Source organism: Gymnodraco acuticeps, unplaced genomic scaffold, assembly GCF_902827175.1.
Source record: "Gymnodraco acuticeps unplaced genomic scaffold, fGymAcu1.1, whole genome shotgun sequence".
NCBI lineage: Eukaryota > Metazoa > Chordata > Actinopteri > Perciformes > Bathydraconidae > Gymnodraco > Gymnodraco acuticeps.
The window spans coordinates 1,293,097-1,351,926 of record NW_022990981.1 but is presented as its reverse complement, the minus strand read 5'-3'; the positions used below and the strand labels follow the sequence as shown (position 1 = coordinate 1,351,926).

Sequence of the window (58,830 nt, the reverse complement as noted above, 5' to 3'; positions counted from 1 at the left end):
TTAGCAGGCTAGATCTCCATGGTAACTTATGCTTAGCGGCTAACCTGGTCGGGACCAGGTTAGGTTGCAGGCTAAGAGCTCAACTCAGTGAAAGCACTGCCTGCTGACCAATCAGAGCTCAGTGTGCGGAGTTTAAAGCGATCAAGTCATATTACAGGAGAAAGGAAATACAGAAAAGCTGCCGTTGCAGGAAAGACGGCCGGCAAAAGTCACCGACTGTGTGAACGTGAACATTAATAGAATATCACCTCCATCTTCAGAGAAATCTGACTATTATAACATTAGCGTTAAGAAAGCTTACTTAAATATCTGCCACAACATAAGTAACCGGATCAGAGTAACATTAAGTAGGCCTACAGTCCGCGGCATATCACTTCATAATGTATCATATATCTCCTTATCTGAGTCAGCTGAGCCGTATCTGGCCGTGCAACACTCAGTGTCACATACTGTATGCAGAAGTATTATTTTAAGCAACACATTAAGTTGACGAAACACTCGAGTCAAATGTAATTAAAGTCAGATCGTGTCTTGGACGGGGGCAGTGATATCATAAACCTGTTAATGTACGCATTCAAACACTTTTTCTTTTGCCAGCTGTATTCACCTTGCAGGTGCAGCTCTGTGGCTTTTATCCTGGATAAAGTGTTTAAGTCATGGATGTTCAAAGTTTAACTTCTTCATTTTTGACTAGTATTAAAGTTCACTTTTCATTCAGGAAGTATGACGCTGCGCTGTCAGTACGCTTCTCCATGTTTGTGATTGGTCGAATGCTCCAAATACCACCCCTTTCATGTGAACGCGCACCTAACTAGATAGGAAACGGCTGGCTTGAGCGATCCACTTGATAACCAGCGTCGTAGTACAGTTTAGCGAGAGCGTGTATGTTTTGGATTAGGCCAACCGGCTAACTCAAACATATCCAGGTTAGGTTGAACCAGCTTCGTAGTATAGGCCCCTGGAACAGCGTGATGCCGTTATTGTTATGTCTTGACTGTGCAATAAAACAAACAAACTGGCGAAGCTTTATTTATTGTGTCCCACCCCAAATTTGCAGAATAGAAGAATGTGAGAGCAGACAGGTGTTGGTGGTTGAATGTATCTACAATGTTGCAACCTTGTGCAGCAATGGCAGGGGCAGAAACACAAGTCTTACACACATAAACACAAGTCATTTATCATGTCATTTGTTTTAGATAAATAAGGGAAAAACACCAAACAAGGGTTAATGTCCTTTTCCAAAATCAGCCTGAGGGGGTAATATATAATAAATACATAAAGATAAAGTCCATAATGTTATAATGGGGTATTTTATTTGTAAATTACCCTTATTACCCTTATGAACTCCATCATGTCTGAGGTCGGAAAGTAAACAAACGCCTCATACAGCGGGTGGGCTTTATACCCCCTCCCCCGTGTAGTTCTTCTTCTCTCGTTTTTGGTTGTACTCGCCGTGAAGTGGTTTTGCGGCCTGCCAGTAAACCCAGAGAAGAAGAAGACGAAGTGACGTCAGCGTAATCTTGCCTCAGGGAAAGTACTGCGGTGTGAATGCGATTGGCACTAGCCCCATGGCGGATTCAGTGCCGTGGTACTTTAGTGCCGGCACTAAAGTACGGCAAGTCCTGCGGTGTGAAAGCGGCTAATGAACTGATTAAATTAACTCTAGGCAGTATATTCATTTTAATTATTGAAGCTCTGGCTTGTAGTGAGTTGGGCTGGCTCGACCACCTATTGAGGTCCTGGAGAACCTTGTTGTACGTGTCTGTATAATTATTATTTATAGTCTTGTTAAGGTTAGGGAATATTTCAACACCAAGATATTTGAAATGTTCTACCACAGGAACGTTTGCAGGGAGAATAGCTGATTTGGCAGCGTCGTTGAGAGGCAAAAAGGCAGACTTGGGCCAATTAATCTTAAAACCTGATAGGTTGCCAAATTCCTCTATTACACTAAGCAGACGAGTTGTAGGCGTTGAGGGGTTCCGCATAAAAAGTAACCCATTCTAATCTTGAGTGGCAGGGTAAATCAGGAAAGCATCAGTTCCCTTTTCCCGTGCCAAAGCCATAGCCCGTGAGAATGCTCTTCGGCGTTTAGCTGTATAATTGCTGAAGTCAGCAGCGAAGCGGAGAGCTCTGTTGCCGATTGAAGGGTGGTGTTTCCTCGCCTCACGGAGGATAGCTTGGCGTGTGGAGAAGCGTAGACAGCAGAAGATAAAAGCCCGGGGTCGTTCTCCTTCCGTAGGGGGACCACCGCGGAAGATTCTGTGGGCATGCTCAATTTCAGATTTAAGTTGCTTCAGAGCGGGGAACCAAGTGGGTATCATGCGTTCCAGAAACTGCACCGGGGCATCACCCTCCGCGTCCTCGTGTAGACCATAAACCCGAATGTTGCACCTCCTATTACGGTCCTCAAGATCCGCCATCTTCTGTTCGAAACCCAGCATCTTTTCAGAAACGGTGGAAAGGACGGTAGAATCTTTCTTAGTGCTATTTTTCAAAGCATCCAGCTGAAGTAATCCTTGTAGTTACAGTTGCTAGCTCTGAGTGCACAGCATCAATCTTGTTAGCTACTCGATCGAGGCTAGCATCTAGCTCCTCACGTAGCAAGGTCCTCACCACTTCGGCGATGAATTTAATATCTTCATCTTTCAACGTTTTAGTCGATTTTCCCTTTGCCTCCGGCATTCTTATAGCTTTCCAACAGATAATTCGGCGTGAAATGACTTAAATGTGTAATAATAGTGGGATGTTGTCAGGGAGCTCAAGACTCACGCAGCCATTTCGTTCCCGCAGTCAACCGGAAGTCGCAAACAGCATGTTTTTAAAGATTTAATCTTTTAAGAAACAAAATATCAATTTTGAAGAGAAGGGTTTGAAAACACGTTTTTAATGCAAATAAAAATTCACTTTTATTGTCTGCGTGAAAGTCACAGTAGGCTATGAGCGAATACATATCAAAATTCAAAAATTACAAAGTCGTACAATAGGGGAGACCAGGGACAGCACTTTTTGGGTTTTCCCCCAATAAGTAAAAAACCATTTACACTAGGATAACCATTTTGCTATATTATACATTTTCAATGTGTCAACGACTGAAACAATGTATTTAAGATGTTTCTATGAAATAAGTACAGGTTGGAAAATGTATTTTTTTTTTTTTTTAAACTCAACTGTTACAACCGTCCCTGTGTACAGGGACGGTTGTAACACATGCCAGCAGGGACGGTTGTAACATGCTAATAACGGTTACCTTTTTTCACACTACATGACAAAAAAGAGGGAAAGCTGTCAAATTCTAAGGCAACAAGATTTGAATGGGGTTTCACACATCCTCCAACAAACAATGAACATAACTTAAAACAGAACACCAGATGGAATTAATCTGATTCACCGTTGTGGCAGGTGTAAAAGTCACTTCCATCTGTATATATAGCCTATTCTACCTTAATTATGTAGACCTACCTCTTTGAGCTGAGACCGTATAAATCAGCTGCCTCCATCAGGTAGTCTCTCAAAAGCATCTCTTGCTCTGTTGAGAACACCTTCTTGGGTCACTCTTTGGGGTGATTTTGATCCCTGACTCTCCAACCTCAACCTCTTCTTATGGAACCGGTACAGGGTGAGATGGCATATATCATGTGACTTTGCCACTGCCCTGACCAATTTGCCCTCCTGAACTTCATTGGAGGCCCTCTGCAGCAGAGGAAGTGGCACTCCCCTGTCTGTCTTCCTCTTTCTGATATTTGGCATACTGTAAACATATGCACACACTTTACGTACAGTATTTAATTCTGTTTTATTTTTAGAGGGACAATGCACACCAATCAAGAATATTGATCATTCGAGCAAATGAGCCATCATTGTAAATGTGCCATGTTACAACCGTCCCAGGTGGTCCGTGTTACGACCACCAGTCATGTTTTCACCCCCTGTGAACCTGCCTGATTGCTAGCTTGACCCATATTTAGCTATATGTTTAGCTTACAAAACAGTGATTCTAATAATACTAGTTTGGATTCCTAGACATTTGACCTCAAGACAGTATCCAAAAAATACATCATAACATTTTTGTTAATGTTTTACCTCAGAAACACACTTTTGCTGATATGTTTCGCGATAGATTTAAACGTGGCTCCTTTTTTTCACAGCAATCTTTCCATCTAAAGGCCCTGACACACCAAGCAGTCACCAGAGGACTCGCCGACGCCGACGTCGGCTGTTGCGTCGCGGTGTTCTCCTGCGTCTTGGCCATGTGTCGCATGGGAACACACCGCAAAGACTTCAGTGCGTGAGTGGCAATAACTCTCCTTACCAGCAGGCGGCGGTAGTGTGTATTCGTCATTAAAAATAGGCAACAACCGGAAGACAGAGAAGAAGAACAGACTGCGTGATATAAACAACAACAAATAGCGTGTGCAAACTGCAGCCTGGGGCCTATACTACGAAGCTGGTTCAACCTAACCTGGATATGTTTGAGTTAGCCGGTTGGCCTAATCCAAAACATACGCGCTCTCGCTAAACTGTACTACGACGCTGGTTATTAAGTGGATCGCTCAAGCCAGCCGTTTCCTATCTAGTTAGGTGCGCGTTCACATCATACGGATCCATATGGTTCACATGAAAGGGGTGGTATCTGGAGCATTCGACCAATCACAAACATGGAGAAGCGCACTGACAGCGCAGCGTCATACTTCCTGAATGAAAAGTGAACTTTAATACTAGTCAAAAATGAAGAAGTTAAACTTTAAACATCCATGACTTAAACACTTTATCCAGGATCAAAGCCACATAGCTGCACCTGCAAGGTGAATACAGCTGGCAAAAGAAAAAGTGTTTGAATGCGTACATTAACAGGTATGATATCACTGCCCTGTCTAAAACACGATCTGACTTTAATTACATTTGTCTCGAGTGTTTCGTCAACTTAATATGTTGCTTAAAATAATACTTCTGCATACAGTATGTGACAATATGAGTGTTGCACGGCCAGATACGGCTCAAAAAGCTGAGTCAGATAAAGAAATATATGGTACATTATGAAGTGATATGCCGCGGACTGTACTTAATGTTACTTTGATCCGGTTACTTATGTTGTGGCAGATATTTAAGTAAGCTTTCTTAACGCTAATGTTATAATAGTCAGATTGCTCTGAAGATGGGAGGTGATATTCTATTCATTTTCACGTTCACACAGTCGGTGATTTTTGCCGGCCGTCTTTCCTGCAATGGCAGTTTTTCTGTATTTCCTTTCTCCTGTAATATGACTTGATCACTTTAAACTCCGCACACTGAGCTCTGATTGGTCAGCAGGCGGTGCTTTCACTGAGTTGATCTCTTAGCCTGCAACCTAACCTGGTCCCGACCAGGTTAGCCGCTAAGCATAAGTTACCATGGAGATCTAGCCTGCTAAAAAGAGAACCAGCTTCGTAGGACCGGAAAGCCGGAGTTTTCCCTGAATTTAGCCGGCTAAGCGAAAATCCTGCTTCGTAGTATACCCCCCAGGTTATGATCCACTGCTGTCTGCCCGTCTTTGGTGCTCCACAACTACCCCAAGGGGCAAGTCTCCTGTACCGGGTGTACTGGGTTCGCAGAGAATCCCACTTCTTACTCAGCTCTTTCTCTGAAGCACACAAATAAACGATGTAAGCATTGTGACTAGTTAGCATGTCCAATTCATATCTATATGCAGCGCCAAACTGCACAGCTAGCAACAGCTAGCAACAAGATAACAACAAAACACAAGGTTGAAATAACAAATTACATTTCACGTTAACGTCACTGTACGCTGGCAAACAATAAAAAGACAACAATATCTGCTAAAGAGCTCAATTGATGAAAAATATAATCTTACACGAGAAACCAAGTTGCGTTTCAATCTCTCGCCAGAGTCCGGTTTTCACTACTCGGTTCGAGTACCTTTTCTCTGTGATGTCGTACAGAGCTGGCCTCTCCTGGATCAATGTGATGAGCAGGTCTTCGTTTGCGTCATTCCAGATCGCCATGATGAGATGAAAATGAATATCAGTCTCTGTGTGCCTTCTTAAATCGTTTGTTTACGTCCCTCACTTCCGTGTCGCTTCTCATGCACTGATTCGCTAGCTGAACAGCCAATCAGAGTGTTGTTTGGTCCGACTGCCAGACCCGATGCATGGCCGATTCTCGGGACAGGCAGTCCAAATAAGGCGTGTCACGGTCGACGGTGCGGGACACACCAAATTGAGTTTGGGCGACAGGACACGCTTCGTCTCCCGACTTACGAAAACAGCCGAAATCGGCCTGGTGTGTCAGGGCCTTAACTGAGCATGTGCAGAGTGAGTTTCATCACTCTAGCTTGTTTGTGATTGGAGATATTGAAGGCGTTACAACTATCCCGTGTTACAACTGTCCCTGGTCTCCTACCATATGATACTCTGTCCAGGATTAAGTATGATGAGAGGATTTTGTGTTTTGAATATGTAAAGAGCAAAGTTACATTTACATCAATTAAAATAAATGTATGGCAAGTATGATAAAATGAACATAATGTCAAGATATAGCCAATATACAATCAACATGCTTGAATATAAGGCAAGAAGAACAATACACAGATGTTTATATAGTGTAAATTGTGATAGAGCAAACCATCTTAATACATGTAGCAGCCTAAGACAGCAAAGCTTCTTGAACTGCTGCTAGAACACAGTTTTACCATGGGGTATTTCTAACAAGACCAAAAAGATATACAAGGCTTCCAAAACAGAAGAAACCAACTCAATACAGTATTTCCTTCAAAACGACAAAAGCGCAAATAAAAACCAAATAACACAACATGTGATGTTAGAAATATGAATATAAGATTAATAATTACAGCATGTTTGCTAAATGAGAATATTTGTATCTTATAAAATAATTCCTACAACATCTTCTGTATAACAAGTTCTATTTGCAAGGACCTAAGTTAAGTTAACCCTTCTCTTGCGTTCGGTCATACCCCCGTTTCCCATACTATTTTCGGACAAAATTTTCTCTTGATATTTCTGGAACCCCTTATCCCATTTTGATGGTTGACATCTCATTTGAACAGTCATAGCAAGTAGAATCAAGGGAGTGGCAGACAGAATGACACCAGGGGTGAATTTCATGTTATAACTTTGCAGTAAGTTCAAAAATAGTGTTTACTGTACATTACTGTATATTATAAAAATGCTTGCCATGTAGGCTGTGTTTACTGGAGTTAGTGTTGTAGCTTAGATTCTTCCTGTTCCAATGATGTATGGGATGTATTGATTTGATACAAGCAGTGTTTCATTGTGTACTTTCAACTACAGTATATGATCCGGCAAGTTCAACATTCACTGTGATGAATATAAAATAAGACACTGATACTGTTTTACTCAATGAACATGTATGTGTGTGTGTGTGTGTGTGTGTCAAAATCAGCTGTTTCTCAATGTATTTCTTAGAGGGGCACCATCCAAGCTGATCTGCTCGATATGCAGAAAAGAAGTCCTTCCGGTCAGTAAGCCTCTGTGGACACGTTGGCACGCAGGTCTCACAAGCTGCCGGACCGAGAGTTTGATCCTGCCTGCGGCGGGAGGAGGCGGTCTGCTCGGCAGCCTGCCCTTGGCTCTGGGGTGCCTCCTTAAAAAAAACAAAAAAAACAGTTAAATAAAACATTTATCTTAACAGATACGATTGGTTTGGAGGGGCAGGAGATCTTCCCTGCTAGAGAAGTACAAATGATACGCAATGAAACGTTCTTTTTTCTAAGAATGAATGCTTGCATGACATGTACAGAGCTCCATATTCTTCAAGTTACTCTTTAAGTAGGTCACTGGCAAACAGTACATACTGACTGCTCTTCCACTATTGATGAATGCAACACAATTACAGGGTTGATATGTTTCTTGGTACCTGATGAATAGTAATACAAATAAAATAAAGCATTCTTTGTCTCTTGTTAGTATTTGATATTAGATGTTTTGCTCTGTCCAGAATTGTTTTTGTTGTATACAACAAAAACAATTATAGATGCTAAACGTTAACACTAATATACATTTGAGAATAGCTTACAGTTTTGTTTAGCTCCTGTTATGTATTCTTTTAACACACATGTTTAAATAAAGACGGTTTCTTTTGTTTTAAATCCTGCAAATGGTCACGCTTGCTATCTTCTGCCTTTAGGAACTTTATGACCTGCGAGTAAGTGTAAAAATGATCAATTTTCCTGGAGGGCTTTGTGAAGCCAGTCTTATGACTTGCCAATTGTAATAGTGTGTACTGAGAATCCACTGTTTACAGAGAACTTTCAAACATGTGCTGAGGTTAGAAGAAGCTATAAAAAGCCAAAAGTCCCCAGCTGTCCATTTGCAAACAAACCAGCATTTCAGAAGAGAAAGCGTTTGTCTCAGAGTGGAATATTATTGGATGTTGAAATCAGGGTCAGAGGCGTCCTCCTGGTGTCGCGAGCTCACTGACTCTTGTTGGCTCTTGTGTCGCAGATGGCCTTGCGTTGGTTTTACTTACAGGTTCAGAGTTTTTACCTTCAACATGAGTAATGTTCACAGTGAGTTGACTCCGAGGCAGAGGGAGTTATTGAAAATTCGCCGGGACAGCGACACTAAGACTGCTGAACTGGTCAAGATGGAGAAGATGCTGCAGCAGACCAAGGACCTGCTGGACAGGAAGACAGAATCCTGCTCAGACAGCATGGACTTACAGGAGAACATGGGTCTGTACCACATCCTACTAAATGCTCCTGTGTGTTGAAATCTCTATCTGGTGCACTGATAAAGCTGAAACGTTGACTTTAAAGATCACCTATTATGCAAAATCCACTTGTCATGTCTTTTATAAACATGTGTCCCCTCTGTGTAAAGAGATTCTGAAAGTTTCAGGAACAAAGATTCTCTCTTTTTGTCCTGATCCATTTATATAAAAACCTGTCTGAAAATGAGCTGATCAGATTTTGGCCACTTTATGATGTCATAACGATGAACTTGTGTAACCATAAGCCAATCAGCAACCAAGGTAACCCCCCCCCCACCTTATCACCTGAATCTCCTCCTAGAGCACCATTAGGCGCATTCACACTGCGATACTTTTCCCACAAAGGTTCATGTGAACTTAGTTCATGAGAACTCTTTAGTTCATGAGAACTCTTTAGTTCTCATGAACTAAGTACAGATCGCGTTCACACTGGAATAAGTCCCTGGGGGTGGATTAGGCAAATGAAGCCGCTGACGTCACTTGTTCTTCTTCTGCTTTGGGCTTACTGGCAGGCCGCAAACCACTTCACGGCGTATACTGCTGCCCAAAGTCCCCGGCCGGAAGTCCCCGGAGTTGGGGACTGGCTTCAGTAGAAGCTGCTGGGACTCCCAGCAGCTTCTACTGAAGCCTTCCGAGTAAATCGCCAGAACGCCGACACCTCCTCATCTCCACCACTCCCATGTTTTATTTTGTGTTGCCATAAGTTAGTCTCTCTGCGTTTCTGCGCTGGGCTAATGCTAATGCTAATAATGCTAATGCGAGGATAATAAAATGGTGGCTTCACAAAACTTTTTGGTAGTTTTACGGGGCGTGGTTTGTAATCCGCCCAGCCAATCAGAAATATAGCTCTTTTCTCACAAGAGAGCCGCTCGAAAGTCCCTGCTCTCTAGCAGGGACTTTCGAGGGGGTAAAAAGGTTCACATGAACTAATTTTAGTACCGGCTCTTTTTGGTGTGAACGCGATAACAGAGTTCACATGAACTAAGTTCACATGAACCTTTGTGGGAAAAGTACCGCAGTGTGAATGCGCCTATTGAGGTCTTTGTAACCAAATCTCTCTCAGAGGGGCGTGGGGAGGGGCTCCTTATTTTCATCTAAAGTAACAGACAGAGAATCAGCACTTTGGAAACAGGGCTGAAACAGAGGGGATTATGGGATGCTACAATGATCTGTTTGGAGCCAAACACTTCAAAGACATGTTTTGTATATATCTGAGACCTATAATACATTGATGAAAAACAGTATAATAGGGGACCTTTAATATTATTTCTTTCAACTAACCTAATACAGGTATGTGAAATCTGTTTCACATACCTGTATTAAAACATTTAATTAGATTCACAGCTTCCGTTTTTTTCCGTGCACTTGTGGTAACAGTCTTTTGGTTGCAGTGGAGGATCTGGAGGAGAAGGTGCGCTCCAGCCGGCGCCACAGGAGGAGCTCGCTGCACCACACACAGCTGCTAGAGAGCCAGATGAAAACAGTGAAGGGCGAGCTGGTGGGCACGCTGGACCACCTGCAAGAGCTGAGGAACGTCCTGCGGCGCTCCCAGCAGAAAGCAGAGGAACGCAAGGCAGCCATGGAGAAGCTGGCGGCGGGGCTCAGGTGAAGCACCAGGCTCTGACCACTTCAAGCTTCAATACCCCAACTGATCGGACCCCCAGGGAACCCACTGAGACCGCACCCATGCACTGGTTAAAAGAAGAAAGAAACTTGAGCTGATGTGTTGGTCTTCACTCTCTCCTCCGTCACTGCAGTGTTTGGCATCCAAAGACTAAATTCAAAAAGGCTTTGACAGTGTTTTAACACAATAATGCTTTTAAAAGAAGTAGAAGGAGTTCCTTCTTCCTTTTTTCCCCCCTTCTTAATCTAAAGCTTTTTTTGACATACGTTGTCAGCTGTGGCGACTGGTGGAAATTATTTTAGGTGGGGGAATTGTAATGGTGAATAAACCACACGGGGAACATTTTGAGAAATGACCCCTTTTATGACTTCTGGTGATGTTAGAGATATGAGAAGACTGACCAATACCTCCATAATCTTCAGTGTGGTTAGCTATGAATCTTCCAAAACTTCCAAACACCTTGTCCTGGACATAGTTTCTACAGTAAACTGTGCAACAGTACAGTAGGCCCACACAAACTGCAGAACACCGGTTCTTTGGGAACACTCAAATGATTGAATTCCCATTTGAAATCAGGAGACTAAATACGAACATTATATGCGGACACGGACGTGGTTCAGAAACACAGACATATTAGAAAACAGACCATTAAGGCAACAAATCTAGTTTGATGGATGCTGTCAAAACTCAACTATATACAATCATATATTGTGTGTGTGTGTGTGTGTGTGTGTGTTTATTTATCACGGGCACATAGTATCTGTCCCCGGCTGTTTGAAGAGCAAGCATGGGAAACAAAAAGACAGCGTTTACCTGTTTGCATCCAGCTAGTCACACACAGTTCCAATCACACTCCCTGTAATTGACATCATTAATAGATAGTTTAGCTTCTCACCATCATTGCTGTGGCCCACTGATGTTAACGATCAACTGAAAGGCTGCCTGTCAAACGTAAACATTCAGCCACGTGACTCGCAAACTCTCGCGAGAGTTTTACACAAGACGGATCCTTTCTAGCCATAACCAACTCGCAGACTGCATCGGGCGCTGAAATTGCCGCCCTTTGAGCATCAGATCTGACGACGCTGATTGGCTGAAATTATGTTTCGGCGGTATAGTTTAAAGATAGCAACAGTCAGCAATGTGTTGGATGCCGCTGGGGCTGAGTGAGGGCTCCTTTCTTAGCGCCCAGACGAGAGAGGGTAATGATACACGCTGCGGCCAGGCAGGAAACATGTGACTTATCAGTAACTTTAGACATCGTAACACAATTTTAAACGAGATTTTATTTTAGATTATACATTTTAGTGATACCAACTATATCATATTTACCTTGTTCATTAAAAAAATGTTTTATTTTGAATGACAATCAAACATGTGGGGAGAGGGGGGGGCGGTGCCCCTATGGTCCGGCCGCCACTGGTTGTCAGATTTTCCCAGAACCTGCATCTCTGTCCTGTGGAAACGATCTGAGCGATGATTCTAAATCCCTGCTGTTTAAAACCATATTAAATCATACATACAGTATTCCCTTTTTCTTTAACTCTTTGCACATTGAGTGGTGTTCAAGTTCTAACGATTTATCTTGAGCAGCCCTATGTTTTTCTCTGGGTTTATCTTTGCTCAGCCGTTTATGAAAAGAAAATATCTCCATGATTTACGGTCTCTGCAGCTCTAGAAATCCCCTCTGTGTTATTGCTTCACAAACCTGTTTTAATTAATTCTTCCTCGCCAATATTAACATGTAAGCTGTATTTTGCCTGTAAAGTTCACCAACTTTGTAATTTGTATGTTATTAAATTCTTAGATGCTGATTACTCTTGTATGAATTGTTTCTTGGAAAATATTACAATAATTGTTCGCTCATTGCATTTTTTGATGTATTATCTCAGATTCAAGTTTGTCTTTATATGGTTTTATCAGTTAAAATAAACACAAGTATTATAATGAATAGTAATCCAATTTATTTGTGCTTTATAAGAGAAAATATGCATAAAATTAACACAAAACAGGAATAGAATATCATAAATAATTAAAAAAGGTTCACCAATTATTAAAAAACAATATTTAGAAAATAGATAATAAACTAGAGATACAAATATAATAATAATAATAATAATAATAATAACAACAATAATAATATTGTTGAATATAATAATTACATGAGAATAAATATATTCATTGCTAGCAGTAAATAAAATAATTAAATCAGATGAACAATAATTAAGCGAATTAGTTTAATACCAACAGTATGTCTTTTGTCATTTTGTTCCAGAGGACAGAGAAGTGTTCCAGTGTTCCTCCTCTCTCCCTGCGGTGTGTTTCCTGCGGTCAGTCATCTGAAAACTCTGTTTCTTCCCTGTGGATCGGATGTTGTCTCACCTAATTTAGCACACATGGTTTCACACAACGTCACATGCTGCGAGGCTGTGGGACGATCTCATTGGCTGACCATCACATAGACCTTTAACTGTAATTATAACTCCATGAAGGAGCAAAGTCACATGAACTCATCTCTATGTAAAGCTGACACCAAGCACCTCCAAACATAAATAATGACTGATGTTATATTATTAATATTAACTTTTGTGTCGTGTGTCTGCATTCATTCAATTTAGAAATGTTTAAGTAGGCCTACTATTTGAATGCACTTTATTTGACAATTCAGAAGCACATATTGTACCTTTGACATCTTTAGTTTTTTTATGAATTCAAAATAGTATAAACAAACCTGTTATGTGGCTGAGGAGGTAGAGTGGTCCTCCTGTTGAAGTTTCATTGGGCAAGATATTGATACCCAAGATGCTCCTGAAGCGGTAGCCAGCGGTGTGTACAGTAAGTGTGTGTTAATGTGTATCACTCCTAGCGAGCAGGTAACTTCTGCCTCTGTATGTGTGTGAAGGATAAATGCACTTTGAGGGGTCACAAAGAAGAATATCTATTTTTAAAAACCTCCATCTTTTATTAATGCATCAAAAATGATAATCCCACAATTTATATATATATATTAGGGCCGGGACTCGATTACAAAATTAATCTAATTAATTAGAGGCTTTGTAATTAATTAATCGAAATTAATCGCATTTTTAATCACATATAAATATTTGACCTGAGAACAGTGAGAAGCAATTTTTTTCACATGGATTTTAGTATACCATTAGGCGCATTCACACCGCAGTACTTTTCCCACAAAGGTTCATGAGAATTTAGTTCATGAGAACTCTTTGAACCTGGGGGTGGATTAGGCAAATTAAGCCGCTGACGTCACTTCTTCTTCTTCTGCTTTGGATTTACTGGCAGGCCGCAAACCACTTCACGGCGTATACTGCCGCCCAAAGTCCCCGGCCGGAAGTCCCCGGAGTTGGGGACTGGCTTCAGTAGAAGCTGCTGGGAGTCCCAGCAGCCTTCCGAGTAAATCGCCAGAACGCCGACACCTCCTCATCTCCACCGCTCCCATGTTTTATTTTGTGTTGCCATAAGTTAGTCTCTCTGCGTTTCTGCGCTGGGCTAATGCTAATAATGCTAATGCTAATAATGCTAATGCGAGGATAATAAAATGGCGGCTTCACAAAACTTTTTGGGAGTTTTACGGGGCGTGGTTTGCAATCCGCCCAGCCAATCAAAAATATAGCTATTTTCTCACAAGAGAGCCGTACGAAAGTCTCTGCTCTCTAGCAGCTCTCTGCTCTCTAGCAGGGACTTTCGTGGGGGTAAAAAGGTTCTCATGAACTAATTTTAGTACCGGCTCTTTTTGGTGTGAACGCTATAAAAGAAGCTAACGTCCACGCTAGCTTCCACGCTAGCTGCTATATGTTTTGCATTGAGGTGATACTTGAGGCTTGATGTGCTGCGGTGATATGCGAATTCCTTTTTGCATAATTTGCACACAACCGTGCTCTTATCGACGCTTCCATCCGTCCGTTTTTTAAAACAACATTTCCCACTGTTGTTCACTGTGGTTTGTTGTTGTCTGAAGTCATGAACGTTAGTTGGTGCTCCAGTATAATCGGTACGCCTGAAACTCATCCAGTGAGAAACGTTCCGCGGTGCAAAAATAAGTGCGATTAAAATGCGTTAATTTTTTTAACGCGTTAATTTTTGTGTAATTAATTAATCTTAATTAACGCGTTAAAGTCCCGGCCCTAATATATATATATATTTCTGAATTGAGTGGTTTTGCAGAATGATATACTTTACTTTAAGTGCTTTTGATACTGAAACATGTACTTTCACTTAAGTACGCTTTTGAACGATGGACTTTTACTTGTAGCAGAGTGTTCCTACATTCTGGTGTTACTATTTTATCAGGTAAAATATCTGATTACTTAGTCCACCTCTGAAAAAAACCAAGAAATAATAAATATTTAAACAGTAAAATACTGCATGTTGTCCATCAGGGATAAAGGTTAGCTGTAATTCTCCTTCTTTCTCCTACCGGTCAACAGGGTCTGCAGGGCACAAACACTCTCACAGGCTCCTCGTCCAATCATGGACATCCTTATAACAGAAGCCCCTGCAGGGGGCCCGAGAGCGCTCAGAGTAACAGACTGTAAGGTTTCAGCGTTAGAGTTCTTTTAGTTTATTGTTTTGTGTTTATTTTTGTGGCCTTGCATTTTATTTTGTTTTTGACTCTACCCTCTCTTTTCAGGTGTCTACACTTCCTGTCGTTGTGTGTCACCTGCCAGCTTGTGTGTCTCATGTGCTCATGATCACCAGCCCCGCCCCTGATTGTTTTCACCTGTCCCCCATTAACCGTGGTGTGTATTTATAGCCCTGCTCTCCTTTTGTCTTTTGTCGGTTCGTCTTGTCTCCACGTCGAGTCCATGTCTGTAAACATTAGTGATCTGTTGAGCAACCTAGTAGAACCTAGAGATCTTGTGAGAATCCTAGTAGAACCTAGTAACCTAGTTGAACCTAGAGATCTTGTGAGAATCCTAGTAGAACCTAGTGATCTTTTGTTTTTGAAATATATTTTATTAATAAAATATATTTTTGGAAGTCAACCGAATCGTGCATCTGAGTTCTTGTGAGTCCTTCGTGTCACAGACATCTATCTAATTTATTCCTAATTCAGAAACAGACGTGCAATACGTTTTTACGTGAGCTTTTGACCATTCCTTTTTGAACAATAATGTAATATCTCTAGGATGATTTATTTTAATACTATAGTATATGTACTGAACATTATAGATCAGAAGGTTTTTAATTTATCAGAGGGTTGGCGGGTTCAATCCCTGTCAAATCATTCGGATTACTTACGTAACAATACAACAGTGATTTATTACTGTGATTTATTGACGTACCTTACATGTTCAGCTTCGTTGAGCCATTGTTTATGAGGTTATTATTATTTGAATACCTGTTGGTCTGTCACAGTTTAATTGAAGCCTGTCATCCACCTTTCATTGCGGTACCATTTCACTGAAGGTATTAGGGAGAGTTAACAGGTTAGTCTGCCTGCCATCAGGTCATAACGCTTTCTGAAGGGTGCCTCTATGTAATGTGGCACCACCTACACGTTAGCCAATCAGAGACAACCTTCTCACAGCTTATTTTAACCTGTTATTCTGTTCTGTTTGCCTGTGCAGCATAATTAACTGTACGATTATGCAATCACTGGTGGCTAAAATGGTGGTTACTGTATGTGCAGAAAGAAAATCTGCCAGAGCTGTGAAAAATGCATCTTGCGACAGTTTTGCAACAAAATAAAACCATAGATCCAGACACAGGCATCATAACAATGAATGTGGTGAACATTGCCTTGTTATCACTGGATTTGGGAATTTCCTAAAGAGCTCCTCATCTTACAAATCTGTTTTGTTTATATTCATGTTCCCTAAATGTATGACCTTAAAGGTCACCATATCATGCTATTTTTAGGCAATAGCATAGGTCTCAGATATATAAAAAACTATAAAAAAACATGTCTATGAAGTGTTTTGCTCAAAATACCAAACAGATCACCCGTTCTAGCCATGCCTCATATCCCGCTATTTCACTTCCTGTTTCAAAAGTACTGATTTGGGGCATAAAGCTTTAGCAAAAAGAAACAATTGATTAAAAAAAAGGAGGGGGCTGAGCTCATGCGGGAGATTCTACCGGCAGATTCTGCGGTGATGAAACGCCATATCATGGATTATCAAGGATTCTTTCTGAAACAGTCTGGAGCTCAAAGGCTTTCTCTCTTGCCGGTTATACCACAAGGTGAGTTCCTTTTTATTTCCTGCTTCTTCACACACGCTCTCCAGTACAGGTTAGCTCTGAGTGTTAGTGATGCTAATGTAAACACCGACCATATTACGTCCAAAACAGTCGGGTATTGTTTCTGATAGCAACGTTTCTGATAGGGCCATGGGTGTAAAGCCAGCCTACATTTCAGCTATTACGTCATATCGGACGTAAATCTGGATCAGCTCCGTTGTAGCCCCGTTTTTAGAGATTTGGGTACGGAGCAAAAGGGAGAGGGTTTTGTTTTCTGATGCTGCGTGAGTTCCCCGACACACCGGGGACACATATTTATATATAAAAGACATCAACAAGTGCATTTTGCATGATAGGTCTCCTTTAACTATTCCGGCTTGTATCTGTATAAAAATTGTCACAATAGTTTACACATCCCTCTGAAGGGGGAGATGAACATTCCTTAAAATCTGAGATCAGATAAACACTGGGAATGCTAGATTTGGTCATTCAAAGGCCATGACAATCACTTACGCTGTGTCAGCCACTTACCATTCTGACCTTTTGTCGCCATTTTGGTATACACCGACTGCTCGATCCCTCCAACATTTATATTAAAAGAGAAAACAGTCTAAATGCTGTAACTATTGCTAGCGCCTGCCGATTGGTTAGAAGTTAGCGTTTAGTTTACTGTTCCCTAGAGCTCTTTCAGGTTTTGGGGTCTACACTCCCGGTAAAGGGGATTCCCACCACTACCCCCCAGATATTTAACCTTTGTGACGTTCCACAGGTCAAACCCAGCGCTCCTCCAACCCTCTTCTGGGGTTTAACCGGCTTACTCTGAACCGCCACAGCTGCTAACCGAAGCTCCTCAGAGTTTCAGAAGTTTGGTCCACTTCAGCCTTTTGCTCACCTCACTGACTGAGTGACAGGCAGGCAGCTAAAAGCACGCGTAGAAAATACACAGTAAATATCTCATGAAGAGAGAGATGCATAGCGATAGAATACATTACACAATATAAAGATAATGTACAATGAACTAAAACTCGGGATAAAATAAATATGCTAAGATTGTATAATGTCAATAATTGTCACGATCACAGGTACAGATCAGAACCCAATAGCACGACTCAGATACAACAAGTTTTTAGCAATGTTCAGTTTATTCGGGTCAGGGACAGGCAGGGTCAAAACCAGTAAATCCGTCAGACAGGCAACCAAAACCAGACAGGGAGCAGGCAGGAACTCGAGATCCGTAAACAGGCAGGGAGGGGTCAAAACCTGGGCAGGACAAAAATCTAGGCTAGAGAGTAACACACACTGGAGAGCTTGGCGGAAACGACAAGACAATCTGGCAAAGGACAAGTGATAGTGAGGTGGTATAAATACTGTGGAGTGATGAGGAAATGAGTAAGAGGTGAGGGGAAGGGCTGGGAAGACCAGGTGAGGGAAGTGAGCTGATTACAAGGGCCTGGAGGAAGGCGGGATCTGAAATTACAGGAGAGTTAAAATGAGCCAAACCAAACAAACAACAATAGATGTGTCTAACTTGTGACAGAACCCCCCCCTCTATGGACGGCTCCTGACGTCCCACGTGCTTGATCGGGATGAGCCTGGTGAAAGTCAGTAATGAGAGATGGGTCAAAGATACTGCGAGCAGGCACCCATGAACGCTCTTCAGGGCCATAACCCTCCCAGTGTACCAGGTACTGCAACCCTCTACCACGTCGCCGGGACTTGATGAGGCGACGGACAGTGTAAACAGTCTCCCCGTCGATAGTCCAGGGTGGTGGTGGGGGTCTAGAGGGGGGCTGAAGAGGGCTCACATTAACTGGTTTGATCTTGGACACATGGAAGGTAGGATGAATCCTCATAGAAGGGGGCAGACGCAGGCGGACAGCTGCAGGATTGATGACCCTAGATATGGGAAAACAACAATAGATGTGTCTAACTTGTGACAATAATGGAGGCAGAGAAATACTGTTAACAATTTGTTGAGCAGATGCATACTACACTTTGCACATGCTGAACATTAAAGGTCAAAGTTTCATTTTAAACATTTTCTCAGTCCACATAAACATAAACACACTGTTTTGTTTTTTTGTTCAGTCTCTGAGACACCTGTTGCTTCTTCAATAGAGGTTAAACAAGTTTAATCTCTGGTGGTAAGAAATAATCCATAGAACACAACACACAGCACCATTTCTTCTGGAGAAGTATTTCTGGCGACAGGTAGTTCTATCCAGAGTAGCAGGGATGTTGTGTTAGGAGAAATAAGTTGGTGTTGAAACTGTAATTGTTATTTTCCGATAATGTTCCAACCACCAACTGTTTTTGTATGGCATTGGCGGCATACATCTAAAAACTGTCTACATTGCAAGATACCACTGAAAAAAACCGTGTGTGTGTCAACCAATTCTTTAAATACACTTGTACATCCTACTGATGCCTCATACCGTCATGCCGCAAGTGTTTTAGTGCCTTATCTTAAGCACATCCTAACCTAACCTAAGTTTACCTCGCCTATATCTTTTTTATGTATCACTTAAGTTACCACAGTAACCATGCTCAGATATTGTAGAAAGTCATAAAAGGTTGGCCGGATTAAAATTATATATTCATGGTTTTTAATGTATTCTTGTGGCAAAAGGTTAATTGACCTAAGGTCGCCGATAGGTGCAAACACGCTACAACGGTCCAAAACATTTCCATTAGGAGAAACCCGCTGCAGTTTCAAAAACAATGCAAATCAAAAAACACAAATGAAATTATGAAACAGACTTACTGTGCAACAGTGACAGTTTGCCAACTTTACAATCCCCAAATGTCACCAAGAGCTCCAGTCCCAGCTGTGTGCGTCACTCTTTTGTGTCCCCGTTTCTGTTGTGTTTTGAGTTTCTTGCAGCGCTTTTTATTTGCAGCATTTCCTTTATGCAGCGCTTTCAATAAATGTTGGTGAATGCTTTTCTAAATGCTGCACATGTGTTGTTAAGTTGGTGAAGATGTTTCTTCATTTGCATCTGTTTTAGCACATTTTTCTTTTTGGATTTGCATTGCGTTTCCTAAGTGTTTTGGGACGTTGAAGAGCATTTGCACCTGTCGGCCACCGTAGTTGACCCACAATGGTGTCAATCTGGACAAAAAGCTAGATCCTACTTTCTCTCTTCTGTTTTAATTCAGGACTTTAGTGTATGATACATGCACCAGCCCCATCCTCACCGTTTACGATTAAGGCTTTTTTTGTGTGTACAGGCCCAAACTGAGAAGAGCCTTATGACAGCCTCAGGGTTTTTCCTTAGAGTTAATGTTGCTCCACTATAGCCAAAGAGATTACACAGAAAGTACGGTACTCAGAGTACTCACATCACAGAGAAGCACATCCCAAGATTTGAATGAACTTCATGTAGTTAATATGTGGCCTTCCAGGCTTTTCAGATAAACTGATGCAATTATTATTGATATATAAGAATATGTAAAACTTAACATTGTGTTTTCAAGATGTGTCGTTACTGTACTACATGTGTATAATAAGTGTTACGTGTATGTCTATTCACCGAATTGTGTTTGCTAAAAGAGTATTTAGAGTCGAAAAATGCCACGCAGCACAAATCCACTCATGCAGCAATATTAATAGATAAAGTCCGGAGCCCCCTCCCCAGGTGAACTCTACACTGAAACTACCTTTGCCCTTGCAGCATCAAAGTATTTCAGTCAGGTTATTGCACTCCTTCTCTATAGCCTGGATAAATCCCATATACATTAAAAGTAAATCTTGTGAAGGATTTATACTGGTCGCATGCATGGTTGCAGATAATCCAGGAATACTTTCTAAGCGATATTATAATAAAGTGAAGGCTGTTCTGTTCAGTAAAACATGCTAGTTTACCAACTCATCCACCACTTTTTTGGCTCGCCAAAAGTATACGCTGTGAAGTTGTTTGCGGCCTGCCAGTAAACCCAAAGCAGAAGAAGAAGAAGTGACGTCAGCGGCTTCATTTGCCTAATCTTCCCTCAGGGACTTATTCCGGTGTGAACACGATCTGCTCTTTAATTCCATGGGGGAACTAAGTGCTGGGAACTAAGTACGGCAAAGTACTTGGTGTGAAAAAGCGGCTATTGTGACACCACGGCTCTGAGCCACATCCCTAAAAGATTCATTTACTTAAGAGTCAACTTGCTGATTTTGATCCGAATATCTTTCTAAATTTATTTTCAAGTGATGCAGAAGAAGTTTTCTGCTCTGTCTTTTTATTAATATTGATGATGTCAGGTAGTGAGAGGTGAAACCCCTAAGACAGCCACAAAAGATCGTCCTCCTTATGAACATAGAACTGCTGATTCTGCAGGAAATCAAAACTCATGAGCCATATCTGCAGGCAGGCTCATGTGCCCATGTTGCAAATCTCGCTGCCCTACCTGGTTGTGCAATTTAAGGACACTTTTATTCCCACTCAAGTTACTGTAATGGAAAGTTCTGTGTAGCTATGCAGTGGGAGTCACCGACTCAGGAAGGAGACACGGGAAGAGCAGTAGCTTTGATGTCAAACACATGATGGTTTATTTGGAGTTAACGGCCGGAGGATTCACATCACAAGTCCAAGAGTCAGAGGTTCTGACTTCACGGTAGAGTTGCCACGTCAATTCTGGAGAGCCTCTCTCTTGCCAGCCCATCTAACTGGTTTCGCAGAGAGTAAACAACATATTTGAGGAGATAGCCTAAACAGTGTGGGAGCACAGAGCTACTTGCCTCGGACACTTATGACCTCGAAGATTTTACCTTGGAGTCCACAAATACAGAGAAGGAAGTGTCCCAGTGTACCCACAACACAGACCATCTGTATCCCAGTATTGACCGGTCACAGAATGGGAACAATAACATTATTGGCTAAGCCGCCTGTGTCCTTAAAGAAGGTAAACAGACATCGAGGTTTGTCTTGTATGTTACTAATTGGCGTCTTATGATAATTATTTCCACAACAGTCCTCTCTTTTTATCATTTATGATAACCTAAAAACATTAGTCTAATAATAATTTGGTCAATAATTAACTCAATAGGCGTCTCCAGATTCGAGTGTGGTCTCACCTTACATCAATTATATCACAAAGTGGAATAAGATTGAAACATTCAATCACAATGATTGATACAGCCAATCATAATAGGAAAAAATCATCTCTCATCAGTGTTTGATCATCTTTTGTCAAAAGCATAATAATGAACACACATAAAACACAGGTGCACAATGGCTAAATATTTGTTTTTAAACTAATATATTTGATCATTTACCATTAGTTAATTTCATTCATCAAACTATAAAATCAAAACCAGCTTGCCGCTTTAAAGATTTACTTCAAGGCAATCACTAGTCAAAAGCATTTTAAAACTCAGGATCGTAAGAGATCCAGCTACAAATTCACAGTTAGAGTATAGAATTCACAATGGTGATTTGATCAATCTGTAATCTGCAAAAGTGCAGTGTCCTCAATTTTAGGATTACTTTTACGTTTACTTAAATACGCTTTAGTCAAGAGTAAGGCACTTAGTGAAATCAATACATTCATTTTAGTCAAGTACATTGTTCAAAATCTGAAAAGGAAAAGTTAGGCAAATATTCAAAGACTTTTGTAAAAACCTGGAAAGGAAGGATTAAACATTTTTAAACCTTGAATTATTACATTTGTAAATGCTACCACTGATCTGTACCAAATTAAGTCTATCAAGTATTCCTATTAGCCATACTTACCTGAGCTACTTATGGTACTTGGAAAGGATTCTTCTGTGTTTATCTAATGTTGAGAATATCAATTTCTTTAAATTATACTTCTCTAATTTGAGGATCAAATATGCTACATAATTGTTATATGAAATATTATAAATATTTGTTTTGGGCCAAAACTGAAATTAATCCAGTACTTGAAACATCATTGTAGGTCTTTCTATGCATGGATAATACATTAAAGAGTAGTGTTGTTAAGCCTGATTGCTGGATTCAAATCCACTAGAGTGCATGTACCTATCCAGAGGGGAGCCAGAACTTGATAGAGCTTGTCGCCGCACAACCAACCGTAATCTTGTGGCGAGCTAAACCCCACATCACTGGGCCAGGCCAGTTGTATTGCTCACGGTTGCATTGTCCCAGGCGAGCCGTCATCACGAGGTGGGAATGCTCCATGGGGTGTGTGTGTGTATTCCTTCGGTCGATTTTGTGACACGGACAGTCAGACTCCGCACACCGGTAACACAAACGAGGAACCAGAGGGCATATGGAACCGCTCAGCTGGCACTCGCTCGTGATACCTTGTGTGTAGTGTGTTTTGGTGTATGTAGTGCAAGTGTGGTGCAAGTTGGTGATTAGGACACGTCACTTGTTGTCATCTACTTTTGTTGGTGATTAGGACACATCACTTGTTGTCATCTACTTTTGTTGGTGACTAGGACCTTGCAGTGGCTGGCGTGGACCCACGTAGCTCTCTCTCTGACCCTTGGCCTTCAGAGCTGTCCTACTGTAGTTATTGGGTTAACACTTGATAGGGATGTTTTCCTGAGTGCAGACAACTCAAGGTAATGGATTAGCACATTATCATTTAAATACAAAAATAGGATCGGCCCCTCAGAATTATTTGGGAGCCTTCCTGAGACATGCACATGCATAAATGTAAGGTTTGTGTTAGTCATTTAACATGCAAGAATCATAAACTCATCAGTCCAAAGTAGAGAAATGTTATTGTAATTTAAAGGTGAGCTAGTCCCTGCGGATATCACCCCTTCTCAATGATTCTAAATGTTATATTAATTCACCATTTACCGTTTGATAACATATTAGTTTATCAGAAATATTTTCCTCTTCCATAAAACAGGTTTGAGAAATAAATGTTCCAATATAAAATCAATTACTCAATATAATTGACTCTTCCCTCCCTTTTCTTACATATGTCTCATATGAAATAATAACTTAGGAGTCTATTTAAGCATGGTGTAGTTTATAATCTATTACTCGAGAAGAGTCAGTATCACCTGTGTGCAGCTTACAAAAAAACAAACAATTGTGAGAAACATATATTATGCAGAAAATGCATACCTTTGTTAAAAAAACAAAGCATATCTGATTTGGGAGGAAAAGCTTCTTCCCCTTAACATCTGAGTTACCACTGAAGGCATGAAAGATAGTGGGTGTCTGAGGGTGTTATTACTGAGAAATGTCAAACACATTCAAAACCTTACATTTGAAAACAGGTTTGCATTCCTCCACTTAAAATGACGTTATCATTGGAAACAATAAAAGATAATTGTTTTGATGTAGAATCTATCAATTGAATCGTTAAAGCAGAACAGAATGGTCGTATTGTAGCCTGAGTACCGTGCAGCCTTCAGTTTCACCAGGTGGAAACATTGTCCATATAATGTGAATACATGTAGAACTAGACATTAAGAGGCCCCTGACATTTAGGCCTATTTTCAAAAATAGTAGGGGCTTTTAACAGCTTGCCAACCTACAGGCATCCTCTGCATAGCAGTATGAATAGCCTTAAAAAAAACAACCCACTCTGCGGTAACGAGAGTCATATTTCTGAACCAAATGCCCTAAGTTAAGCCGTTAGTCCCATCTGACTGACCCAAGGGTTGGTGCTGGTGTGACCGGGAGGCTTCCAGGTGTTCAAAGCTTTCAGTTCATGGCTTGGTGGGGGGAGTGGCCCACGTTAGACAGTATTGTTCAGTTTGAGGAGTGGCATTGTCTCTGGAAGCAGGTAATGGTGTCCATTCTCAGACCAGACCATTAATGTCATTTCATGTAGAGCAGCCATAGCATCTCTGTGACTGCACTCAGCCGGACTGTCAGAACTGGGTGATTCTTAGTGAAGCCGTCCAAGGCCATAGACAGAATGGAACCACGTACCAACAAAAGGGACACAAGGTCATCAATGTCTCTCTTTACCATTGGCCTAATTGCACAACAAATTAGTGGGAAAAATGTGGAGCACTAATCCATCATCATGTGAAATGTTGAGTTAATCTAAATAATTACTTATGGGTTGAAATCAAATTAACATTAAAACTAAAGTCAGTCAAAATTGGACTTTGCACGGGTCAGAATCTAAGCAATACACCATTTCCCCAGCTCTGTAATGAAAAGGATAACAAGATTAGGTACTTTACAGGAGTGTTCCACACCCAAACATGCACACTTATCTTATTCTAGTAGAGATTAGAGGACAAGGTCTAATGTCGTGAACAAAATGATCAAGTCAAAGTTATTTTGTTTATTGTTATGTACCTAATTTAATTTAATAATTAATCTTGAATTACTAATAACTTTAAAGAAGGCAACAATTTACAATTTGGATAAAGTGATTACTCATCCAAAGTGTGTGTGTGTGTGTGCTTGTCTGCCCAAGGTTTCAAACATTTGGGACAGCACAGCAGTGAGAATGTTATGAGAACCAATCTGTTGTTTATACTAAACTCGAAGGAAGCTAGACTGGAACATTTTAAATAAATCAAAACACTTGCACATTAATTAAATACATTTCACATTTAGCTCGAGCTGGGTTCAATACTTTTCTTTATGGTATTTAAAATTGGGCTCGAGTAGAACCCCTGGATTTGGCTTGCAACACAAAGTGATACTGATCTCTGTAGGACTTGGGAGTGTTATGATTCAAAGTGCCTGTGAAAGAGAGGCTCTTGGAAAACAACACCTATTTTGTAACTGTAATTACTTATTTTAAAGAAATTGCAACATTATACTTTTAAAGAATTGCTCAATTAATTTAACACATTTATTATGCACACAATAAAAACTTCAACAAATATATTGATCCTGGCTTAACCAGCGACCTTTACTCTGTTGTTCATAAGCTCGGTTTCAGAAAACTTGTCAGTAGTTTAACAACTATTTTAATGTTAGTATTGTCTACAGAGACCAATTGGTTGATACTAGAAATAATTTCAAGCAGTTTAATAAATAATGTTAAACTATTTTTAAAACTGTAATTGAACTTCAACTTATATTAATTACCTGATTCCAGTGGCCAGTTGGAACAGAATAATTAACACAGTTTCCATTTTGCTGCAACAGCGCAAAAGGTTTCAACAACAATTAGTATTATGTCTGAGTCTTGTTCTGCTTATCTGCTTTGTTTCGGAATGTGTTCAATACATTACGTTTTTATTCATTATTACTATACAATACATAGATTAAGAATAAATGAAACAAATAATACAACATTGACCTAAAACCAGATTTTGCAACCCTGATCTCCTCAGGCAAGTCTCTGAGGGTCTCGGGGCGCAGGACGGGCATAGGGTTTATACAAGGTCACAAAGATATCTTAACATACCAGCAATACCATTTAAGAATGGATTCTTAAAGCAATATAATCTTATTTTCTTCTTACACCTAGCGCTCACCCTGAACAGTGGGCTTCTTGTTTACATGTTCCCCTGCACTCAGAGGCAGGACATAAAAACACTTTTTATTTTTCTCAGGTCATTTACTTTTGGTGAGATAACTACAGTTTAGTTCATTTTACCCTGTCTATGGACTGATTCATTATTGTTACAAAACATACACAAGACGGCGGGACAAACCAATATAGACCCCCATACAAACAATCAGACAAACAAAACATGAACTCTTAATAAACACCAGCGCGACAGCAAAGCTCTTCAGCTCAATTTAGTCCGGATTTTAGAGATCTTAGAGGGGGTGGGAATTATCTCCAGTGCGGCGTCTTCTCACGCCTCACCCTTGTATACAAGTTATTTATCGGTGCCTGAAAGCCGTCCAAGAACGATAACTAGCTTATCCTCTTGCGACAACCACTAGGCTATTTGTTTCTAGTGGCGCTGTGCCCCCCCGATCGGAGCCCACAGACTTTCCCCTGCCCTTTCTCTCCAAACAACAGCTCAGTTGACTGTAGTCCGTACGACCAGCCTATCGCCATCGAGTTCACCTCAAGGTGAAACACAGTTTGCCTATGCTTGCTTGCCACTACACACCTCTGATCAATTAGCCTATAATTGTATGTATGCACTCCTGACCGCCACCTGCTCCAGAGAACCATGGCGCATCGGGTGATGCACGCACTTCGCGCTGGCCCGTCTAACCATGAGAAAAGCGGTCCTAAACAACGAGTGCTTTTAGACCGTCCCGTTTGAAGGACGGTGGTGCCGTGAGTTAAAACCTATAGGCAATAAGCTGTGACTTTCTTCCTCTCAGCCTGCACTGCTCCAGCCCCACACACACACGGTGAGGTTTTACACACACACGCAAGGCTGCAGCTGGAGCCGTGTTTTTACAGAGAGGTGATAGCAGCAAATATCTTTGGCTGCTTATTTTCAACTGCTATGTTTAGCCACTAAGACCCTCAAAATCCGGCGATTTGTCCAATACAAATCTTTTACATTGCTTTCAATTCACACAGAAGCTCCACTTCACTGATGCCCTTTCTTTAAGGTATCTCTAAACATGAGCTGTGTATGCCTGTATGGCACTTCCGTCCCGAGCAGCACACACAGAGGAAATCAGCCAGGACTGAGTCCCCAGACACTGATCTCCTGGGTTTATCATCCCCAAATGTTCATTAACCAAAAGGAAACGCAGCCGATCAGTTTCACAGGTAATTTTAGGATACCGTCAATCACAGATTCTGATAAGGCAATGTCCAAAGTAGATTTGAAAATCACACTTACCACAATCTGAAGATCTGTTGGCATCCTGCCGACAACGCCAATTTGTAATGGAAACTTCTGTGTAGCTATGCAGTGGGAGTCACCGACTCAGGAAGGAGACACGGGAAGAGCAGTAGCTTTGATGTCAAACACATGATGGTTTATTTGGAGTTAACGGCCGGAGGATTCACATCACAAGTCCAAGAGTCAGAGGTTCTGACTTCACGGTAGAGTTGCCACGTCAATTCTGGAGAGCCTCTCTCTTGCCAGCCCATCTAACTGGTTTCGCAGAGAGTAAACAACATATTTGAGGAGATAGCCTAAACAGTGTGGGAGCACAGAGCTACTTGCCTCGGACACTTATGACCTCGAAGATTTTACCTTGGAGTCCACAAATACAGAGAAGGAAGTGTCCCAGTGTACCCACAACACAGACCATCTGTATCCCAGTATTGACCGGTCACAGAATGGGAACAATAACATTATTGGCTAAGCCGCCTGTGTCCTTAAAGAAGGTAAACAGACATCGAGGTTTGTCTTGTATGTTACTAATTGGCGTCTTATGATAATTATTTCCACAACAGTTACAACAAGTAGTGTGTTGTGCCTGTATGTGTGTATTGTTAAGCATGTTCCCCTGGCACATAAGAATGTGTGAATCCTACACAGTGAGTCAGAAAGTGCAGACTCAGCCCTCACAATAGGAGTGATGGACCCAGCCCTAACCTGAGGCGCCTGCTGGAGCTCAGAGGAGAGATCTGTGCCTTTCCTTTCTGTCAAGCTGCCACATGCGAGTCTGAGCGGTCACACACTCCAGCAGCTGATAGGCCAGCAGCTCACCATGCCTCCAAAACCTAAAACAACTGCAGTGTGATTCCAACCAGGAGGAATGTCACAGCACCACAGGAGCTATCAAACTCTGCGAAAAGAGCTAATACCTACAGGGCAGATGATTAATGTGCTTAATGGCAAGCCAGATTGACCATATCAACTGCTCATGATAGAAAACCATAGGAACAAACTGTGCATGATGTTTTTTACCAACAGTTTCACAATTTGTGTTAAAAAGGAAAATATGTGTTGTTATTTTCCTTTGCAAATCATAAAGTATTCATTTAGCTATTTGCATTTATGATTGCTGAATGTACGGAGTGTTAATGGATTGATGCAGTCAGATTATTTATGACTCTTCTAAGAACACTCCTTCTTAATAAATCTAATGATTAATAAAAGAGACACCATGCAGAGTGGGCAGCGCCTGTGGTACCGGTGTTAAAACCAGATGACTCAGCATCAAGGTTGTGCGGTGACTACAACAATTGCTACATACCTCAAGATAAGAACACTAATTGCAACACAGAAAGAAATCAATGAATTAAGGAATTTAAACATTTGCAAGAATCCTAATAACATTGCAAGACATTAGTTGAGAGCAGATTCGGTTTATAAAAGGTAATCCTTGGTTATGGATGTCGGTCCAATGCAACTTTACTGACAAATCAGTTACCATTTAAGAAGTGGTTTTAAGGATGTAGCCCATGTTGCATTTCAGTTATTATGTTTGAGCTCTTAACCATTGTTAAATAAAGGTGTTATTGTTGCAGGTCGTGCAGACAGGGTGAGGTCGGGACACGCCCCCCCCCCCCATCACAACGCGGATGTCTCTGCAGGCTCTATAAAACAGAGGCACGCCCACACAGCCTCGCGCAGACCTGAGAGCAGCTCCGTCAGCCTCCACCCAGCATCTCCCTTCTGTCGTCACCTGGTAATGCGAAATAATCTGCACTTTTCTGCAAAACTATTGAATGCTTTTAACTCTCTGTAGCTTTGCAGATAGCATGTATGCATTTAAAGGCCACTTTCTTCTTTTTTTATTTTACCATTAAGAAATTCGCCTTTTGCATTAAGATTTCTGCAGCAAATACTTTTCCTCATATGTTTGAATGTACTCATGATGACTGGTGCATGCTTTGTGTTTCTATTCTCCGTTGGTGTATTGTAGTGTATTTACTCAAGTATTCTTCCTAAATACGATTGTGCGGTAGGCCTACTTGTACTTTACTGGAGAGATTAGAGATTTTGTTTGCGCCTATAACTATATTCTACTGCAATTCGGAAGCAAATATTCAACTTTTTACTTTTTTCTAATTAATAAATAAAGTATGATGATAATAGTTTAAGATATAGCAGCAGTATAAAGTAATCAAAAGTAGCTCATCAACAGCTAATCAGAAGAAAAAAAATCCAGTCATTTCATATAAATTACAAAACGCACAATATGTACTTACTTTTGGTACTTTTGGTACTTTTATTCTTTCACTTAAGTAAAATGTTTATTGCAGGACTTCTACTTGTAACAGAGTATTTTTACTTTAACTTAAAGGGGACCTATCATGCAAAATGCACTTTTTGATGTCTTGTATACATACATGTATGTGTGTCAGGGAACTCATAAAGTGTCAGAAAACAAAACCCTCTCTCTTTTCCTCCGTACCCAAATCTAGACCCAGGCCTGAAATAGAGAGATATGAGGGATGTCTAAAATGCATGATCTGTTTGGTATTTTGAGCAAAACACATCATAGACATGTTTTTTACATTACATGACATGTCACTTGTTAGACGCTTTTATCCAAAGCGACTGACATACTCAATACTGTGGGCAATCCCCACAGGAGCAATTTGGGGTGAAGTGTCTCAGGGACACAACAACATGCTGACTGCAGTGTGGTTTGAACCTGTGCTCCCTGATCCCCACACCAAGGCTCTAGTCCACTGTGCCACTGCCTCCCGTATATATCTGAGACCCATAATGTATGCCTAAAAATAGCATAATAGGAGACCTTGAAGAGTACACTTCCCACCACTGATATTCTCTTTCAATATCAATTCTATTTCTTCCAATATTTAACTCAACCCTGGGATAAGTTCCTCCTGCACAGTATAATATACATGGTTTGAGTTTTTTGGAGTGCCTTTTTTTCCGAGAATATACCACTCTGACACTTTGCAGTTTGACAGTGGGTGCAGAGGACACTCCCTGGTTCATCTGGGTTTATTCAGCATTCATATCAACACACCAAAACACCAGTGAGGAGGATACTCCCTGGTATTAGGTGTAAACAAAACACACCCTTTAATGCACCCTGCTGGAGCTGCACTACAGGCTGAGCAACGCATGCTGCAGGGTGAACTAAGCAGGGACCTTCTGTGTGGAGAAAAAGGGAACTTTTGATGGAAATGAAATAAAGCGACATTACACACTGTTGATGAAAAACTGTTTTAGATAACATTTAAAATGTTTGTAATGTGCACCATTTTTATAAAACTTTTTAAGTGATGGTAAATGTGCGTATCACTGTTTTTAGGACTTTCAATGAAATCATTTAGCTTGGTGCTAATCAATCCAAACATGAAGAAAACGGATCACGGATAAACTTAATACAACTAATGGATCAACCGACTAGAATAACCAAAACCTCTAAGACTATGATAGATTTATTATTTACTAACAAAGCTGACAGAATAGTTAAAACCTACAACTTCCTGACTGGTCTTTCTGACCATAATCTTGTTCTTTTTGCCAGGAAACTCACAAAAAAAAGGTTCATGGCCACACCTAAAACCCCTGCCTTGGGTTCTCGCTTCATCCCCAAAAACCTGCAACAACGTTTTATGGAGGCATTGAAAATGATTAATTGGGGGGACACTCTGTCCTCTGAAGATATTGGTGAAAGCAGTAATCTGTTTATATCTAAAATGAATGATACAATGTCCTCCTTCTCAAGGAGAGGGTGCCTTAGGGACAGGAAGGAGCATCATCTTCCTGTTTTCAATTGTTTTCTTCGTCATAGTCATCATTAAGTAGACCAGAACTAAATTATTTAAATGCCTAGTCATTGAATTGCTTGTTTTTGCAGAGAACTGGACAATGTTTTGCAAAAAAAGACTTACATTTTCGGTCAAATGTCTGCCAGTGGAGATCAGATTGTCTTTTCAGCCCTGTATGAGCTGTACAATCAATCAGCTCCTAGTTACATTCCTTGTGGCCCACTCAGGCCCTGAGCACCATGCTGCAGCACAAAGAGTTCGACACCGCGGGGAAGAAGCCCGGCCTGCAGGTGTGGCGCATTGAGAAGATGGATTTGGCACCTGTCCCTCCTGAGCTCCATGGAAACTTCTACACTGGAGACTCATACATCCTGCTCCACACCACCTCTGCTCCTTCTTACAACGTGCACTCGTGGTTTGGTATGAGACTTATCTGCTGACACCTCAAAGAAAAATGGCTTTTTGTAGAATTCACCTCATTTGCTGGCCTTCACTTTTTTTATTTAATCAGAATCCGAATATCTTTATTTTCCCCACAAAGGGGACATTTATATTGTTACAGCTCAAGTAAAAAGACAAAAATAGCCTAATATTAATTAAGAAGCATGCATAAAATATTAAAGCTAAAAATCGAAATTACACAAATAACAATTTACAAATACACATCCAGTACGTGTAACCAGACCCGGCGCCAGAACAAATCTAAAGGGAGGGCCTATGATTTTCATGGGAGGGCACACAAAACCGTCACGCGCTGCGGGCCTGCGGCACAATATATATCAAACAGCAAGGCCAACAGCATTGCGTAAAGACGCACACTTATCGCAAACATACACAAATAAAGGGCAACATAGCAACCACTTTGAAACATTGTGTGCGTGGCAGCACAAACACTGGTAAATCACGAACAAGGTTGACAGCTAAAAAAGCTATAATATAAACGACAGCTGACACGTAATAACGGCTCCGTGCCAGCTGATCTGCACCAAAGTACTAATTTCCTTATTTGTTTCCTCGCGTATCTGTCTCTCTCTCCACACACTCTCACATGAAATGTGTTCTTTTGATGCGGCATGCCTTAGCAGTCCTTTATCAATCTGTAATGCGTGTTTCCAGTCGCAAAAACCTTTGACAGTAAAAGCCGCATCAGATGAAGACGTATTCACTTTAAACTGTCTACAGGGGAAACAAAAGGCTGCGTCTGCTTTTAACGAATATTCAAGCCGGTCTGTTGTTGTACCATGCAGCGGCAAAAGTGCGCTTCTTTTCTGAAAACAATCTCCCTGGATAACGATCCAGCTTCACCTGCTTGGGTTTATTAACCCCAAGATCATCGCTAACTCAGCCCCGGGGTTTGCCGAGGTCAAGCTTGTGACATTAAGGCGTGCTGCTGCAACGGCAGGTGCAGGGTCGCCAGCAGCACCATCGGCTGCAGTTATTTCATCGCTATTTCGTTTTAATAAATCCTTAGACCTTTGGAGCCAATTTCTGATGTCCATTTTGTAATGCAAACAGAAATGGGAGTCTACAGAATGCACAATAAACAAATCCAGAATAGGCGGCAGAGTGTGACGCTGTGATTGGTCTAAATGGGGACGAATCACAAATCACAGACAGATGCATTTATTTGACGTAGCCTGCGATTTTTGTTGTTGTTCTGACATCACATACATCGTAGCATAAAAATTCACAGTTTATTTATAATTAAAAAAATAAAATATATATTTTTTTTAATTTTTATAAATAATAAAAAACGTGTTTATTGGGGGAGGGCAGGAATGTCAAATGGGAGGGCCTGGCCCTCCCTGGCCCTCCCACGGCCCCGGGCATGCGTGTAACAGTATTTAAAAATCAGTGTATCATGTATAAAGTAGTGTGATAGCAGCCAGGTGATAGTATTACAAGTGGAAGTATGTATTGTACAGTTATTTACAGATGTATTGCATACGTTGAATTGTCTAACCAAGGGAGGGCAGGCCATAATAATACAATATATATTTTAAATGTTATCTCCTTTCTCACAGGAGATGAAACTTCCCAGGATGAGAGAGGTGCTGCTGCCATCTTCATGATCCAACTGGACGACTTCTTGCGTGGAGCACCAATACAGTTCACTGAGTTTCAAAACCAAGAGTCAAACAGCTTCCTGAGCTACTTCAAGTATGGCATCACATACAAGGTGAAACATGACATAAGAAAAGTGTGTCCTTTAGGAATCAAGAAAGATCAATTCACTCATTTGTAGCGGACTACAGAAACGAATGAACCCAAGACTATGACCTAAGGCAGCAAAATATGTTTTGCATGTTTGTATCAGAAGTAGAACTCGTCACATTTCTATTTTGGGAAATGTTTGGAGCCATGGCTGGCTGCTCCCTATGGGTTTCACCTACGTTTTCCGTAGGGAGTTAGAACTGGTAATCAAGGCGAGCTGAAACATGTCCACTAATGCATAACACCGGCAGATGTCATCCGAAGAAGTGATTTAGTATCAAAGATGTGGAAATATTGAGTTGCAATACTAATCTAATAATGAGTTAGGATCCAGACATATTTTAAGGTATAGTTTGACAGTTAGGGAAAGAGTTTGATCAGACGATTGACACCGAGTTTTTCCCCAGAATGTCAAAAAATAAAATGTAAATCAAAATACCGTGCAGCTGTAGTTTTATTTTCTAATAGTTCTAATGCTTTATCCTTCTTTGCTCCTATTAAAGAAAGGTGGAGTGGCTTCAGGCTTCAACCATACTCAAACCAATGAGTTAGACACCCAGCGCCTGCTACATGTTAAAGGTCGTCGTGTAATCAAAGCTGATGAGGTAGTCATGAACTGGAGCAGCTTCAATCGTGGAGACTGCTTCATCATTCAGTTGAAAGAGGTGAGACAGAAGACACACTGGATACCCAATGAATCTTTGACTGAAATAGTAGAGGCTTCAGGTGTTACAATGTTCCACCATAACTCTCATTTTCCTCTGCTCATCTCTGTGAAATGCTAGTGCATCTACCACTGGGCTGGCAGTGAGTGCAATATGTTTGAGCGCCTGAAAACCACTGAGATGGCCATTGGTATCCGAGACAATGAGCTACATTGTCGTGCTCGGATCGAAATGATTGATGAAGGCTCTGAGCCAGAAGCTGTCATTCAAGTGAGCTTTTTACTTATATAATGTAACAGCTATATTAAGACAATATCTGGCTTTGGTTGATAGGAAGGATGTAAGTGCAATAATGCAATTTGTAAATATGTGTTTATTTATGCTTTAGGTTCTTGGACCGAAACCTGACCTCCCAGCAAGCTGTGATATAATCAATGATAAGGAGAACCAGAGCATGGTGTCTCTCTATATGGTAAAGACGACATTACATTTCATTAAGCAGCTGTTATCCAAAGCGACTTACAAAGTGCCATCAACCAAAAGGATACACATTTAGAGGAACAAAAGTCCAGAACATTAGCTTAGAAAAAGACATACCCTTTTAATTGCTATTGCATTAGCCTTAAAGGGGCCCTATTATGCTCATATTCAGGTTCATATTAGTATGTAGTGTCTCTACTGGGACATGTCTCCATGCTTTAATGTTCAAAAAGTGCTGCAGCACCTCTTTTCACCCTCTGTCTGAAACCAGAGCCCAGTCTGTTGTGATTGATCAACCGCTTATAGATGTCCCGCCCCTTAGCCTATCACGTACAATTTGTTTGAGCACTAGCCAACAGAAGCGTGAGTGTTACATAGTGATGTCACTATGTTGCTGAAGTAAACAAAGGAGTCCAATGGACGCATTTCAGGCAGGGGGGGGGGCTCCCTCGGGAGGGAACACAGGGATTTTAGTCCGTGCAGACCATTTACATGCACAAAAACGTATAGAACATGAATTGTTTTGTGTTCAGTACTTCAGGAGAGACAACGTTTTTTGTTAATAATAAGTCGCACCAACACCATTTGGAAACGTTGAAGTCAAGCTGTAGCTAAACTGTATAAAACATTCTGAAAAGTTACTTTTCCTGATTTGGTCACGAGATGTTTTACCAAATTTAGCAAAAAAACTGATTTGGACAAAATCAAAAATAGAGGAAAATTGAAAAAGAGATTTCTTTCTGTGGCTGAGACAAAAATAAAAGTTTTGGGCCAGAGCTATTTTGTTGCTATGAAACCTCTAGATAGGGAGGGTACATACATCCAGACAGAGGTGCCTCACCTCATAGTTAGATGTGTTAATACTAAGCTTTTCCATTAATCACCTTTGATAAAAGTTACAGTATCAGAAAGATTCTTATGATAACAAAATGAAGCTGTTTTAATCACTGTCGTACTTTCTAGTTTTCTGATGCAGCCGGCAGCATGAAGACCACCTTGGTTGCAGATAAAAACCCGTTCAAACAGGAAATGCTCTCCCCCGGGGAATGCTACATCTTGGACAATGGTCGAAACAATCAACTATTAGTTTGGAAAGGTATACCACCATGACATCTATCCATTTTTGCTACCATTTGTTCTTTGGCTACACTCTTTTTAATGTATTCATCCATGCTCAGTTCACTTCCAGCCACCAGTTATTAATAAGCCTTCTGTGGTTCCAACTGGGAAAACATGACTCATCAATAGATCTGACCAGAGTTTGTAGTCTAACCGTTGTACTTGTAAACTGCAGGTTCTGATGCAAATAAAGATGAGCGCCAGGCATCAATGAGAGCTGCATCAAAATTCATCGATGAAAATAATTACCCCAAAAAAACTCAGGTAATATTGCAATGTGATCTCTCACCAGAACTTTATCCTTCTTATCTTTTCTTCCTGTTTAAGAATGTGGTCAATGTCCATTTCCAACATGAACAGATCATAGTGATGCCAGCAGGGGGAGAGAGCACCCTCTTCAAGCAGTTCTTCCCCAACTGGTTGGACAAGGATGAGACCACTGGCACAAGCAAGGCCTACACCATCGGTAGCATCGCCAATGTGGAGCAGATCCCCTTCGACGCCTCCAAACTTCACAACAACAAAGTCATGGCTGCCCAGCACGGCATGGTGGACGACGGCTCTGGGACAGTCAGGGTATTGCTCTAGCTGATGACATTCATGTATTTAGATCATGTCCAATTTCACTTAATTGGTCCAAACAGGTAACTTTGATGAGAAAAACACAAAGAGAGAGCTCGCTTAAAGCTAGCTACTTGTTGAACTCGTATAGCCAAATTGAGACTTGTCATTAAATGATCATTATATATATGCTGTATTAGGCTAGACTGTCATTTAGTAATTTATTTGGTTGTTGGTGTGCGGTGGCTCAAAAAAGGTTCAGATATCACAATGTAGAGGTGACGATGTTGGGTGTGTGCAGATTTGGCGTGTGGAAGGAGGCGATACAATTCTTGTGGACCCTTCCAAATATGGACAGTTCTTTGGAGGAGACTGTTACCTGGTGCTGTACTCCTACACAGACGGAGCCAGAGAGAAGCATACCATCTACACCTGGTGAGTGCAACCTTTTCAGCATGGCCAGATTTACCTGTTAGACCTCTACTGACCCAACTTTATTCAGGAATGTGCACCTTGTGAGCACTAACATAATAAAGGTCTAAAGGCCCGGACACACCAAGCCCATTTTGGCCATCGATAGATGTCAGGCCGATGATGAGTGTCGACACGCCTTACTCAGATTGGTGTGTCCCGCACCGTCGTGTCTTTTCAGCCGTGTCGACACCTTTTCGGCTGAAAACCCACCGATTGTTGAATCAGTGGGTTTGGCAGTCGGCCTGTGACGCTGACAATTAAGCGGCCCCGATCAAGCAAGGAGGCAGAGGCAGAACGTCCAAATACAACCCGGTGTGGGCATTTATTACCTCATGCACATATGACACAGCCTCAATCTGCTGTTCATGTGAGCACAGTCACCAGCCACAAGGATCTCCCACACACTCCCAGCCTCCAAACAGACAGGGAAACAGAGCCTAAATACCCACACACTAATCAGCAATTAGACACAGGTGAGGGGGGAGAAATTAGACACAGGTGGGGGGGGGGGGGGCGGGAGACAACACAGGGCACCAGGTGAACATAATCAGGAGTAACAGAGAGAACTGAGGTTACCTACTGTAACCCCAGCTTCTATGAGTAAATGGCGTAGCCCTCTAAGGCTATTGGGTAATCCCCCTGCACCCCCGTGCAGCACTGAAACACTTGTAGTACACGCCCACCCGCAAGGTGGGCCCCACCCTCGGGCATCTTTCCGGTATAAATAGGAAGGAGGCCTGACAATCTGCTCCCATACAAAATAACTTTTCTTCAGCTATTCGTAGAGCCAGTGGGGCCCCGCACTTAGAGGGCTGCACCATTTACTCATAGAAGCTGGAGTTACAGTAGGTAACTTCAGTTCTATTTCGTATATGGCTTCACCCTCTAAGGCTATCGCTATTGGGTTAAGGGCGAAGCATGATGTAGTCTGCGCCCCACTGGGTCCGCCCGGCACTAGAAGCACAGACACACTTGCTCAATAACACCCCCTGCCTGTTGTGCCATGCGTAATGGCGCATCACCGTCCATGGAACATAGCAAAACATGCCTATCTTCCCTGACGGGGTGAAGGCTGGGAACAATACATACATGTGAGAAAGTAGAGACGAAGGTCCCACCTTGCCCAGCGATCATAGAGGGGGAACAGCAGCTCTCTGCATGTCAGACAGGTAGGAGAGCGCCCAGCTGGATCCCTGACGTCACTCACTCTGACCAGGCACTCCGTACAAAGTGTGTCAGACGAAAAAGGAACCTCCCTCCTATAAGAGGGAAAAAGGCCCGCTCTCCGCGTGCCGAGAGGCAGGAGAGAGGCGCACAGCTGGATCCCTGACGTCACTCACTCTGACAGGACACTCAGTACAAGGTGTGTCAGAGAGCAATGAGAGACATCCCTCAAATAAAAATGAATAAATGAACAGGGGGAAGACCAAGATGCAGCAGTGCAAATATCTTCCACTGACATTCCTCCGTGCAAAGCCGTGGAGGAGGAAATTCCTCTGGTGGAGTGCGCATTGATGTTCTCCGGGGGCTCCACCCCAGAGGAGACATATGCCTGTGACACAGCCTCACACAGCCAGTGTGACAGCCGTTGTGCAGACAGAGGCTGCCCGATTGAGCGCTCTCTATAGTGCACAAACAGGCGCTGAGAACGTCGCCAGGCCGCCGTGCGCGCCACATAGCAAGACAGCGTGCGCACCGGACAGAGGAGGGGGGAATAAGCCAGCCAGGGTGATCACTCTTGACCTGAAGGAGCTTGTGATGACCTTTGGCATAAAGGCTGGGTTAGGGCGTAACACAGCCGAACTGCCATCTCCTTGGATCCAGAGGCATGACGGAGCCACAGAGAGAGCCGACAAATCCCTCACCCTTTTTGCTGATGTTAGAGCCAAAAGCAGTACTACTTTGGCTGATAACATTTTAAGGGGAACCTGCTCTAAAGGTTCAAATGGGGCTTTGCTTAGTGCTCGTAACACCAAAGCCAAATCCGACTGAGGCGCCAGTGCGCGTGATACCGGTCTGAGTCTTCGTACTCCTCGCAGAAAACGTTTCGTCAGGGGGTCCCTGCTCCGAAACCCACGTGACAAGATGATATGGCAGCCGCATATACCTTGATTGTGTTGAAAGCCAAATTCCTGTCCAACAACAGCTGGAGGAATGACAGCACGTGAGGCAGGGGGCACGTAATGGGGTCCAGGCTTCTTTCTACACACCAACGCTGGAACGCTGCCCACTTGGCTGTGTAGGACGCTCTGGTAGACGCGGCCCTGGCTCCCTGAATGGTACGTACAACATCTTGAAAGAGACCCAACCCCTCTAAGTGTTCCCGTTCAGGGGCCATGCCCATAAGTGCTGGCCTATCACTGGTTGACTGCTGATCGCTCCCTCCACCTGCGAGAGAGCGTCCCCGCGCCACGGAATGTCCCACGGCCTGCCTGACAGCGTACGCTGTAGGCATGGAAACCAGGAAGCGCCCGTGCGCTCCGGGGCAATTAGGATCACTGACAACCGCTCCTCCTGCACTCGGTCCAGGAACCGAGGGATCAGCGGGACTGGTGGGAAAGCGTACAACAGTCCCCTGGGCCATGGACGATGTGCGAACGCGTCCACCCCCAGGGGGGGGTGGTCCCGCGCTGACAGGGAGAACCAGAGGGCGCATTGCGCGTTCCCGCGTGTGGCGAACAGATCCACCTCCGCCCTCCCGAACCGGCTCCAAACCTGGGCGATCAGCTCGGGATGTAGGCTCCAGTCCCCCTGGCAAGGACCTCCTCTGGACATGAGGTCTGCCCCTTTGTTCAATTCGCCGGGCACATACATTGCTCTGATGGAGAGCAAGTGTGCGCGCGCCCAGATCAACATCCGTCTGGCTGTGTTCTGAAGCTACGCTGAGTGTACTCCGCCCTGACGATTGATGTAGGCTGCCGCGGCTCTGTTGTCTGTGCGAATCAATACATGCTGATTCTGCAGCAAAATGCTGAATTACTCTCCGTACGGAGAGCAATTCCAGCACGTTTATGTGGAAGGACATGTGAGCCGGCCACTGTCCCCCCACTGCCTGCGACATACACGTTCCTCCCCACCCTGAGAGAGATGCGTCTGTGAACACCGAGATGTGTGACGTAACTCTGCCCAGGGGCACACCCTCTGACAGGACGTGGGGACTTTTCCAATAGGTTAAGTCTGAACCCACGGAAAGAGGGATGGCCACCATGCGCCTCTTCTGTCGCACGGGGTCGATGCGTAGGCGAATAAACCACCTCTGGAGTCTCCTCATGTGCAGGAGACCCAGGGGAATCACCACGTGACCGGCTGCCATCATGCCGAGCAGCTGCATCACGGAGAGGGCTGTCACCACGCTGCGGGGTGTGACGCGTCAAAGGAGAGCTGTCAGTGTCTCCACTCTCTGCCGTGAGAGTCGCGCTCTCATGCGGGCTGAGTTCAATTCCACACCCAGGTAAACAATACTCTGGGAGGGAAGAGGACAGCTCTTTTTCCAGTTTATTATGAAACCCAGCTTTGACAGATGCGATATGAGCTGTGCCGTCTGTAAAGCCTCCCTGGAGCGAGCCATCAGCAGCAGGTCGTCCAGGGAAAACAGTACTCTCATCCCTCCTCTGTGTAGCGGCTGCAGTGCCGTCTCTACACACTTTGAAAAGGTGCGAGGAGCCAGGGAATAACCGAACGGCAGACGGTTGTACTGGTACGATATTCCCTGGAATGAAAACCGCAGGAATTTCCTGTGTTGTGGGATGATGGGTACGTGGAAGTATGCATCCTTCAGGTCTATAGAGGTGAACCAATCTCCCTGGTGAACGCATATAATTCCTTTATTGTCATCGCACCAGATACAACAAAATGTAAAAGCACCTGTTTGATCGTCAGCATGTGAAAAGGCCTTTTCATTATCGCCTCGTTGAAAGCTGATAGATCGAGGATGGGTCTCATTCCCCCTGTCTTTTTCGGGATAAGAAAATAGCGGAAGTAATACCCCTGATTTTCTTCCCCTTGAGGAACCCTGGAAATAGCCTCTTTCAACAGGAGTTCCCGTAGCTCTGCTTGGAGCGCAAGACACTGTTCTCGGGATGACAGGCGTGTCTCCTGTATCCCGTTGAACTGTGGGGGTGGGAGGCGAACTGCAGGGTGTACCCTCTGCTGATCAGCCTGCTCATCCATCTGTCCATCAGACACACGCGCTGCCACTCTGAGAAACACTCGGGCGCACATGCTCGAGATGTGTTGTGGTCGTCATGACGACGAGCCACGCCAGAGCCCTCGCCGCCGCTGCCCGTGAGGCAACCCAAGGTGGGCCTAGAGTAAAAGGGCTGTGAGGAGGCCTCCACACGCTGCATTTCACTCCGACTCTCATCATGAGGCGCGTACACGCTCAGAGGATGAGTGGAGGTGCGTGCAGTGCTCTCCACATGAGGCGTTACCACGGCTCTCATGGACTTATTGTGACCGTGTGTATAGGTGGCGTATCTCGGACAGAGGAATGCCGCGAGGTCTGTGGTTTAATAACCGAAAAGTTATAACCACCAGGCCTCTGCAGCGAACCCTGCTGTCCACTAATCAACAGATTGGAGGCAGCTGGCTTAGTTACCGAGGTCTGCAGTTTATTAACCGATAGATTAAAACCTGCAGGCTTTTGTAACGAACCCTGCTGGCTATTAACCGGTTATAGGCAGCTGGTTCACCCAGAGTGGGGGATATGTGAGACACATTTGAAACTGATGACTCAGACAAAAGGTCGGGAAATGAGCTTTCTTTCTCTTTATTTCCCTCACAATCCCCCCCAAACCGTCAAGACCGGCTCTGCTTCCTCGGCGGCTCTCGTGGAGCAGATGACGAGCGGGAATACCTCACTCCCCGTTGACCCCCCACTGTCGCCGCCGACGGACGAGTCTGACGCCTCGGCTGCGGTTGCTGTGGGCGTTTCTCCGCCTGCCGCTGTGGCCAGGTTGGCCTCTGCTGCTGCTGCGGGCGCTGGTGCCGCTGAGACTTCGCCGCAGGCTGGAGCCAGCCAACGTGCTGGCGGATATCGTCCGCCTGCTCCGCTGCCGCCTTCATAGACTCCACCATGGCTAGGAACTGGGGTCCAAAGAGCCCGTCCGGGCTGATCGGAGCGTCCAGCAAAACCTTCCTGGCTGGCTCTGTGACAGCCGCCTGTTGCAGCCAGAGGTGGCGCTGGATCTGCGTCATCCACGCAGCGATCCTCGCCTGGGAGACAGCCATGGCCAGCGTGAGCGCAGTGCTGGCCGCCTTGCCGATCTCCTCCGCCTCCTCTGGTGCCACGGTGGTGGATCACTCCACCAGCGTCACCACCGAGTTGGACAGCAACGCGATGTTGTTTGCCGCCGCGACGCCTGAAACGCACACTGGTGCGCCCGGTCAGCCTGGCGGGCGACATACTGGTCCTTGGGGGAGGCCAACGTAGGGCGCCGTCCGGCGATCAAGTTGGCCTGCCTAACCCCAAAGAACGTCGTCAGGCTCGGCTCCAGAGCGGGGGTGGTTGGGAAACCATCCTCCGTGAATCCCTCCACCTTAGTGAAGCAAAGGTGGCCACCGGAGCCCTCAGGGTCCTCGGGTTCACCGCCGCCTCCTCCTGGTACCTCCTAATGGCGGGGAAGCGCGGCCAGACCGGATAACTCCTGCCCGTCTGAACCCGGGAAGAAACTCCGGCCATGTCGTCCAGAGCCACCCTCTCCCGACCTAGGGGAACGGGGAGACCTCTGCAGGCTGCCGCCTTGCTGATGATCTCCGGCAGCTCCACCATGATGCCCCCTAACGCCGGCAGCGCCACGGCAACAGAGAAGGGGACCGCGTGCTCGGCCGCCACACCCGCACCCCGCTCCAGAGACATGCTGCCGTCCCTGTGCTCCTGGACGGGCCAATCCTCCTCCTCGGCCGCAGCAGCTAGAGCGTCCGCTCTTCGCTTCCTGTCGGCTGATGGGAGATGGGCACAATGCGAGCAAGCGACCTGCTAGCTGAGAGCCGCGTCCGCGTGCTCTGGCCCCAGGCAGGATTCGCACATTGCGTGCTAGTCATAGCTCATGATATATCCCGAGCCACACGAGGGATAATCACGGACGCTGTTGTTGCTCATGATGATTTTCAATTTCTGTGCTTCAGTAACTGTGCTGGTTTGCTGAAGAAAAGAGGGAGCAGATTGTCTGGCCTCCTTCCTATTTATACCGGAAGGAAGCCCGAGGGTGGGGCCCACCTTGCGGGTGGGCGTGGACTACAAGTGTTTCAGTGCTGCGCGGGGGCGCAGGGGGATTACCCAATAGCGATAGCCTTAGAGGGCGAAGCCATATACGAAATAGAACGGGAGGGGGAACACTTTTCAAAAATAAAAACACATACACAAGGCCTGAAGCCGTCAGTCCATAGTGACGAAGTTATCTTCGTCACACGACCAAAGGCTGTCGGCAAAATAAATCACTCTGATTGGCTGATCAGCTAGCGAATCAGTGCATGAGAAGCGAAACGGAAGTGAGGGACCCAAACAAACTATTGAGAAGGCAAATCTGAGATTCCATTTAACTCCAGCTCTCAACACAGGTTCGGGAAAGCCCCATGAGCTTCTCGCTGTAGAGTGAAAATGGAACGCACACGCTATTTTTTGTTTGTTTATATCACGCAGTCTGTTCTTCTTCTCTCGGTGTATCACACAGTCTGTCTTCCGGTTGTTGCCTCTTTTGAATGACGAATACACACTACCGCCGCCTGCTGGTAAGGAGAGTTATTGCCACTCACGCATGCGCAGCTCGTATGTGCTTCTTGGCCGTCGCCTGAAGTCTTTGCGGTGTGTTCCAGTGCGACACATGGCCAAGACGAGACGCGAGACGACACAACAGTCGGGGGTCCGTCTGTGTCAGTTCTTTGGAGTCAGATTGGTGTGTCCGGGCCTTTAAAGCTATGTTTGTTCATGTTCATGACATTAAGAGAAAAGTTGAGGGCTTCAGTGCAGTTACATATTGTCCAACTTATACCTTTAAGAAACAATGCAAGAAGAATCCAAGTAGATTTTTTACTCTAGAAGTTCAAATTCCTTTATCATAACCATCTTTTGTAAGTGTTGTAGACTATTTACACACAGCAGCCTAGCATACTGACTGGCATATGAATGGTAGCAAGATAATGTGGAGAGTATGAAGTAGTAAGAATGCTAAATGCATTTACTGTGAATATCAGCATTAATTTACTTAAAGAGCCTGTGACACGAGTTTCCCCCATCATCCAAACCCATCAATTTGAGTAAATATTGTCCCCTTGAAAACCGTTACTGAACTGATTTTGGATATGTGTACTTTGATAACCATTAATCTGCCCTTCAATGTTGACCATTTTCTGGATCTTCTCGGGGATTCTTCAAGTCCCGCCAAATTATGTGTGACGTCATTGCGGGCACAGCGCTCCAGCTGCACCGTTCAGGATCCCAGCATCTGCATGTAAACGCACGATGGCGCACACAGCAGCAAGCTCAGACAGCGATGACAGTTTACTTTTGAACGTGTCTGAGAGCTCATATGAGGCTGAAGGATCGGTTTATTGTATCTGTTAGAAGTTTAGGAATTAGGTGCGTCAATATGGGCGATCATACGGTCATGTAGCCAGTGGTGGACTGGGACTAAAAATCATCCCGGGACTCTCGACCGGCCCACTTCGGTACCGCTAGTAAATTGTCAACAGGGGGAGTGGGGGATGTCAGGGGCGGCAGGGTGCTGTAGATAGTAAATGTAAATATGTAAATATTTGTGTCACTGCATCCTGGTAAAATACAAATATAATGCAATGTCTGTGTCTTTGACATTAGCGTTGCTAGCCACCTGTGCCCTGCACTACGAAGCCAGTTCAACATACCCTGGATATGTTTGAGTAACAAACAAACTAACAACAACAAGCTAACAAACGAGATCTCGCTAAACGGTCCTACGACGCTGGTTATCAACTCGGTAAATCAAGCCAGGGTTTCTCTCTCCAGCTGAGAGCGCGTTCACGTCTAAAACACGAGTGGATCTGACTTTAATTACATTTGACTCGAGTGTTTCGTCAACATAATGTGTTGCTTAAAATAATACTTCTCTTCTGCATACAGTATGTGACACTGTAAGTGTTACACGGCCAGATACCGCTGTAGAAGCTGACTCAGATAAGGAAATATATGATACATTATATGACCGATGATCTGATTGATGATGTAATATGAATGATAAGTGAGACACGTCGGCGTCTTCTCTGCATACGGCAGTTTAAACTGTATTTCCTTTATCCTGTAATATGACTTGAGAGATTTAAACTCCGCACACTGAGTTGATCTCTTTTCTATAGACGCCGGAGGCGGGCAGCGTCAGGTAAAAAAAGTTATTTAGCCTTCCCAAACCTGAACCTCACGCGCCGCCTATGGGGGATGTGCTAGTGACTTATCCGACCGGCCCACTTCGGTACCGGCACATCGGGATTCGTCCCGATGGCCAGTCCGCCACTGCACCCAGCCCAGGTAAACTGTCAACGGGGGGAGCCTCGCTGCGGGGAAACGGTGGACCTGGTGTCCCGATCGGAGTGGGAATAATAATAATAATAATAATCCGTGCATTTTATCCATTAATTTCCCCAACATTGTGGTGAAAAAACCACACGTTTAATCCATGTTGGTGTAGCCTACTACAACTACAAAAAGCATCGGGTGGTTTTCTCATCAGGAAATGCAGACCGGCACAAACAAACGATTTTTAATCATCATTCTCACGATCATTTAATCTATCATATGTTCGCCGAATTGACATGAAAGCACTAATACATGTAGTTTCATCCACTTTAGTTTACAACTACAAAAATAATCGATTTGTTTTAATATCACATCCTACGGGAGGAAATTCAGCAGCTCTCACTACCGATTTTTAATCCTAATGTAATCATCATCTTAAAAGTCAGTCAATGCTTTCCAAAAGCACGAGCAGTGAACTCCAGGCCCACGTGACTGAACTAAAAATTGAAAGAAACAGACTAAGAAATGACGTAAGCTCCATGATCAAAACTGCCAAAAAGAATTTCATCAATGTCAAAACTGAGGAAAACAAAAATAAACCCCGTGAACTTTGGAAATTACTCAATAACCAGCTTGGCTGCAGTAAAAAACTCAAAACGAGATTTTCTAACTTAAACATAAAGACAGATAACAGGCTCATCACAGACAAACTGGATGTGGCCAAGTACTTGAACATTTTTTTCACAAACATAGCCACAACTCTTGTAAATAAATTACCCTCCCACTCAGGGCTTTTTGGAGTATATCACATCATGACCTACTACAAAAACCTAGGGGTACGCAAAGATGATTTCAGTCTAGCAAGGGCAACAACAGCAGAGGTACTCATTAAACTGAGCACCCTCCAACCTAACAAGGCCACGACAATATCCCCTCCAAATTCCTGAGAGACACAGCAACCGCCATCTCACCAGTCATAGCTCACATAATTAACCTCTCCATAAAACAGGGAAAAGTACCCAAAGACCTCAAAATTGCAAGAGTAACCCCCCTGCACAAAAAGGGCAGCAAATTGGACCCAGGCAACTACCGCCCTGTTTCTATACTTACCTCCATCTCGAAAGTCATGGAAAAAATAGTATATGAACAGGTCGAAAAGTACCTCGCGGAAAAGAAACTAATCTATGAATTTCAATCTGGCTTTAGAACATCCCACTCCACTGACACATGCCTTCTTTATTTGAGCGACCACATCAAACAAGAGGTGGATGAGGGCAAGTACTGCGGCATGGTGATGCTGGACCTACAAAAGGCTTTCGACACTGTCAATCACCCCATTCTGATTGACAAGCTAAAAGCAATTGGTTTTGATAAACTATCGGTGAGCTGGATGCAATCTTACCTGGAGGGGAGAGAACAGATGGTGGAGGTAAACGGTACTCTGTCCCCCCCCCTCCCAGTGAGCTGTGGTGTTCCACAAGGAAGCATATTAGGTCCGTTATTGTTCCTAATTTATGTAAATGACATGTCATCAGCATGTGACTGCAACTTGTTCCTGTTCGCGGACGACTCAGCCCTGCTGGTCTCTGACAGGAACAGGTTGCAGGTTGAAAAAACCCTCAGCTCCGAGCTCGGCAGAATCTGCACCTGGCTCGCCGATAATAAATTATCATTACACCTGGGTAAAACAGAGTCCATTCTCTTCGGTTCGAAACATAATCTCAGCAAATCCGACGACTTCTCAGTTGCAGTGGGCGACATTATTGTCACAAGTAAGAAGGAAATTACATACCTAGGATCTATTCTTGAGGCAAACCTCTCCTGTGACAAAATGGCATCCAATGTAATAAAAAAAGTCAATCAAAGAACTAGATTCCTATACCGGATCTCCTCTCTGGTAAACAAAAACACCCTGAAAACTCTGGCAGGAGCACTCATTCAAGGGTACTATGACTATGCTTGCACGTCATGGTACCATAGCACCTCCAAGGCGCTAAAAATAAAACTTCAAACATCGCAAAATAAACTGGTCAGACTACTGCTTGACCTTTCATCTAGAACCCACCTCACCTCTGCCCACTTTGACAACCTAGGATGGCTTAGAGTAGACGACAGAGTACAGCTACTTGCAATGGGCCTGGTCTACAAGATCCACTACACCTCTATGGTACCCATGTACATGTCAAAATTCTTCCCAAAGGTCAAGGAATACCATGATCATAACACCAGAGGGAGCTCCACAAATCATGTGAAACCCAGATTTGGCACAAAAAAGGGGGAATACACGTTTCGCAATTATGCCACATCAAGGTGGAACGCTCTTCCCACAACTGTAAAGGAAAGTAAAACTATACTTACCTTCAAAACCTCTCTTAAAGAGCACCTTCGGGGGAGAGCATTGCAAAACTGGCCCTGGTAATGGTACAAATCTCAACCTGTCGTTCAATGGACAGCTTCCCCCCCCCCCCCATCTATGTATATACTCGCATTTTAGACTCTGTTACTAACTGTATATCTGTAGACTTGGTATGTCTTAAATGTCCGGTTAGGATGTATTAGAACGAAATCTAAAATGAAAATTGTAAATAAGCAATCTGTATGTAAAAAACCACCTGTATGTAAATTGTAAATAAGCCATCTGTATGTCAAATATGTCTTATATGTCTTAAATGACATGATGAATTGGAAATGGGGGACCCTGATGTAAACAAGACGAAAGTCTTTCTCTGGTCTGCATCCCCTTAACAATTGTATGTTTTGAGCTGTACTGTACTGTACCCAATATACAAGCTGTTAATAAACTTTTCAATCAATTCAATCAATCAATCAATCTTCACCACGATCATTTATGTTTATGTTCGCCGAATTGACATGAAAGCACTGACAAATATGAATATACTGTAGTCAACTTCATTAAAACGTTATTAACGTGCCTAAACTCAGTAATTCACCATTTCTACGCATGACAACACACTTTGTCCGTTTTTGGCTCTCTCGCCGCACAGTGAAGCGTTCCCGCATTGACGTCACGTCCGGCTTCCCCCAAAACTTCAAAATGAGTCGAAGGAATTTCCCCGCGATGTTCGAAATTATTGATATTTAACGGAACGGTATCGCTTTTTCTTTTTTAAACTGACGTTTCGAGATTACTAGTAGCCCAATATTTCATTGCACAACAGTTGTTGGGATGCTGTCACAGGCTCTTTAATGCTTGAATGAGTTATGAATAAACGTACTGTATATATGTGGCTTTGCTGTCTTTAGGCAAGGGCTGAAGTGCTCTAAGGATGAACTGACTGCCTCAGCCTTTCTCACTGTCCAGCTGGACGATTCCATGGGTGGAGCAGCTACCCAGGTAAGATCTTCACAGTGAAAATTATCTATATGGTCTTATCATCTTATTTAATAACTTTCTGCTGTCATTCAAGCAGAGATGGAAGAAGTGCTCAGGTTATTTACTTAACTAAAATCAATACTGCAGTGTTAAAATACTCACTTACAAGCATTCCTGAATTCAAAGTATCAAAAAGTAATAGCATCAAAATATACTTCAAGTTTCAAAAGTACAAGTACTCGTTATGCAGAACGGCCCTTTTAATTAACATATTCATATTGTAAGAATTATTGGTGCATTCATGTGTTCATCACTTCAATGTTGCACTTGAAAGAGTGAGGTTTATCTTAAATTATTTGTTTACGTCAAGGTAGCTTAACCTTTAGTAATACTTGATGTATCATTTGAATTATATTTTGTATTATTAACAAAAATATGAAAAATAACTAGCAACTAAATATATCAAAAATGAATACAGTAAAAAGTATAACATTTGCCTAAAAAATGTAGTTGAGTAAAAGCATAAAGTAGCACAAAATGAAAATACTCAAGTAAAGTTCTTACGTGTTGTACTTCAGTAACTTGAGTAAATGAGTAGTTATTAAGGCTAAGCTGCTGCTGGGTCTTGGCAGGTTCGTGTCACTCAGGGCCAGGAACCCTCTCATCTCGTGAGCATGTTCAAGGAAAAGCCTCTGGTGGTCCACCTGGGTGGGACGTCCCGCGAATGTGGCGAGAGCAAGCCTTGCTGCACGCGACTCTTCCATATCCGCCTGAGCTCCACCAAAGCCACCCGGGCTGTTGAGGTCAGCTACTCTCATCACGTTAAATGTGAAATGTTAAACTAAGGCTGAAAGGATTCTCACCTTCCTCCATCTCTTTGTGTTTCTCTGACCCAGGTGGAGCCCACTGCCTCCTCCCTGAACACCAATGATGTGTTTGTGCTGAAGACGCCTGATTCCCTGTTCCTGTGGAAGGGTAAGGGGGCGGCCCCGGAGGAGATGGGAGCAGCTCAGCATGTTGCCACCATGCTTGGAGGAAATGCCACTGTGGTTGAGGAGACCAAGGAGCCGAGTGAGTGCTGAAGAAAGAGCTTTAATCTCTGCAGGGTATCTGTGTCAAATATTTCCTGTGGAAAACTGTGGTTTTCTTCTTGTTGTCAGAGGCTTTCTGGTCCCCACTGGGTGGGAAGAAGCCGTACCAGACCTCCAAGTCACTGCAGAGGATGGTCAAGCATGCAAGACTGTTTGGCTGTTCAAACAAGACTGGCAGGCTGATAGTGAGCAACTAAATTATCTTCTGTTTCATTCAATAAGGACAGGTTGTTTATTACCTCTGCAAAGAAAGTAACTTTTTTGATTTGTTTGATTGATGTCAGCAGGATAACTGAAAACTTTGACCATATTTTCATAATTTTTGGATGAAACGTGTTAGCATGGGCCAAGGAAAAGCCAATTGCATTTTGGCAAGAATCTAAATTATGGGCGGTGTAGAGACCCTTAAGAGGCTAAGTTTGGTTCTTGTTCCATCCAACTTAATAAGAAAACGAAACAAACAATTACAGCAAGACCAACTAAAGGAAACTGAACCAAATCACCCTCTTTGTGCATCACACAAGCCCGGCACACAACAACGGTGGACTCAATACCTTAAACCACACCCATGTGACAATTGCAGGTAGTGACATATTACAATGGTGTGTGGTGTACAAAAAAATGATAACATTTGAAATAATCAACAATGGCTAAACAAACATTATGGCTCACACAGGCGGAAACTCTAATATTTAACTTTCATTAATATTGCGAGATAGTGAATTGACTTTGGGGAGATACACGCGTGCATGCGTTTATTTTTACACATTTTTCTACCAATGAAAACCTGCCACTTTGTAAACACCCACTTCTCAATATTTAGGCGGAGGAGGTGCCCGGTGAGTACTCACAGATTGATCTGCTACCCGATGATGTCATGATTCTGGACACCTGGAATCAGGTATGCTGCATTCCCTTTTGATAGAAATTCAGTGTCATTTCTCGCAGGTCTCATTTGTATTCGTTAGCTTTTGGCTAAATCTCTTTGGTTCTTTCTCCCACCAGCTCTTTCTTTGGGTTGGAAAACAAGCCAATGAAACCGAGAAAAAAGGATCACCCACGATTGGTAAGACAAACAGAGCTCTTGATGATAAATAGAAAGGAAACAAGAGAATTTGTACAGAGATTAATCCTTTTTTCTGTCAGCTCAAGACTATGTGAAGGCGGATCCCTCTGGCCGAGAAGGAGTCCCCATCTCTATCATCAAACAGGGGGAGGAGCCGCTCTACTTCACCGGCTGGTTCCTCGCCTGGGACTCCAACTTGTGGGAGAAAGAGACTCTGGAGTGCACTAAAGCACGTGTCAGCAATAGTGGAAAAAAAGCTAAGGAATAGCTGCAGTATACTTACAAAGATTCACTACTTCTCATGTATCGTCAAACTTGAAAGAATAATCAACCTTTAAGGTGCTGTGAGCTTTGAAATGATGTTCTGCGTGGTTGGAGGGGCGTTATAAAACTGCAATAAAGATATACCATTTTAATATCTGATGCATAGATTACTATATCATTCACTGCATCAAAGATATATTAAATCAAACCTTTGCTGGGAACATTTCTGTCATTTTTGTTGCAGCTTGTTTTCATCCTGTCCTATCTGTTAAGATCATGTATACTGTTTACTGTAAGAGAATATTTGAATCTGATCTGTTTATAGAGCTTCTTATTGTTTCTTAGAATCTGTGATACTGCAAACATCTGCTTGTAGTCACTCAAGGACTCCTCTGTAAGTTGAGGTCACAGGTCAAACGCTTCTCCTATATCCGTGGGGGAAGGTTGAGACCTAGCTGCATCTCTTTGAGACAAGGAGATTATTGTCTCGCATTTAATAGCTAATTAGGTATACGCGGGCTTTCTGTGGGCCGGCCTCTCCTCGTGTAGCAGCGATGTTTGTGGCTTTGGGGGCAGAGATAAGCAAGGTGGACCACGGGACGGTGGGAAACTAAGATGATCTCCCGGCCGTATGTAATTAATGTACTGTGATCAATAAACTCTCAGTGCTTTGGCTAATCGACGTTCCAGACTCCTTCATTCTACCTCAACATTGCAACAACAGAAGTTTACCTTCACAATTTGGCGTCACGGAACAGGATACCGAGATTTCTTCAGAAGACTGGTAAGTGCTTTTTTTCAAATCTATTTGAACAACTGCCTTACCAGACTCTGTGATTGACGGTATCAAAATTACTTGTGAAACTGCGCGAGTGCAATTTGTTTTGGTCTCTCCACTGTACATTTGAAGGCTTAATCATAACCTGAGGAATCGGTGTCTGAGGGGGATTCTATCCTGGCCGGTTTTTCCTGTGATTGCTGCTGGGGCAAGTGCCAACAAAAGCAAGCACAGCTCATGTATAAAACAATAAGAATATTTGGGGCTAATAAATAACCTCGGAACATCGACTTTTAACGATTTCCGCTGTGTGTGGTTTCTAGAATTAAATTACTGGACAATCACACACTGCAAATATTCGGAGAGACCTTAAGGAAAGCATCAGCAAGGTGGAACCTCTGTTTCAAAAAGCAATGTGAGGATTTGTAATTGAAACAAATTGCCGAATTCTGGAGATTTCAACGGGTTTAAATCAGACCAATCCGTTTTCGGGTGTCTGCTCAGGCCTGCACGAGGGAGGGCGAATTCCCCTCCCCCCTGTGGTGAACGGCACACGAGGAATGTTTAAGAACACAGACTTGTATTTTCTGTTAATCACACCATAAGCTCAAGAACTAAATTGAGCTATTAAATGGGAAGGGTGGTGGCAGAATATTACATTCACACTGTGTTTAATAAACTAACGGATTATTGAATTGGATGTTGTTTTAAAAAAAAAAAAATAAATAAAAAAAAGTACTGAATTAATTAAAACAATCTCTGCTCTCGGTCGGTTGAGCAGTTTTACCACTACATTTGCATAGTGGTTTTGATTGAGAATAAGGTAGTTTATTGCTCATCAACAGATTACTAGTAACTATGGCTGAGAAGAGCCCATATTAAACAGATATTTCAGTGCTCCCGTTGACGTTTCCGTAATTTCGGACTAAATTAAACTGGATGATTTTTTTTGGCCAGGGCGCTGATTTTGTTGCGAGTACATGTTTGTTTGTCTAATTGCAGTGTTTGTTTTATTGTACTAACCGTTAAACATGGGTAATACTGCCTCCACAAACGATTCAGTTGGTAAGAGGAAAACCATTTCACACACAAAGACACTTAAAAAACACCCAATTGCAGAAAACCACTACACGCATTTGTTTTCTCCAAACATGCCGTCTGGAATTGTCGGAAGAACTTTGGATTGGTCTAAAGTTATGCCGTTTACATCGTTACTTTGCGAACACTCACAACAGATTAATCAGAAAGGATTGATTCAATTTGATTGGCCTCTGACAGGTAGTTTTGATATGGCCGTGTTGTGGCAGGCATTTAAACTGGTGGAAGATAATTCAAATTGTTCATGGGATCAGAAATACATGACAGAATGTGTGAAAGCCTGGATGACAATGGCAGAAAAAAGGGGTTATGAGGAGCGGAAGAATGCAAAATCTGTTGGCAGCGAGCGAGGCTCCATTGAGCTCAAGACGCTGATTGATAAAGTTTCTCAATGTGCAAAAAGTTGTCATTTGCTTAGCCTAGAGGCTGCTTTTGATGTAAGATCAGAAAACATGTCCAGATTCAGGGAAAGACACGGTGAGAATGTTCCAGACATTGCAAAATCAATATTTTTTGATTGGATTAAAAGATGTGGTAAAACTCCAACCCCATCTCAGCTCATTTGTATTTTGACAGACGCAGGGCTGTTGGACGGAAAGCAGGCTGTATCTCTCTGTACGAAAATAATTCCCGCGACAGAACTCTCAAATCCCGTTGCGAGAAACTCCGATGATGATCTGTTAATGACAGCTGCAGCTATCATGAATAAAAATGGTTTGAGATATCACACAGAACAATATGGCGAATTAGATTCGGCACACGCCGAGCAGAGTGCAGCAGCGGGGGAGGGGAATGTTTCACATGGCAGTCCGCTATTGACCCCCATTCCTGGCACTCCGCCACTCCGTTTACAAGATTACACAGGTTCGCCATACGGCACCAGTTTTCCAAAACATGTCCAGCGTAAAATGTACACGACAATGCAAACATCTCAGGATAATAATTCTGAAGAAAGTGTGACCGCCCCGAAAATTCTGATAGGAGATGTTCCAGTTTGCAAACCCTGGACACCCGCTGAGGTCATTGATGTCACTAACCACGCTCCCAGTCCCACTAAAAGTCCAGATGAGTATCTGTCATGGTTGACTAATGTTTGTTCAGTTTATAACTGTTTGGTTCATGATGTTAAACAGCTGATAATCTTAACATACAAAGCAGATTGGCCCACGTGCAGAGACGAGTTTAAATTTCCTGAGTGTACGGCCGCAGGGGACTGGCCCACGACACAGACGCGAGACATGTGGATACAAAGCGTCGCTGCATTGGCTATCAGAGCATGCGCTAAAACTCACACAGATTTCTCCCAAGTGACGGCTTGTGTACAAGACCCAGCAGAAAATGTCCCAGAATTTATCCAGCGTTTCATGACAGTATGGGACAATAATGCGGGAATTAAAAGAGAGGGTAATGATTTGTTTGCCATACAGACCTTGTTACATAATTTAATCCCAGAGACAGCTCAAGCCTACATGATGTCAACTCCGGATTGGCAAATTAAATCTTGGAAAATGACTATCGCCACAATGCGTGCGTTGCATAGGAGCCAAATATTTCTTACTCCCAGAATTTCACAACTGCTTCAACAATTTCCTCAAAACACCCAGGCTTATCAAATTCAGGGACAAAACCACACACAGTAGTATCAAAATCAGGGGAGATCACAGGATTATCATAATAAGAGCAGACAGCAGCAGAACAAAAATCCCAAAAAGTTGATGCCATGTCATGTTTGCGGAGCAACGGATCACTGGGCAGGACAGTGTGGTAAGCGGTGGGGGGTCCAGCAGCACACACAGCCCCCCCTCACACAGCCCCCCTTTTCCCAGCCCGCACTTCCCCCTAACCTTCCCCAGCAGTCCGGACATCTGGCATTAACACAGCCTCCACGGTATGACAGACAAACTCAGCAGGAGCAGAACGCTCAACAAAGTGGATTTAATAGAAGATAGTGGTGCCAGGAAGATATAGGATCAGATTCACAGCATTTCCCCATTCAAACAGCAACAATTCGCCTTTCCAATAACCCGCGTGAAGATCCGATTATGCCCGTTGATTTTAGTGGTACGGCTGTAGATATTTTGATTGACAGCGGAGCCACCTTGTCTGCCGTGCGTACTAAGGAGAAAGTGTGTGAAGCAACCAATACATTTGTCACAACTATCGGTGTTGCGGGAATTCTATGTCCGAACCCATTTCAGAGACCACTAATGTTTCAATTAATGGATCAAACGTGCAACACTCTTTCATTATTTCAGATGGAAGTCCTATTAATTTAATGGGCAGGGACTTACTATGTAAATTACAGGCAACAATACATTGCACTTCAGACGGATTGTTTTTGACAATTCCTGACAGTAAGGTCTATCAGGCTGTCCAATTCATTCAATCATCGCGAGACAACCTTTATTGTTGGTCATTTCCAGATTTCAACATGATTTCTGTTTTCTCCACAACAGGGATTCAGAAGATTGCTAGCATTTCTCCGGTTTGTGCGTCTTTAATGTCTCTTATGCGACCTGTGTTGAATTGTCATTGCATAGCTGCCTTTAATCCGTCAGATGACTACGCGCGATCAGTAAGAGGTTTTTGCAACAAATCAGATCGGTTGATGAGTGAACAATATTTATTCATCGGCCGACAAGGATGTGCATTACCACTAAGGCTGACACAATCACAACACGGCTATCATGTTGAAGAAACCCTCCCCTACATAACGGTGGCTGTTACGCCAGGCAGTAACCCAAAGGAGGTGGGGGCCATGGCAGCCCGCTGCCAGGTCCAGCTGGAAGCCTCACTTTCCCCTCTCTCACACACACACACACAGGCACCTAACGTAATTAACTTTGGAGAGGAGCATTTCCTGCTGCGTCTCGCGGAGCCGATTGCTCTTCCCCAAAGCACCTTCCTTCATTTACAACCGAACCCCCCCACAGAGTATGGCCCCCCCTCAGATTTTTCAGAAGTCCCGGCTACATTATGGGCAAAACACAAGAATCATGTGGGTTTTGTTGCCTCAGCGCCTCCACATCGAGTAACACTTAAAGCCAACGCCAGATTGCCAGCTATCAGACAGTACAATTTGCCCCATAGAGCCATTTTGGGGATTGAAGGAGTAATCCAATCTTTGCTTGATCAGGGCGTGTTAATTTACACAACAAGTCCCTGTAATACTCCAATGCTACCCATACCTAAACACAATCGCCCTGATGAGTGGCGCTTTGTCCAGGATTTGCAAGCTATTAATGCTATTGTCATTCCGACAGCTCCAATTGTGCCGGACACCAATTCGATTTTAGCTTCTCTGCCCCCGGACTCTAAGTACTACACAGTGATTGATTTATGTTCAGCATTTTTCTCTGTTCCTCTGCATCCAGACAGCCAGTATCTGTTTGCATTTACTTTTAAAGGTAAACAAATCACATACACGCACCTCCCACAGGGGTTTGTTGAATCTCCGACAGTGTATGCAGCAGCTGTGAGGAGAGATCTGGACACTTTGGTCCTGACAGGAGGTAGTACCTTGCTTCAGTACGCAGATGACCTGTTGTTAGCTTCTCCCAATAAAGACGCCTGTCGCATCGACTCCATTCTGCTCATGAAAAGACTTTCTGAATGCGGACACAGAGCATCCCTGGCCAAGTTGCAATACTGCCAGACTGAGGTCACGTATTTGGGTCACATTCTGAGGGATGGACACCGTCTCCTCTCGCCAGCAAGGATTTGTCTGTTGAACAAAGTACCACCACCTCGCACAAAGAAGGACATGCTTTCCTTCTTGGGCATGGCAAATTATTGCAGACACTGGATTTTTGAGTACGCTGCGATGGATTCTGTCCTGCGTGCTGCCACTCTGCAGGCTGCCCCTAACATTGTTCAATGGTCTGAGGACATGCACACAGCTTTTCAGGACTTAAAGCAGGCCCTCACATCTGCTCCTGCCCTGGGGCTCCCTGACTACCATCAACCTTTTCATCTACACGTCCATGAGAAGGGGGGCTTTGCAGCGGGCATCTTGGTGCAGAAGCATGGCTCTAATTTCCGGCCTGTTGCATACTACTCATCTCGACTCTCCCCTGTGGTGCTTGGTATGCCTTCATGCCTACGGGCTGTGGCCGCAGTTGCGATAGTTGTAAAACAATCCTCTCCCATTGTACTGGCCAGTGACTGTGTAGTACATGTCCCACATGCAGTTTTGCATATTCTGAACACCTCTGCTACTCAGCATATGACGGCAGCAAGGCGATCTGGTTATGAAGCGGTAATTCTTTCAAGTCCACACATCACTCTTAAACGTCCCCCCCCCCTAAACCCAGCAACACTGGTGCCAATTCCAGATTTTGAAATAACACATGACTGCGTCACAACGATTGACATGTCTTCCTCCCCCAGAGCTGATATGTTGCAAACTCCTATCCCTAATTCAGATATGATTCTATACACAGACGGGTCTGCGAGCAGGCCGTCTGACACAGTACACTTAGCAGGCTACGCTGTTGTGAATGACTGGGAAGTTTTAGAAAGCCGGGCCTTGCCAAATGGCACGTCAGCTCAGGCTGCAGAGTTGTATGCTCTGCTCAGGGCGTGTATTTTGGCTCAAGGTAGAGTTGCAACCATTTTCACAGACTCCAGGTATGCATTTGGTGTGTGCCATGATTTTGGTGTCTTGTGGAAAATGCGCGGTTTCTTAACATCGGCTGGTAAACCTATTCAACATCATGCGTTAGTAGCTGAGCTATTAGACGCTATCCTGCTCCCTGCACAGCTAGCAGTAGTTAAATGTGCTGCTCACACAAATTCTAATGATCCTATTTCGCATGGAAATGCGTTAGCCGACACCGCGGCTAAACAAGCAGCAGTTTCCTCCTCTTCTATGGTGCTCCAATGCCCCTCGACACAACCCGCAGAAACCATTTGTTTGCCTTCCTTTAATGATGTCGCGGACATGCAAGCCCGCGCTGATGTTAGGGAGAAAGATTTATGGCTAAGACGAGGTTGTACACTTGACGCTGAGTCCAGCTTGTGGCTCCACCCAGACGGCCGGATGGTCTGTCCCCGTTCATTCCTCCATGTTTTGGCACATGTTGCACATGGCAAATCACATGTAGGAAAAGGAGGGATGAATGGGATTATAAAGTCACAATGGTTTGCTCCAGGCATTACACTAGCTACACAGACCCTTGTAGATAGATGCATGATATGCCAGCAGACAAGAAGAATAAGTGGTCCAGTTCAGCATGAACATTTACCGCCCCCCTCGGGGCCCTTTGTAAATATGCAAATTGACTTTTCGCACATGCCACCATGCCAAGGATTCAAATATATTTTGGTAATAGTGTGCCAGTTCTCCAAATGGGTAGAGGCCTACCCTACCAGAAAAGAAGACGCCAGAACAGTTGTAAAGTGTCTTCTCAAAGATGTTGTCCCTAGATTTGGTGTTCCAGCAGGGATTAACAGTGACAGAGGTCCAGCATTCATTTCTAAGATAACCCAGAGTCTAGCTACAGTGTTAGGGTTCAAATGGCAATTGCATGTTCCCTATCATCCACAGAGCTCAGGTCAGGTTGAGAGAATGAACTTGACTATAAAGGAAAAACTCACTAAAACAATGTTGACCACAGGACTAAAATGGGTAGACGCGCTGCCGCTAGTTCTGTGCTCAATCAGAAACTCACCAAATGCAACGACAGGGCTCAGCCCACACAAAGTATTGATGGGAAGGCCAATGTTCACAGGATCTAGTCCTCCAGTAATGCCCCACAGACTCACTCTTTTGTGGACAGAGGATTACATGACTAACTATGTCAAATATCTAACTGACATGTTGAGAAAGTTTCACAGGCAGGTGGCTGACAGGCTCCCCCAGCCTGGTGAGGAGCCCACCCACCCTTTTCAGATTGGTGATAATGTACTAATCAAATCGCTTGAAAAAGATTATTTGTCTCCCAGGTAAAAAGGTCCTTTCCAGGTATTAATAGTGACCAGAACAGCCCTGAGAGTACAAGGTAGAGCGGAGTGGATTCACGCTTCAAGATGTCGTCTCTCTCCTCTACCGGATGCTGGCGTGTGAAGGCAGTCACCATCATCGTCATTCTGGGTTTACTGTACCTGGCCAAGAACGCCCTGCTAGATGAAGCTGTGAAAATCCCAACG

General features: G+C 43.4%; 2 protein-coding genes across 3 annotated transcripts; both read left to right on the top strand.

Annotated features, from left to right (window-relative positions):
- The first annotated feature begins 8,253 nt into the window (after positions 1–8,253).
- On the top strand, positions 8,254–10,835 carry si:ch73-389b16.1. Its single transcript, XM_034235743.1, has 2 exons — positions 8,254–8,710; positions 10,140–10,835. The coding sequence occupies exons 1-2, from the start codon at positions 8,407–8,409 to the stop codon at positions 10,355–10,357; spliced, it is 522 nt and encodes a 173-aa protein (XP_034091634.1). The 5' UTR covers positions 8,254–8,406; the 3' UTR covers positions 10,358–10,835.
- An 18,073-nt stretch (positions 10,836–28,908) lies between these two features.
- scinla (scinderin like a) lies at positions 28,909–51,036 on the top strand. Of its 2 annotated transcripts, XM_034235764.1 has the most exons (17): positions 28,909–28,986; positions 31,279–31,471; positions 33,076–33,230; positions 33,769–33,930; positions 34,051–34,200; positions 34,319–34,402; positions 35,374–35,506; positions 35,705–35,793; positions 35,890–36,105; positions 36,392–36,525; positions 48,314–48,404; positions 49,016–49,186; positions 49,280–49,454; positions 49,544–49,659; positions 50,298–50,375; positions 50,480–50,540; positions 50,621–51,036. In XM_034235764.1, exons 2-17 carry the CDS (start codon positions 31,291–31,293, stop codon positions 50,806–50,808), a joined length of 2,184 nt encoding a protein of 727 aa, XP_034091655.1. In that variant the 5' UTR covers positions 28,909–28,986; positions 31,279–31,290; the 3' UTR covers positions 50,809–51,036. The 2 variants fall into 2 exon arrangements, with proteins under 2 accessions (XP_034091655.1, XP_034091656.1); XM_034235765.1 differs by lacking the exon at positions 31,279–31,471 and having other exon boundaries at positions 28,939–28,986.
- Positions 51,037–58,830: the final 7,794 nt, after the last annotated feature.

What these genes read in the sequence shown, in the direction of transcription:
- si:ch73-389b16.1 (XM_034235743.1), top strand. Translation starts at nt 8,407, where the DNA reads ATGTTGAAATCAGGGTCAGAGGCGTCCTCCTGGTGTCGCGAGCTCACT. An exon ending in GGACTTACAGGAGAACATGG is followed by an intron (nt 8,711 to 10,139) that starts GTCTGTACCACA and finishes TTTTGGTTGCAG; the next exon opens with TGGAGGATCTGGAGGAGAAG.
- scinla (XM_034235764.1), top strand. Translation starts at nt 31,291, where the DNA reads ATGCTGCAGCACAAAGAGTTCGACACCGCGGGGAAGAAGCCCGGCCTG. An exon ending in ACGGCTCTGGGACAGTCAGG is followed by an intron (nt 36,106 to 36,391) that starts GTATTGCTCTAG and finishes GGGTGTGTGCAG; the next exon opens with ATTTGGCGTGTGGAAGGAGG. An exon ending in AAGCATACCATCTACACCTG is followed by an intron (nt 36,526 to 48,313) that starts GTGAGTGCAACC and finishes TGCTGTCTTTAG; the next exon opens with GCAAGGGCTGAAGTGCTCTA.